Raw genomic sequence first — 72,089 nt, 5'->3', positions numbered from 1 at the left:
GAAACAGGTGTGAGTAGGACCTCTGCAGTCACATTTAGAATGCTCATTCAGAAAGACTAAACCGAAGCATTGGCCTGCTCCCCTACTTAGCATTCCTGAACGTCAGACCCTTGGATAGCTCAAGCATTATGGATTCCAGACTGGAAAAGAAAGCACAGCCAAGAGCCTGGGCCAGTTGTTATGTTGAGAAGTAACTGAGGCAGGTCTGTGACTCACACAGGCAAGAGTCTAAGCCAGGGGTGGGCAAACTTTTTGACTCGAGGGCCACAATGGGTTCTTAAACTGGACCGGAGGGCCGGAACAAAAGCATGGATGGAGTGTTTGTGTGAACTAATATAAATTCAAAGTAAACATCATTACATAAAAGGGTACGGTCTTTTTTTTTCTTTTTTTCTTTTTTTAGTTTTATTCATTTCAAATGGGCCGGATCCGGCCCGCGGGCCGTAGTTTGCCCACGGCTGGTCTAAGCCCTGGAAACTTTCAGTTCTGACATTGTGGGCATTTCTCTCACAGGAACACAGACACTTCTGCTTGGTGGCAGAGCAACCAAGATATGTTAGGAATGAAGCACAGAACCATGAAAATATAGCACAGTCTCCATGAAAGCTAGAGGAAGAAGAAAATAGGTATTTCCCTACTCCAAAAGGAGCTCTGGAAGGAAAACACTCGCTAAAAAGCATTTTTTTTCCCTTGAGAAGATTTATAGCTATACACACTGAGGGGATGGGCGAAGGGAATTAATTTGGGAGCTTCGTTGCCATTAGCCACTTCCTTCTGCTAAGGGAAGATCTGAAGCCAGAGTAATTTCCTCAGGCTTATGAACCAAGCAGAAATTAAATTCACTCACTTTTTCTTAACCCAGGGGAAGATGTACGGTGTATTCTGTTTGGTTTCCTTTAAACCTGGTATATAGGAATTGATGGGGTCACTTGGGGAGCTGGAAGGAAGTAAAACACATGTATCACAGTCTAGCAAAAACTTAAAAAGCCAGCTGTTTTCTCAGATATGCACCTGACAATCGTGTGTCCAGTGTAGTGTGTGTGTGTCCTCACTGTTTCAGAAAGAACTGAATTTCAAAGAACTGCTAATTAGATATTTAATTCTTCAGTCAAGGGCTTCCTCTGTCTTGTGTTAAACAGATAGGTCAGACAGGTTCTCAAAAGCTGTAGTAGGTGATAGTATTATTATACCCAATTTACAGGTGAGAAAACTCTGTCTCAGAAAGGTTGAAGAACTTGGTACAAGTAATTCTAAGATAAAGTGCTGAGAGTTGTTAATAGTGACCACAAATTCAAACAGAAAGGGATTTCTGGTGTTGTTGAGCAGATGAGACTCAGGATGGCCCACTCCACCCTGGAAGTCAGCTAGAGAGGCAGGATGGCCAGCAGCATGGGGTGCAACTGCAGGATAGAAATGCTCTCATTTGCAATAGACAGTCCTATCCCTGCAAGCAGTGGGGGCCAGAAACGCCCTCTGCCCTCTGGAGGCTGTGCCAATGTGTCATGAATAGTGAATCAAACCAAGGGAACCTTTGGTCACACTATTTTTGCTTCAGTCACATCAGCCCAGGTGAAGTGGGGATTCACCCACTTTCCCTAGATGTGGGCTTGGCCTCTATTGTGCTGCACACACACACTCCATAGGGAAAGACGGGGCATCACTGGGCACTAAGCTCCAACTGCTCTGTGATCTTGAGCAAGTCACTCATCCTCTATGATCCCTCAATATAAAACGGAGAAGCTTAGCAATTCCTTATGCACAGGGTGGTCGGGAGGTTTAAGTGAGAGAATCTCTATGAAAGACTTTGTAAATGATAAAGCAATATGTACACATTAGTTTCAACCGTTGCCACACAGAATTGGTTTTTTAGATGCGTTAACATTATGGTGGATTAGTTCTTATTTTTGTGGGCTATAGTGGGGACAAAGGCATTTCATGGAAATCACTGAGATACATAAATAAGGACAGGAAAAAATCCACAGGATGTGCAACACCGATATCGGTCTTAGATTTAATGAAAACAATAAAACAATGTAAAGACACAGGAAGCAAAACTCAATTAGCAATGTCATAACAACCTCCCCGGAGAGCTCTCTCTGGTACCTGTGTCACAGTTTTCATGGAATTGTAGAGCTGTAAGCATAGGTTGCCAGGGGAAATGAATTCATTACATTGCTCACACATAATTTACATTATATTTTCCTTTTTAAAATGGATGCATCCATTTAGCTTCCTATTAGAGTGACATTTACTAAGGATGCTATTTGATCCTGAGAAATTTAGTCTACATTTTTAGTATAGGTTGTTTTTATTTTTTGTCCTTCTAGAAAAGGCCCCAATTGACAATTATTAGGTTGTCACTTTTCCAGCAAGGCTTAAAAAAATCCCAGAAAAAGAAAATTGCAAATATAGGATATAAATGAAAGAGCATTAATAATGTTAATGTAATGGCCTCACTAAAACTTACTTGTTTAAGAAAAACCTTACTCTCTTCCATAATTTTTCTATGTAAAAATGCGTATATTTCGTTATTATAATGTCTTATGATTTCCAGGATTATTAAATCCTGGACAATGTTAAGCAGCAAATGCAGGCCAGTCCTGACCACTAGTTAGTTTTCTATCTATTTTTTATAAGTTCTGAAATTCCAGCACAGTAAGGACACAGGGCGTATCAGTGAGTTGTAAGCTTGAATCTCCTAATTCAATCACTCTCAGTAGGGATTTCTGTTAGAAAACAGTTCGACAACCTGAATTTCTCAATTAAATTTAGAGAACATAGTTACATTTTCATTCATTTCTGCTGTTCTGGAAAACTAAATAGATCATTTCAAAAAACACAGAACCTAGAGTCACACTCGTGGGAAATCATGTTTTTGATTTCCTGCTTTATTTTTTTAATGTTCTTATAATAACTTGTGAAATTAATCTTTCTCAGAAAAGAAGCCTTCCAGCCCTCTAGCCTCAGGGATCTGTCACCTCTCAGTCTCTGGTAGCAGCTGGAATTGATATTTGCCCTTGAAATCAAAGATCTGGTCTCAAAGGTTATTCGCATGAAAATGGTTTTATCTTTTTTGAGAGTGACACCTTGTGGAGACCCAGAGCTCCCCAAGGATACTTTGGCCTATTGCTCATTCTAGTTTAGGAAAACATGAATATTTTCAAGGGGACTGAATCTTGGGATGATGAAAAATTTGATAAGGTCTTAGGTCTCTGGACACATATTAGTTTCTGAGAGCCTAGGAACTAAACTCTGAGATTCAAGAAGACTAAAGAATCTTTGTTAGCTCCCAGGTGTCTTTTAACCATTTAAACCATAGGTCTTTCTCTTTCCTTCCCTTCCCTTTTCTTTCCTCCTTTCTTTCTTAATTCTTTAAAAAATTTTTCCTCTGGAAGTACCTTTATAGAGCTTGATCTCCACACATCCTTCTGCTATTTTAGAATGAAGAGCTCACAGGTGTGGGTGACCCACATTGTTCCTCAGGTTCTGTCTCTGAGCTTATGACATGTAGAGAGGAACACTTAGGACAGAAGGGACAAACTGCACCTTCTTAGATTTGGAACCTTGGACCTTCTTCATTAAGAAAACAAGCCCGGTTCTGGATGTCCCTGGCTCTTGACAGGGTCACCTCTGTGGAAACAGGTTTAGACAAGACAAGGAGTGAACTAGAGTGCAGGTGTGCCATGAAAGTGTAAAGAGACATTAGCTCATAATGCAATTTACATCAAAGATAGAAATAGGAACCCACAGACCAGTGACAACTGATCACCAGATTGTAAAGTTCAGCCTAGTCACTTAAAGCATCAGGAACCTCAGCCATCCCAGCCTTTGCTATATTTGACTTTGTGCATGGCTGGAGGGGGAAGGGGAGACAGACTTGTTAGATTGAGTCCATGAGGCCTTCACTATGGCCAACCATTTGGAATGCCTTAAGGATTGTCAGCACCTTCCTCCTCCAAGTTCCATTCCGCCTGCCCCCTGTCTTTTCTAAGCTGCCTTAAAAGATAGTATATGTGAATGAAGACCCCTCTTTATACCATTCAGGTAGGCAGACAGAAAAAGAGGAAAGGTAGAAAAGAAGTTATCTTTTTTTTTTTTTAACTTTTACCTAGGGATTAATTCTTTAAGAAAATATAACAATATAGCAATGCTAAATGTGAATGCACCTAAACAGAGTTTCAAAATTGATGGAACGTAGAAGATAAGTAGAGAAATCCACAATTATAGTCAGATATCTCAAAATCCCTCTCTCAACAATTGATAAAACGAGTTAAATGGAAATCGGTAAGGTTATAATTCACTTGAACAACACTACAAATCAACTGACCTAATTGATATTTGTAGAACACACCACCCAACAACAGAAAATACAGTGTTTTCAATTGCACATGGAACATTCACTAAGTTAGATCATATTTGGGGCCATAAAACAAATCTTAATACATTTAAAAAGATTGGAATCATATAAAGAATACTCTTTCTTCACAACAGAATCAAAACAGAAATTAAACAGAAATATGTCTAAAAATTCATCCAATATCTAGAAATTAAATACTATTCATCTAAATAGCACAGGGGTCAAAGAAGAAAGCAGAAGGTAAATTAGAAAATATTTTGAATTAAATAAAAATACAACATATGAAATCGTGTGGGATGATCTAAGCAGTGATTAGAAGAAAATTTATAGCATGATGTGGTTTTATTAGAAAAAAAGAAAAATATTTAAAATCAATAATCCAAGCTTTTACCCTAAGGAAATAGAATGAGAAGAGATAAATGAACTCCAGAGTGAGCATAAGAATAAAAATAATGAAGAGCAAAAATGAATGCAGTAGGAAATAGACCAAAATTAGAAGAAAAAAAGCCAAATAAAACCAATCAAGTGGAGGACTTACATTACCTGTTCTGGAGACTTCTATAAAGTTATACTAATCACAACAGTGTGATACTGGTAGATGGACAAGCATACAGGTCAATGGTACAAAATAGAGAGTCAAGAAGTAGATCCACACATATGTGGTCATTTAAATTTCTACAGTCATTAAGTGAGGAAACGATAGTCTTTTTAACAAATAGTGCTGAAACCAATGAATATCTATATGGAAAACAAACACACAAAAACTGAAAACCTTTATTCTTACTCCACATATATGAAAATTAACTTAAAATGATCTTAGATCTAATTTAAGAGCTAAAACTATAAAACATTCTAGAAGAAAACATAGGAGAAAATCTTTTGATTTTAAGGTAAGCCAAGATTTCTTAAATAGGATATAAAATACACGAATCAAAAGGAGAAAATGATATATTGGACTTCATTAAAACTAAAAGTGTTTGATCTTCACAATACATTATTAAGAAAATAAAAAGGCAAGCCATAGACTGGGAAAAAATATTTGCAAAACATGTCTGATAAGAGAGTTTTATCCAAAATACATAAAGGATTTTATAATTCTCCAAGGTGACAAACACCGAATAAAAAAGTCAGCAAAATATGGGAACAGATAGTTCATTAAAGTAAATTTTAAAATGACTTAGAAGCACATGAAAAGATGCTAAACATCTTTAGTCATCTGGAAAATGCAAATTAAAACTACAAGAAGATACCATACTGACCCAAGATCCATTAGAATGGCAAAAATGTAAAAGATTAGCACAATGCCAAGTTCTGTCTAGGATGTGGAGTAACTAGAACTCTTACATTGCTGGGAGAAACACAAAATTGAGTAGCCAGTATGGAAAAGTTTGACCGTTTCTGATGAAGTTAACCATGAATTTACCACATAATCCAGAAATTCCATTCCAAGGTATTTACTGAAAGACACATTCACAAAGACACATTCACATATGTGAATGTTCATAGAAGCCTTACCTATAAATAGCAAAAACTGCTAACAACACAACAATCATCCATCAAGTGATGAATAAATAAATTGTGGTATATCCATTTGATAGACTATTACTCGCGATAAAAAGAAAATGAGCTTCTGATACATGCAACAAAATGGAGAAATCTCAAAAGCATTATTTTAAGTGAAAGACGCTCGTCACAGAAGTCTACAGAATGCATCTTTTCATTTATATAACTCTCTAGAATTGGCAAAACTATAATGACAAGCAAAAAATCAGCTGGGTTACAGAGAGTTGACTAATGCAAAGACACATGAGGGAACTTTTTGGAATAACAGAAATATACTATATCTTAATTGTGGTAGTGGCTATACAATGCTACATATTTGTAAAAAGTTCTTCACATAAAATAGGTAAATTTTTAAATATCACATCTTTCATCTTTTCATTCACCTAATATTTTGTGACTGTCTCTAATGTGTACAGTCTGTCTTTGCTCTACTGGGCAATGGGTTCTAAAAATGTCTTTTGGTGGACTTCAGAGTTGAGTCATCATGGGCTTTTATGGAGTTTACTAGAGGCCTGGTGCACAGAAATTTGTGCACTTGGGGGTGTCCCTCAGCCCGGCCTATGCCCTCTTGCAGTCTGGGACTCCTTGGAGGATGTCCACCTGCTGGGTTAGGCCCGCTCCCTGGGGGATCCAGCCCAAGCAGGCAGTCAGACATCCCTCTGGCAGCCCAGCAGCCCTCGGGGGATGTCCACTTGCCAGCGGGGAGCAGGCCTAAGCTACAGTCAGACATCCTTAGTGCTGCTGAGGAGGCGGGAGAGGCTCCCACCACCACCGCTGTACTGGCAGCTGGCAGCCTGGCTTGTGGCTGAGCAGAGATCCCCCTGTGGGAGCGCACTGACCACCAGGGGACAGCTCCTGCATTGAGCATCTGCCCCTGGTGGTCAGTGTGTGTCATAGTGACCAGTCATTCCTAGTGGTTCTGTTAGGGTCAGTTTGCATATTACCCTTTTATTATATAGGATAGAGGCCTGGTGCATGGGTGGGGGCCGGCTTGTTTGCCCTGAAGGGTGTCCTGGATCAGGGTGGGGGTCCCGCTGGGGTGCCTGGCCAGCCTGGTGTAGGGTTGATGTGTGTTTGCAGATTATCACAGCCCCTTCACAGTGGGGGTCGCCACTGGGGTGCCTGGCCAGCCTGGGTGAGGGGCTGATGGCTGTTTACAGGCTAGCCACACCCCCTTTATGGTTGGGAGTCCTCACTGGGGTGCCTGGCCAGTCTGCGTGAGGGGCTGAGGGCCGTTTTCAGGCGGGCCAAGCCACCCCGGAGACAGAAGCTCCCAGCCTCTCCTTTTTTTCTTTTTTTTCTTTTTTGTTCTGGGATTTATTTACCTTCTATAATTGAAACTTTGAAGCCTTGAGAGGAGCTCAGAGCCAGCCAGGGTGGGCGGGAGGGAAGCCTCCTACTCGCTCCAGCTCCAAGGCCATGGCTGGCTGAAAGCAGGTATCTGAGGTTTATTTACCATCTATAATTGAAACTTTCTTGCTTTGAGTGGAGCTCAGAGCCCGAAGCAGCAGCTGGGAAGCTTGGATTCCTCCATCATTGGGGCAACCAAGCCTCCTGCTTGCTCCAGCTCCGTGGCTGCCAGCCGCCATCTTGGTCAAGTTATTTTGCATATAGTCACTTTGATTGGCTGGTGGGCGTGGCTTAAGGCTTAGCGAAGGTACTGTCAATTTGCATGTTTGTCTTTTATTAGTGTAGATGGCATCTAAAGGGGTAGTAAGAGCTGTGTAAGAATTCATTTAAATGAATGTTGGAAAAACAGTTTGGGAAATGAATATTTATATAAGAGCTTCAAGACAAGAAATATATTTTGGAAAATGCAATGGACTATCAATTTTAGTGAGAATCTTTTCTTGTTATTGTCACTCAGAGTGATTTGTATCAGTCCTAAGCCCATAATCCTCCCAATGAAAACATCCTGAAATAATTTATTAAAAATTTAGTAATAACATTGTGTAAATAGATGAATTTTCTCATTGATAGTTACTTTATTTTCCTGGTGAGCAAACTGAGCTTCAAAGAAATACCCCCAAAGTCAGGTGTAGAAGCAGAAAGTCTGGGACCTAAATTCGTTCTCCTGATTTCATTGATCTTTTCAGTGCCTCATACCTTAGCAGAATGTCTGACCAACTTATTTTTCTATTTTCAGACTCGAAGAATGGAATGTAACAAGTGGATATTCTATTCTTCAAAACAACAAATAGCTATTAAGTTTTTGGGGTCTTGTATGACTACAAATTCATGCTCTGGTAAAATATATGAGCTGTGGTTCTTTATAGAGGCAGAAGTTTTAATGTCAAAGTCCCTATTTCCAAAGTAATTAGCTGTTTGTAGAGTGTGAGTGTGAGTGTGTGTGTGTGTGTGTGTGTGTGTGTGTGTGTGTTTAGAGGGTGAGATGGGGTGGTCTTCTGACCTTGAGGCAGCTGCCATGGTCAAGCTCAAGTATCAGCCAGAGCAGCTGCAAAGTAAATCTACCAAATAAGGAGACATTTATTTGGAAATTCCTGCTCCCTAAACAGATCCTATTAAATGGTTTGGACAAATTCTTCCACCCAAGGCCACTAAACCTCCCTGTGAAGAAAGGGGAACAGAAACATTACTGCTTCCACTTCTGAAAAAATCTAATTGCCACTGACATTCCCATAAAATACCCTATTGTCCATGGGGGTGGGATGGGAGTGGAGGCAGTCCCTGTGTTAACACCCAGGTGTAATTTTCATGTAAGTAGTGTAGGAAGAGGAAGGGCAGCAGATGGAAGCAAATTGAACCAGGCATCCCCAGGAAGTGAGGCTCATAGAGACTGCTTTCCAAGAGAAGCCAACCGGTATCAAAAAGTCTTCCCCACCATATTATTGTCGTGTGTTCTGAGGTTAACTAGGCCCTGGTGTAATTTTTTTCAAAGTAAAATTTAAAATTAACACATGACATAGGTCAAATATCATTTCCACCAAATTCTTTGCATTGACTGAGTATATAGCAGTCATGGCCCAGAATGGTGGGACTTAGAGGGCAATTTTGTAGCTAAAGACCAGTTCATGTAAGAGGCTTTGCATAGTTCGACCTGTGACCTCCTTCACAAGATTTTCTGGGAGGAATGGGGAGTGAACAGTTTCAAAGTGAATCCTGCAGAAGGATGTCTTCTATGAGATCTAACTTGATATAGGGCTGAATGCAAACCTAGTTGAGAAATTATTTTTTCTTTGAGAATGAGAATGGGAAGGCAACAATGCTCTTCTGATCTATCAAAAAGCAAAGTCCCCATTCCCCACTGGTGGAGGGAATTGATTTCTAGTTCTTGCCATGACCAGCTTCTAACACACAATCTGCCTATGTGATTAGGTGAAGAGAGAAGGTACATGATAAAGTAGAGATTGCATGAAATCTCAGGCAGCAAAAGTAAAGGCAGGTGAATGGCCATGAGGAAAGCACCTGGTAATAGAACACTGGTCTTAAAAGCTTTGCAGTCTGGCTGTTGAGGTCTGAAGTGAGTTTACAGATGAGCAAGTGAGCTGACATGCTTCTGAGTTTCTGAGGCAACCTCATTCCCTGACATGGGACCAGTGAATCAAGGAGAACTTTATATCACACTGTAACTGTTCAGGGGAAGACTAATGATGAAGTATGAAATTCCAACAAGCTAACGTTGCATTGGACAAATACTAATTTGGTGAGGTGATGAAGGTGTATCAGGCCTGCAAAAAGTTCAGAGGACAGGAGTCTGATACTTTGGTGAGGTCTCTATCGATCTGTTCATATCTTTTTTCATGGATCAGAGTGGACTCCATCATAAACAGATTTTCTTCTCTATGTGACAGGCCCTTTCTCAAACACCAAGAACTACACAAGCACAGTTCTTTACAAAACTGAATGTCAATTCACCCTACCTCCCCTCGTCCCCACTTGCCTCACCCTCATCCCACCAAACAGGCACATGAATGTCAGTGTACATGACATGGGCTCAGTGGATGGCAGACAAGAAGCATGACTCTCCCCCTGCAGACTCAGAGAAGTATTACAAGGATGTATGGCAACCAAGCCCAAAACCTGACTTCTCAGAATGTAAGCTAGACTCTTCAGACAATTATTCAGATCCACATTAGATTATTCCAGTAACGCATGGAGTTTTCTCTCTCCCCTTTTGCCACACTGAGTCCATGGCCAATATGTCCTCCCACTACTCTTCCACATAAACAATGACAGCAGGAGGAGGTAAACACCTGAGCAGACTATAGGGGAACAGGTTTCTGGCTAACTATTAACCAGTGGGGACAGGTCCCACTCACACACAGTTAAAGACATGACAGGAATCCACAAAGATCCCACTGCCTTTGCTGAGAAGACAGCTAATGAGGCAAAAAGGAACTGTATGATAGGAGCTTCCAGAAGAGTCGATGTCAACCCTGTGAAAAGTCAATGAGCCAGAAATAGCTGAGGCCTTTCAGCACAGTCACCCTGAATTGCTTCTGAGCTATAGGCACAGGGAGCTGGGTCTCAGGTCCAGCAGGGTCATTTACTAAAAGTTCATGGGGTTTGAATCTTTAAATATAATTAATTAAACTGGTAACATTCAAAGGATTATTAAAGGAGTAAGATGTCAGTCCCTGAGCAAACCTCCCAACAGTAATCAAGAAAAGGATTGACTATGAGAGAGGTGTCTTAAAAATAACCTGCTGTTTGTTGGCTTTATGACTTTTCTCTGGTTCTAATTCTTTATGGCTGGTATGTGAACATTGATCTCTGATTCTTCACTCATTCAGATCTCTCCTGGCTGCAATCCCCCTGACATTGCTGTAACTCATGGAACCTTTTTCTCAGGGCCCCCCTATTCCAGGACAGACTGTAGAGTCTGAGGGTTCAAAGACAACTGGGAAATCACCTAGTCCAACTGCCCACCAGACCAAGAATTGCCTATGTATCTCCAACAGGAGTCATCTGGCCACTTTCTGGGCCCCACTGGCGTAAACAGATGAAATGCTCCTACTTAATCTATGGAAACCTTACAGAGTCCTTTGTTACTCTTCCCTGAATTTTGAGAGCAGTGAATTCCCACAGCATGGTGGATGCCTTTTGAAACTGCTCCACCCCACTTAGCCTCCTTCCCTGCCCCCCCTCATTGGTTAATGGCCATTTGGAGGGCCCATTGTTACTGGATTATTGAATAATTGCCCACGGGGTCACTTCTGAATCAGGATTCCCTCCATGCAGGATTAGATAATGGAGCAATTCTCCTCAGGAAGGTGCCTTGAGGTGATTGCATTGTGGGAGCTCCATGCCATAGTATTGTCTAGGACAGGGGTCCTCAAACTTTTGAAATAGGGGGCCAGTTCACTGTCCCTCAGACCGTTGGAGGACAGGACTATAGTTTAAAAAAAAAAAACAACTATGAAAAAACTCCTATGCACACTGCACATATCTTATTTTGAAGTAAAAAAACAAAATTCGAACTAATACAATATTTGTATTTGCATGTGGCCCTCGGGCCGTAGTTTGAGGACCCCTGGTCTAGGGACTTGGATCTTTTTAGGTGGCTGAGCCTCAAGGTGGGGAGAAATTCATCTCTGGGCCTTCAGAAGAGAGACATGATAAAAGAAACTACATGAGATGTTAGTCAAGGGAAAAGAAAATGTTTCCTACCCATTAAAGTAAAAATCAAGCACTGAATCTGACTCCAGATGTAGTGAAGTATAAGAAAAGCCAAAAGTGCTAGGCAGATTGCTAACTCCTGTGAGGAAACAAGAAGAAAACTTCACTGATATTATCACAAATAGTTTTCCCAACATCATTCAGAAGGACTTTTCATTTTGGTTCAGAGCCCTATTTTGTGCTCCTCACAGGGTCTGTTCAGAAAACAGCTCCTCCTCACTCAACTTCCACTAAAGATGTAAGAATTCCCAGAAACTTTCTAAGAATAATCAAAGTCCACTCCATTTTTTAAACCTGAAATCCACTTCAAAAGTTTTCCTCAAACCAAACATTTATTTTTGTCATTTTCATCTGTGAAAATAAATATATGGCACAAAAGCCTGTTTGTTACTTTTAATTTTCCAAACTCATTTGGTTTTTTATCTCATGAAATGAAGGTTCACTTGAGCAGATACAGTCAAGATAGTAGCTAATTTTCTAATTTTTGAAAAAATGTTGTCTGTTGTTGGTAATTACCTGATGACCCAGGAGCATGGAACGAGAGAGTATTTGTTTGACAGCCCCCTTGTCTGGGTGACACTCCCATCCACACAGCATTTAAGAATGCCCAAGAGTATTGAGTAACCATGAACATTCTTCCTCACGAAGAAATTGTAGATTTCTTCTGGGGAGTCTTTGAGCCATGCAAACATCTAACCAGTGTTAGGAAGAAGACACTGATGTCAATCTTTCATTATAAGAAAAAGGAAAAAAATAAGTAAGTGTCCCTTTTTATAAAATTCAATGGAAGAAAACCTGTGCTTTTCTGCTCCCAGGAGCACATGCTTAGGGAAAGCACTAGTTTAATCAAGCCAAGACTATCTTTGTCTAGCTGTAGCCAGCACACTCCCAGAATCCATGAATCACGGGTTATTTTCCAGAGCAGACTTAGAACTCAATTCAAACATACTCTGTGAGGGTTGCTGGGAAGGGCACAAAAGCAGGTCATTAGTCTTTGGAAGCCCAAGGAGGACATAGAGTAAGCTGAGCAAGGGCAAGTGGCCTTGCAACGGGAACAGGGACACCAGCCAGTCACTGCAGGAAAGCAGCTTTCAACTGCATGCCTAAGGGCCAGGCTCTCTGGACACCCTCCCCTGGAAGCCAGGTGTGAGGTCACCACTCATGCACAGAGTGAGGTCAAATTGATTTTTATTTTTTGTTTTGTGTAAGGTTTAAAAAACAGGTCAACATGAGGCTTAAACAATACGCCAGGGTTGGGGCTGAGCTGTTCCTGAGACTTTCCCAAGGCCATGGTTTCTGTCTGCCCCTTTGGAAGCCCTGGTTACTAGCAGGAACCTGGGTGGCACAGGGGAGCATTCAGACACAAGAGCATCAACACTAACCTGAGAAGTAGCTGCAGGTGAACTAGTTTCCTTACCACTCACTGCTGCTCTCTCACTGGCTGCGGCTTCTGCCACTTCTGCCTTCTGCACACTCGCATCCTCAGAACCAGGAGGCCCTATGTGCCCCAGACCTTCGCTCACTGGGGTGGAAGGTGGGTTGGTGGTAGCTTCCGGGTTTGGCCTTTATACCAACTAGGGTAAAGCAAGGGATCCACAGTGTCCATTGCTGTAGGGACTGGAGTTTCAGACTCTGTGGTCAGCAGAAAGCCAGTGGATACAACCTCCCCCTTAATCAGGACAGATACATTCGAAAGTAAAACAAGAAAAAGAAGAAGAGGGGGAAAAAGGCAGTCGATTTTAGTTCCCTTCAGGTTTGACAATTTTGAGCTCTGTGTGCTGTGCGTGCTTCAGTGCATGCTTTAGTTTGTTAACGTAAAAAAAAAACACATTGAAACCTGTAAAGAATTTTTGTGAGTTTATTTGAGCCAAACTGTCGACATATGCTGGGAAGCTGAACCTCAATGAATTGAGATAATGCTCCAGAGAATTGCGAGGTTACATTTGCAATCAAAGGAGGGATGTAGATGGGTTACATGAAATTCATTGGTGATAGATTAAGGAGGAGGGATAAAGCAAAGCAGAGGAAACCTCTGGGATAGGAGAAAAAGTGAAATGATAGACATGTGCTTCTCTTACACAGATGGGTACAGGATAGCTTAACATAATTAACAGTTGACAATTAACTTGATAACAATAACAATGAGGGAATGTCCTGGTGCCATTTGTTGTGCCCTGAGGGGCCCTGGGATAATAAGGAAATTACAAGTTACCCAGACACCTTGCAGATATGTTATCTTAGAGGCAAAAAGGCAAATGGGCTCAGTAAGGATCAAAGTTGATCTTTGTCAGGGAAAATAGCAGCTTAGGACATGACTACCCACTAACCTGTTGGAGTTAAATATTTAATTTTCAGACCATCTTTTGGTTATTTTAGGTCTCTGAGTTTGCAAGACTGCCACGAAGGCCTACCCTGAGCTTGTCAGGTTAGCATGTGGCTCCTTTCGTCCAAAAGTTCATCTCACCCTTGGCAAACGCTAAGGGCAGAAATGCCAACAGTACCCTCTGCATAGCCTCTGCAGTTCCCCTCTTCTTTTCTGGGCTTGTCTTTCACAAGATGGTAGCCTGACCAGGAACCCTAAAATGAAGTTTGCTTGCAAAACATTTGATATGGGAGAAAGGTCAAACTATTGACCAAAATTAATTTTTAATATATGTGGCCCCCCGAAACCTCTTTTCTAAAACCAGCCATTGAGCTTATTCCCATTTAGTTATCACCCCTCTTTCAGTTTCAGTGCAATTCGTATACTCAGATTTTCAAGATTTTAAGAACTATAAATAACAGTATTTTAGCCTGGTTGTCTGTGGAGGCAGAGCGTAGATGATATACTTCCACCCCGCAGTTCTCCCTCTAAGGTTTTGTTTATATAGGTAATTTCAATCCACTTTGAAAACAGATGCAAAAACAGGGCTCATTTGTGATGAATCTGCATTGTCCACAAACTCAGCAGGTTGGGACCTGTCTGCTGAAGGTGTCATGCAGTCAGCATAAAGGCTTGAAAACTGGCCAGTGACATCGTAGAAATTTAAGGGCAGCCAATCAGGTACAACATTTGGGATAAACTAATTGACTTAGAACATTTTTTAAAAAAATATATAGATTTTATTGATTTTTTTACAGAGAAGAAGGGAGAGGGATAGAGAGTTAGAAACATCCATCAGCTACCTCCTGCATGCTCCCTACTGGGGATGTGCCCACAACCAAGGTACATGCCCTTGACGTGAATCAAACCTGGGACCCTTCAATCTGAAAGCTGAAGCTCTATCCACTGAGCCAAACCGGTTAGGGCTGGCTTAGTACATTTTTAAACAATCTGTCAACACATAATCTTAACAAATAACATACATAGAAAACAAGGCTTCATTTGCATATTGAACAAAAGTTGTATTTCAGGGTAAGTAAGAGGGATGTAAACTACCATGTCTTCTCTATTCACTTTCTATATTATCTCTAGAAAATGCAGAGTTTTGAAAGTACCATCATTGTTATTTTCACCCTATATTACATATTCTCACCCTATACCATATATCTGTATTCAGAGCAGACCTAATCTTCATGATATTGGCTCTCTATAAATATGTAACATATACACAATTTCCAGACAAGGATAGCCTCAAATTTGAGGGTGTTATTAATGGAAAACCATGTCAAACCAGTTATAACAACTGATCTGTTGAATAGTCTACAGGGACTTTTCTCCCAGACATTGTGACTGCCCGGAAATCTTTTGTCTTCCACATACAAATGTCTGGCATAAAATTATCTTTTCCTCAAGGCAGAATAAATTGTTTAGGCTGTTGGTCAAGGAAGCACACAGGCATGTCCTGTAGGAAAGAACTCATGAACGGTTACCTGTGTCACTGGGGCATCTGCAGCAGGTGGCAGGGCTGGAGGTGGCTCTGGAGAGGAAACAGGAAGTGTTGCTGGGGCAGCCTGGACCTCTGAGGCCAGCTGAGAGAGCTCCAAGGCTTTCCCAGACTTTTTTCTTCTTCTGATGGCTCTGTTCCAACATGTTCTACCTCTTCAAATTCCTCCTCCTCCTCCTCCTCCTCCTCCTCCTCCTCCTCCTCCTCCTCCTTCTTCTTCTTCTTCTTCTTCTTCTTCTTCTTCTTCTTCTTCCTCTTCTCCTTCTCCCTCTCCTTCTCCTTCTTCTTCTTCCTCTTCATCTTCTGGTAAGGTAATGTGCCGGGAGCCGGTCCATCCTTGCTGTTTCAAGGGACCTGGCATATATGGCATACTGTTCTTAATATGTTTGCTCACCTTCTTGGCACTATGTGTTTTAACCAAGGTCACCTCTCTGAGAAAGGCTGTTTCCCCAGGTAGGGATTTTCCCCTGAAGTTAAGGAGGGAATAAAACCCCTTAACTAAGTGCCAGGCAGGTAATTAATCACTTTAACTACGAACAATCATGCTTAAGCTACATAATCTTTACTCCCTGGAATGGAGATAAGAAACGCCCTAACCTTTGGAATAGAGATTGATAGGATTGGAATCAACTGGTATAAATACATATGTAACAAGACAACAGGACACAGACCCTAGACACAGAACCTACACAGAGCCTAGAGACAGAAGAACTTCGCTGGAGAGAACATGGCAAAAGATCCTGGACAGAAACTGGCCACAGAACCTAGAGGCAGAACCTAGCAAGACAACGTGGCAAAAGATCCTGGACTGAACCTGACTACATAAATTGGCAAGAGAACCTGACTAGAACCTGGTGACTGAACCTGGCTGGAGAACCTGGACAGAACCTGGCTGGAGAACCTAGCAAGAGAACGTGGACACAGAACCTGGCTGGAGATCCTAACCAGAACTTCGCTGGAGATCCTGACCAGAACTTGGCTAGAGATCCTGGCTAGGCTGCTGATCAACTGAACGCTGTCTCCGTGTCATTCCTTCTTCGCCGACTCCGTCCACACCATTGGGGACCCCTGGACCTGCTGGGGTTGGACCCCAGCAGTAATGTATTTTTAAATCATTACAGTGACCACTACAGCCATGAAAACAATTAATGGCCAGGGCTAGGGAAATCGTCTCTAACAGAACTTGACTATCGCCCAAGTGTGCCATCATGCTGGAGTTTTTTGCTTCTAGTTAAATGTGGACAGAACATATGTGAAGGGGGCCAAACCATCACCATCCTCCTTTCTCCCCTCCTCAGTATGGTGTCTAGTCCTCACCACCACCATGCACCATTCCCCTGACCCTCAGAGCCTGTTCACATTGTTACCACACACTGTCACATCTACAAGCTCCTGAAAGATTAGGATTGTCACTTATTTATCTCCATCAAGCCAAATGAAAATGCAACTCTCTTCTTTATCTAGTTTTATTTTAATTGCTTACTTCCTTTGTTCAGTGAATGCTGACTTTTGCCACAATTAATGTCATCTTTTCCTAACCTGTTACTCTTAATATTCCCTCGGACAATAAGAAGAGATGATATTAATTTTTCAAAAGATCCATCCGGAAAATTTGCTTCTAAAGTTATATCTGTGAACACTAATACAGCTTCCTGGCATTAACAGTAGTCTAGCTGAGGTGCCTCATCACCTAGATGGGCTAGGATGGGTGAAGACCATCCAAGACTTGATCAGCTCCAAGGTTATTTTCCTCTTTTCAGTGATTTCATTAGGATAAATTTCAGGAGTGGGATTGGGATTTCTGGGCCAAATGGTAGGGATGCATTTATAACTCATGGAGTACATCTAGTCACATGGTTCAAGTATTATTACCAGGTTGTGACTTATTCTTGACTTGCTACTATTCTTGCCCTTGAAAGTTTGATTAAGTGGATGAACTACACTATCTATCCATATGTCTTCTATGTTTTATTTTTATCTCATCTCTAACCTTGTACCTGACGACATCTTACATCATTGTGGCTAACACCTTGTGGAGGGTTGAAATTGAGATTTCATCATCACCATCAACTATTAAGTTTTTGACTACCCAGAGTCAAATGCCCAATAATGGCATTATAATGGGCACTGTGATATGCAAAGCTAAATTAACACTGTCAACAAACTATATGATTTTGTAATGAAGTAGAGCTTCACATCAGATTATATCCCTTGTAAGATTGGCACCATCCATTCTGAAAGTGACTCTGAATCCACCTTCTCTCCCACTGAACTCTCTGCAGCTTTCACACACTTGCAATTTTGGCCAAATGGTCACAAGAATAACAAACCTCAATATAAAAATCAATTTCGCGTATTATTTTCTCTTCTCTATTGAGGTTGACTGTGAAGTGGTTCATGTTCTCATAACCATGCTCTATTTTCTCCATCTGAAATGCCTTCGATGCTTCAGAAATTCTGCAACAAAGACAAGTTGCTACTTTGTGTCACTGTTTACAGTTTTGATAGCCTTGGATAAAAATGAAGAGTATTGCATTTTTCCTTAAAATGAAAATTACTTACTTTTGTAACAGGGTTTTGGCATTCTGTGAAAGCAAACAAAAGACAAGCCTACTTAAATTCTTCTCATCAAACATGATGTTGAGGCTTAATTCTTTCCTTTGCTGACTCTGAAAATCTCATAGTTTAAATTTTAAATGCCATAAATAACTGCTCCTTTATACCAGAACCATCTTATATTTAAGCAATGTCATGGTCCCTTAAATATATGCTCATGAAATTGTTTCAGCAGATGGAGAATAAGCACACGATGAACTTATATTTTAGTTGGTAAAATAGATCAGAATGAGATGTACATAACAAAAACGTGATGACAACCACTTCTCCAACACCCATGTGCTTGGTTAGTTTCCTCTGATGCCAAAAGGAGACTTACCTGCAGAAACACTGCCATTTCTGGCTCATCCATGAACTGGATTCCTGACTCGACAAACTTTGATACATTCTCCAAATGATCAGAATACTTTTTGATCAGAGCACGGACATGTTCCAGTTTTTCCCCTTGAGTTCGGGTAATGACTTGGGTCATCTCATTCTTCCTCTCCTCCAGGATGCCATACAGGTAATCAAACTTCTCACAAAGTTCCTGTTTCTGTTTTTTTGCAGCATTCCTATTAGTTGGGTTAGCGAATGTTAGAAAGTGTTTGAAAGAATGTCTATTTGGAAAAATCACCTGGACATTTTGGGAGATAAGAAACTTTATTTTTGTAGGATACTTTGCCCTTAAGCTATCACTTACAGATAGCTACTGTGTTGATACTTTGAAAATCCCACTTTTATCCAATTATGTGGCCAATCCAAAAGTAATCAAATTGGCTAAATGGATCAATTATTTTTCCATATTCCGTTCTTTATAAATGGATAATTTTATAGAAATTAATACAGGTTTTATTTTAAATTATATATTGGTTAGATAGCTTATAGGTTTATATTTTGTTTTGGAGTGTGTGTGTGTGTGTGTGTGTGTGTGTGTGTGTGTATAAGGAAAAAACTTTGGTACTTCCTAGGTTGTACCCTCAGTCTTTCTCTGTCCTGTCTATACTGCTGCTGTTGTAGTTCAGTCATCCCATGTAGATTCTGAAGCTTCCAATGGCCTCAGCATCTGGGATGTCCTCTTCAAGCCAACAGACATGCTGCTGTCAAATTCATTTTCCTAGGATATAGTGCTTTTTCTCTGTTAACACTCCCCATTGCCCAAAGAATAACACTTTAACTTTACAAATGGCTTTCAAATCTTTTTATTACCTGATTCCAGCTTTCCTTCACCATATATTACTCTTCTCCATCACATACCATGCCTGTGTCCAGTAAAAATGAATCACTCTCTTTCTTTTCTCATATTCCCCCTCTGTTTAGAATGGTCTACCACAATTCACAGTTGCAAACGCTAAACTATCTTAAAGACTTGTTGAAATACCACTTCTTCCTTGAAGCTTTCCTTGATCTCTATGGTTGAATGTCATTTTTTAATCTTCTGAAATTCCATAATACTTATCATTTGTGGCATACACTTGCATTCAGGTGCTCTATTTATCTAATACTGTCATAAGAGAGTGAAATATTGAATCTAGTCTTGAATTCCTGTAGGGAAAGGCTGTATGGGAAGTCAGCCTTGTCCATTTGCACTGTGTGACTAAAGTATATCCAGTACCAACCAGCTCCCTTTATACTCTGAGTCCATGTTTAAATCCAGTTAGGCCTTTTGGTGTTTCAAACTCTAGTAAGCTTGATGTGTGTGTGTGTGTGTGTGTGTGTGTGTGTACCTGTTTCCTTGGACCCGACCACCTTGGTCCAGGACCTTTATGGCTGAGAGCAGGTTTTGAGCCATGATGATCCAACCTACCTCTCCTGCCTAGTGGGTGCTACCTAGACCCAGCCAATTTATCTCTGACATATCCGACCTTTGTACGATCCTTATTACCTGTTCTTTTAATTTAGTAAACATTATTCTCTTTGATATCACGTATTTCTTTTTCTACATGATTTTCTTAAATATCTAAATTATAGTCTCCTAGGGGATAGAATCTGGGTCTTCCTAGGACACATACCACCTTGAACGGATGTTCAATAAATATCTGCTGAATAGATTTTTTTAAAAATCATGTTTCATTTTCCCCCAATTTCTCTACTATTCTCAGACTAAGAGGGGAAAAGGAATGACTTAAAGCAAACGGTTAATTATGAAGATGCTCCACAAATGTGCAAGCAATACATCCTGCACTCCACTGCCTCCGTTGGATAATATAGTTAGTTCTCATAATAGTATTGCTGTCATCCACCCATCTATTCATTCATTTAACAAATGATTCTTAAGTATGTCATTTGTGCCAACCACTGTGCAAAGCTCTGGGGACCTAACAATGAATTAAACATAATTCCTGGTGTCAAGGAGCTCTCAGTTCACTGAATGAGAAAGACTATGGACCAATAATATAATATAACCTAGTAGGCTGAATAATTGAAATATATTAAGGATTTATATCAGGCTTCATAGAAGCATAGAGGTGGGGCTTTAATCAACCCTTTGTGTGGGTGGGGGATATCTGAGGGGAACACGACGAGGGTGGTGATGCCTAGGAAGTGATGCCCAAATTTGGACATAAATGATGAACAGGAGTACAGGAGGGGATGAAAATGTGTAGAGTCTTGGTAGCTGTCAAAGTAATAGTACAGGGGCCAACACAGCATGTCCAGACATGTAAATTGCTGGACTTACCAAATTCCCATCCATGTCCAACCCTTTAGCTTAAGATTTAGACTATTATGCAGCCTAGGAACTGAAGCCTGTTAGTAGCTTCCCAATCAAACTTTCTTTCTCTGTCTTACCTCCTGTTCTAAGCTTACAAGCAACTACGTTCCCACTGCATTCCTGAAATATGCCTTTGATGTTCAGTTGCTGTACTGCTTACTGTGACTATATGATGGTTTCTAGCTTATTTTTCTAAAGTGAATTGTGCACTTAAAACATTCAGAATAATGAGTATTATATTAGTATGTGAGACTAGCGGAATGTCTTTGTTTCATAACAGTTTTCTCCTATATGATTTAATATGTGTGAGAAGTTTGTGAAAGCCGAATTCTATTCAGTGAGGCTAATGTGAAGTCATTTATCATGGCTAATGTATTTGCTCAGGTCAAAGATTAGATCACTTAGTTGGCCCATATAATTTTTACTTAGTGGCTTAAGTGGAAAACCACGTGTTATTTTATTTCTATTCTGTTTTTTAATGATTTGCACTTTATTGATTTTTTTGTAAATTTGCTATTATTTTAATAGCAACTATCATTTGCTTATAATTTACAGTTTAGGAAATGCTAGTCCATGGCTAGACTTTCAGCAGCTCACTTTTCCCCAGGCACTTATTGATGTCTAAATGATCTTGTTATTCATGTGTTTATCATCTGCCTCTTCCACTAGAATAACATCTTTCTGGAAAGCAAGTGCCTCTTCTGTTTAGTTCACCTATATTTTCCCAGCATTACCTATGCAGACAATGCCCACATGAGAAATATGGTGTGAATAATTGAATGAATGAATGAAATCTAGGAATGGTCAATCCTCATTCAAAAGTTTCTATTTTGTTCTGTCCCAAAGAAATGAGTATTTAACTGGATATCCCAAGCCTCTTCTTAATTCAATGCTCAAAAGAAAAAAGCCAGAAATAGCTATGCAACCTCAAGGAAACCATTTTACCTCAGGATAATTTTTTTTCTTAATCTGTACATTAAAGGATGGGATTAAATAGTTGCTCAGATCCCTCTTTCTCTACAGTTCCAATGTTTTACAGTTTATGATATGCCTCTTTATATCTAAAATGCCTCTTTTGATTCCTGGCAAGTTTCAAAGTGGTCATTTACAGCACTGAGATATAAATTGCATGCTCTAGCCCTGCAATGTCAGCTTGGCAATGTGCCATGGTTGCGATAGGAAAAAACCTGAGACAGTTGTGACCACTGCTCTTACTATGTGAGGAGCGTGGCTTTGTGACCAAAATAGAGCTGAAGATAAGCTTTTAGCCCCACCACTTGTCATTGAGCAACTGGCTCTGCCAAGCCTCCCAGTATTCGTATGTCTACCACGTTCCTCCATTCGAGATACACTGTTTGGAGCTGCAGCTCTGGGTCTGTAAGTGCCCACTCAGCTTCACTTGAAATACAGAACTTCAAAATTCCCTTCAATAAGCAAAATTAAAGTGTAAAAAGTAGACAGTAGATTAATAATACTAGAGAAAGAACTCTATTAAGGTAGGAAGATTCTCTCAAGGAAATCAAACCCAACTCCTCACTTATAAAGGCCCATTACAAGAACTTGGAAGAAGTCCCAAGAGTGCAGACCAGGATGAGAGCCCAGGTCTGCTAGGCTGCACTAGAAAAGAGACCAACACAGTAGAAAGACACTGTCTCTCCAGGCACATGGGCTGGAGTTCACCCCCTCTCCAGCCATCTGGCCTCTGTGCTGTATTCAGGGAAGAACTCTATTCAATGGCCTTGGGCCTCAAGACTCCTAAACTCATGCTTTTTTTCTACCATATTGTATCACCCCCACGTCATGTTAGAAAAATAATGTTATAATTTATGAAAATTCTAATGCTTCCTCCTGGAGTTCTTGGCATTAGGGGTTTTGTGGATTAGTTCTGATCATTTAAAAGCTCCTTGAGTAAACTCCCTGAAGGCTGAGGGCCAGGTGAGCCCATTCTGACTCAAGCTCCATGGTTCAGTAAAAACCATGAGACCAAGACAAGCTGAGCAGATTTCAATTCAGTCCCATGTGCTCTGGGTAGTCAGTATGTTTCCCGGAAGAGGTTCAGTCTCCCTTGCTTACCAATATTTCAAGTTACCATAAAGCTTCCTAGATAAAGATAGAACTTTCATTCATTCTCAAATGTTCCCTCTGCAGGGAGTTGCTTCACCCTCCTATCATAATCCACGAAGAGCCTGACATGCTCATTCTGACTCCTTTCAAAAGTTGCTCCAGATGCTCCAGTGGTTAAATGACCATGAACAACATTAGAATAAAATGACTGAGGATGATACAAGGTGACACTTATGGAGCTCCTGGCCTGTGCCTCTTACACTAATTTAGTCATCATGGCAACACTGTGAAGAAGATATTATTATCCCCAGTGTATTGTTACAGAAATTAAGGGACAGAGAGCTGAAGTAACTACTTGCCCAGGGTCCAATAATTAAGTGACAGTGCTCTAATTAAACTCTGATATGCACCCCTATGTTCATTGCAGCACTATTTATAATAGTCAAGATTTGGAAGCGGCCCAAGAGCCCATCAGTAGATGAGTGGATAAAAAATGCTGTGGTACATTTACACAATGGAATACTCCTCAGCCGTTGAGAGAGAGAGAGAGAGAGAGAGAGAGAGAGAGAGAGAGAGAGGATCTTACCCCTTGTGACAGTATGAATGGACCTGTAAAACATTATACTAAGTGAAATGAGCCAGTCAGGGAAAGACAAGAATCATATGATTTCACTCATATGTGGGATCTAATGAACAAAATGAACTAATGAGCAAAATAAAGACAGACTCATAGTATGAGAGCAGGCTGACAGCTATCCTGGGTGGAGGGTAGGGGCAGGGGGAGTAGAGAGATTAAATCAAAAAGAAAAACCTAATGGACACCATTGTGTGGTGATTGTTGAAGGGATGTTGGGAGGTGTAGAAGAGTGTAAGGAGGGATAAATGGTGATGAATGGAGAATTGAGGTGGTAAACACACAATACAGTATACTGATGATATGTTGTAGAATTGTGCATCTGAAACCTGTATACTTTTGTTAACCAGTGTCACCCTCCCCCCAAAAAAATACAATAAAAATCAAACTCTGAAAAATGTTCTTTTAAGCACATGCTATATTGCTGTTTGAATACTGCCTTAAAAATTAGAGCATGCTTATTAAAATGATTCTTATTATAGTCATGGACAATGCTTCAAAGCTGTTTGGGTAAAATCACTATTTTGGAAATACAGTGGATTTTTTCTCACTGCAAAATTATTAGAGAATTTTATTAAAGTTGACATTTTTCAGATATTGCAAATGCTCAAAATCAAGCATTTATTTTTCAATTTGTAGCTGTTTCCCCTAGACAGGCATCTGGAAAACAGGATTATTTCTAGCCTGCCTGCCCACTATCCTCAGGAAGGCCAATATTAATTGTCTGCTCTCTTGGGGTCCAGAGATATAGGATAAGTGCCATTTACAAAGACTATATGGGGGGCTTTCATTTTCTAGAGATGAAGAATGAAAGTCAAGCACATTTTTCTGGAAGCAGAGAGCTCCTGAAGTACACTTCTCCACTCCCACTAGCAGCCCCCCTCCTCAGTCCCAGCTGGGTCCCACGACATTTCAGGGGCTGGTAAGGTGAGGGAAGGTAGCCCCAGACCTTGCCCTTGCAATCCAGAGCTCTGGGAATGCCCCAGCCTGAGCCACATCAGCCAGGATGGCTAGAAGGACAGAAGGCTCTTTCATCTGTCATCAGAACACAGCAACAGGGAAAATGCCACTCCCCTCACACAGCTCAGACTGCCCTTCTGTGACTATGCCACTCTCATCATCAATGGGAACTCACCTCAACTGAACACATTACTTTTAAAGGGCAACAAGGAGTCCACAATGTGATTTCTCCTAAGCTCAGCAGCTCGACAGGACCAGTCCAGGGCTAGGTGCCTGGCCAGGCCAGCTCTGCAAGACGCTGCATGATTAGGGACAGAATTAGACATGTAAAGGGAATGGACACTTGACCAAAGGGCTGATGTCAGGCTCCTCGTGGGGAGAGGCAAGTAATTAGGAAGGACAGAGCCCACTCCAGGGGCTGCTCCATTTCCTGTCCCTCAGGGGTTCCTCACCAATCAGAAAGGAGAATTCTTTAACAACAGCTCCCCACCCCCTGGTCCACAGCCACCAAAGGCTTTCCAGCAGGTGGTGAGCACAGCCTGAAAGGGAAACAACAACCCCAGGCAGAACCAGGGACACAGGAGCTCTGGGACCCTGACCTGGGTACAGAATTCTCCTGCTTGGCAAGGTAGGACAATTTCACTCTGAGCCAAGGACCCAGTGTGCTTCACTAGCTGGCTTCTGGGCCAGCAGGAAGTGAGCCGCTGGTGCTTTGCCCACTGATAAGGTCCTACCTGTACAGGAGAGCACCTTAGTGATTACAGGCGTACAAAATGTGGCCATTTTGTGGCAGCATCTCTGTCCTCAGGCCCCTTCACAGGGGGATTTTGGCATCAAGTGGGAATCCTAAAATCAGATATTTCCATGGGGCTCTGAGCCAATCCCTGCATTTCCTGATAAGCCACCTAAACTGATCTGAAGGAACTGTGCTTATCTGAGCCATATTCACTTATTCATTCACTCACTCTTACTTATTTTATTGGGTATTAAAATGTCAGGCTTGCTTTAGAAAAATGTGGAATGCAGAAATATATAAGGAAGGCATTGAAAATCGTCTATGGTCCCATTATTCACTGCTCTTAACCTGGAGTTCTTACCCCTATGGATGTGGAGTTATTTTTTAATGTATACCTTCCATACAGTTTTATATACCACTTTTTCATTGGATTTTCTTAAGATAAAACACCAGAGTTGAAATAAACAGGTAAAAGAGATGGGCACTTTTAAGATTCCTGCCCCGCTAGCCATTTTGGCTCAGTAGATAGTCTGCTTGTGGCCTGAAGGGCCCCAGGCTTTACTCCACTCAAGGGCAAGTTCCTCGGTTGCAGACTGGATCCCGGGCTCAGGTGGGAGGCAACCAATCGATGTGTCTCTCTCACATCATTTCTCTCCCTCTCTCTCTCTTCCACTCTCTCTAAAAAAAATTCTTTTTAAATCAATGGGAAAATATCCTCAGGTGAGGATTAACAACAACAAAGACTCCTGCCAATTTGCAGTCTCATCTTGAAGCCTTCCAGGAAACAATTACACACCCTCCTCTAGTAACCTGTGAAAGTACTTATAAAAGTACTATGTTCAAGGAATGTTTTTATCAGTAATTATAGAGATAATAATTTTGATGGTCGCTTCCAGGAAGTTCTTCCTGACATCTGCACTAAATCCGTTCTGCTAACATAACTGCACACCTGTTCCTTCTAGTCTTGTTCTCAGTGGAAATAAAAACAGCTGCTTCCTATTGCACCTGAGCTCCCAGGAACAAAACTGTTGTCTAATCTCTCCACGCCCTCTCAGTGTCCTCTGACATCAGCTTTGCTCAAGGCCAACTGGGACTCACAGGACTTTTCTCCTGTATGTGTCCCCAACCGAATGTCCCTCACAGAATACCCTCCCATGATAGAGGTATCTCTGATGAAGGCCAAGCAGAGACAAGTATAGAGATTATCTCACTGGCCCACAAGCAACACACTCCTATTTATATACTCAAGACTCAATGTGGTACTACACTGGAGTGCTGATTCATGGCTTATTGGTTGAGTTGTATTTGACCTTTAGTGTAAATTAAGTTAATATTAATGTAGAAACCGGTGTGAAGCATAAGCATCAATTTATATCATCCTATATAATAAAAGAGAAACATGCAAATTAACCATCCCTCTGGTGCGCTCAAGCCACACCAACCAACCAATCAGGAGCAAGTATGCAAATTAACCCAACTAATATGGCAGCGGCCATGGAGCTGGAGTGAGCAGGAGGCTTGGGTTGCCCCCTGCAATGGAGGAAGCCAAGCTTCCTGCCTGCCCTAGCCAGCCCTGGGCTCCGCTGGAGGCTACAAAGTTTAAATTATAGAAGATAAATAAATCCCAGAAAAAAAGAAAATAGGAGAGGCTGGGAGCTTGGGTTGCCGGGGGTGTGGACAGCCTGGAAATGGCCCTCAGTCCCTTACCCAGGCTGGCCAGGCACCCCAGTAGGGACCCCCACCCTGAAGGGGTGTGGCCAGCCTGCAAACTGCCATCAGCCCCTCACCCAGACTGGCCAAGTACCCCAGCAGGACCCCCACCCTGATCCGGGACACCCTTCAGGGCAAACCAGCTGGCCCGCACCCATGCACCAGGCCTCTATCCTATATAATAAAAGGGTAATATGCAAATTCACTCTAACAGCAGAACAACTGGTAATGACTGGTCACTATGACACACACTGACCACCAGGGGGCAGATGCTCAATGCAGGAGCTGCCCCTTGGTAGTCAGTGCGCTCCCACAGGGGGATCTCTGCTCAGCCACAAGCCAGGCTGACGGCTGCCAGTACAGTGGTGGTGGTGGGAACCTCTCCCACCTCCTCAGCAGCACTAAGGATGTCCGACTGGAGCTTAGGCCTGCTCCCCACTGGCAAGTGGACATCCCCTGAGGGCTGCTGGGCTGCCAGAGGGATGTTTGACTGCCAGTTTATGCCCAATACCTGGGGAGTGGGCCTAAGCCAGCAAGTGGACATCCCTCAAGGGGTCTGAGACTGTGAGAGGGCACAGGACGGGCTGAGGGACGCCCCCGAGTGCACAAATTTTTGTGCACTGGGCCTCTAGTCCATTATAAAATGAGAAACTGTGCACAGGTTTTCAAGGCCCAGTGATTTGGAGAGGTTGGAATCTATTTTGAGGAAATACATAAGCGCAGTTGTGAGTAGATGGTCCCAATTGCTCCTGGAAATGGCAGCAAAGGATGGATGGAATGTGATGTTGAGCATGGTGTACACAAAAGAGGTGTGAGGATTAAAATTAAAGAGGAAAAACCAAAAGCAAACAGCAAATGGCCATGAGTAATGCCCGGACAAGTTTTCAGGGATGTTCACTCAGCCCAGACATTTTAGTTAGTGTTCTCTTGAGTGACCTCAGCATAAACAGTATGATTGGTTTTCTTCCATATCACACCTTGTGGTTATGCTGATGGAAGAGACAACCCAGGAATATGCTGTAAATAGGGGACCTGTTCCTTCACAACCATGTGACGCTGCCCACTCCTCCTCAGAGCTCCTGGGGGACCTGAGTGGAATGAGGAGAGAGAGAGAACAGAGGAACTCTTTGGGGATGCAGACAGCAGGAATAAGTTCAGCAGTTACCTACTATTTCTGATATTTCTTTATTCATTGGATTGCTGTGCCATGTCTTTTTAAATTTTAGCCAAACCCTATATTATGTTTTATTTAAATTGGTTCTCCAAAGACTCCTTTTAAAAAATTATTCCTACATGTAAGATAAAATCCGTCAGTGGTGATTTTTATGGTATTTAGCTTACTGTACATGTAAGTCCTCTACATCATGTTATTTCTCCAGTCACACATCTGTAAAATTACTTTTGAGAAGCACATAACTCGATACTTTATCAAAAAATTTCTATTTTCTAAGGTGAACTAGGTGGAAGATCAAAGTAAGAGTATTAAGTTGGCAACGTCTTCTGAAACTTAATGTTATAATTACAAGATTCAGCTTAAAGGTAAATTGCAGTATATACATACAAAAACTTATGTGTGTTTTCATGCCTAGGGAGATTTACATGTGATAATATTTATCAATATAAGGAAAGTCTAAGAAAAGATACCTTAGCATTGGTGTGTGAATATGACACTTTACCTAAATTCATCTTCGCACTTCAGTTTGTTCATGTGTCTCTGCTACAAAAGGAAGTTCAAAAGGTATTGTTTATACAGGCTGGTAGGCAAAAGAACTACCAGTAACTAGTTGAGTAACTTCAGGTAAGTCATTTTAACCTTTCAGGTTCTCATTTAAACCGAAGGATCTCTTCAAGTCATTTCTAAAGTGAACATTCAGTGATTTGATGAGATCTATCTTTTGGATAAATTGTGGTTAGGGACTACTCTGCATAGTCCCTGTTCCTCTGGGATATGGGCCTTTTGTTCCTCACTTGTAGTCAGAGCCACTTTATCCCTAACCAACTATACCTACCTTAGGAAAATCTCATCCAAGCTGATATTCTCCAATGCACACAGAGAAGGGTTCATGAAAGACAGTCAGCAAAAAACTTGAGATTCATTTCAACTTGAAGAAAAATTATGGTTCTTTATGCTCCCTGCAACATAAAACACAGCTTTTCTCTAAAATATCAACCATTATTCATAATCCTGATCTTCTATTAACAATTCACATCTTCCCTGGAAACACATTTCTTTCTCTGTTCTCTCATGTAAAAGGTACATTCTAACCCAGAGCGGTGTGGCTCAGCAGTTGAGTGTCAAGCCAGGAAACAAGAGGTCACCAGTTTGATTCCTGGTTAGGGCATATGCCTGATCCCCAGGGAGGGGCATGCTGGAGGCAGCCAATCAATGATTCTCTCTCATCATTGATGTTTCTAGCTCTCTTTGCCTCTCCATTTCTCTCTGAAATCAAATATATATATTAGAGGCATGATGCACAAAAATTCATGCATGAGTAGGCCTTCCTTCCCCTGGCTGCCGGCACCAGGTTCCCTCAAGCACTCGGGACCCGGGCTGCTTCACTCTGGCCTCTGATGCCACCCACCCAGTTCCCCCTGGTTTTCCATTCACCATGCTGCGATTAGAGCCTGTGGGTCAAGGGAGAGGGACCAAGAGGTGGTCAATGCACCACAGAGTGACTGGTCATTCCAGTCATTATGGTCACGGGCCTTTTATAATTATAGGATATTTAAAAAGCATGTTCCATAGTGCAATGATCTGACTATGGGCTGACTTCTCTGGAAACTGCCAGAATTTCTCTTTTTACCTTCCTTTTATTTCTAACAGCAGTTGTAGATTGGCATAGAGCCAAAATGGGAGTTGAAATGTGCATTGCATCATTTCTCATGTTAGCTACAAAGGAAGCAGCAGAGGTACCAGAAATGAAAACGAGGAAATTTCTGATAAACAACTCTGATGGTTATCTAGAAGGTGAATTGAATCATAGATATCAGAGTTTGACACTGCATTTTGAATTGCACAATTAGAGATAACTGCCTCCCACCTAGATAATAGTATCAATTTAATTCAAACTGTGAGTGTGGTTTTATACTCATTCTATTCTGTGGTAGTGCCAGAGAGCATTTATTTATCAGGCTCCCATGGAGCACATTTGAATTTGGAAAAAGAGATGATTAATTAAAAAAACAACAGCCTGGGTGCCCTTGATATGGATACTATCATAGTATGTGGAAGTAAAATGAATGAATTTACCTTTTAACAGGCTCAGTATGCATCAGTGCAAACATGCCCTGTTATCAAGCAGTTTAAACCTTTTCCAATATAGAAGAGGAAGTTAATCAATGCTTTTCTCGTTGGATTTGCAACTAGATAAAGATTGTTTAACTCAGGCACCTCTCACTGGTCCGTTCTCTAATTGGTAATTTAAAAAGTCCACAATTACTGAGAGAAGAGACAACGGAGGAGCAGTAAGCTTCTGGAAGAACTTAAAATCTTTGCTGCACCCCAGACTGTCCCTGGTTTGTGCCCCTTCATCATGGGAGTAGCTCTTGCCATCATTTAAAAAGCTTGACCTGCATTTTAGGAGACTTACTGGTATTATTGGTTTTGTCTCTGCAGACTCATAATTCCATTACCTGTTATTGGGAGGAAAAAGCAAATAGAGGCTTAAAACTGAGTGCCTCTACACTTCCATCTCCTTGTTCTTCATTCTTATCCAGGCAGGAAGGCCATGGGATACTTTGTCTCTTAGCCAAGGAATATTTTCAGATATCGAGGTATTGCACAAGACAGCTGGTCAGAGAAGTTAGGAGGGCAAGGGAAGAAGGAGGATCAGGAGCCACCCCCTGTAAGTGGTTGCTGCTTTCCCTGCAGGACTGTGCATTGATAGACTTCTCTTTCCTCCAACTCTCCCATTCGCTGTCTCTTTCTCTGATCCTTAAATTGGCCTTTCCTAGTAAAAGGTCAATATGTTTTCACGCTTGAGAAATTTCATTCAAGAATTTTTGTCAATGGACAAGTCATAAGAAGTTCTTCCATTTTAGGGCTGGTTGATGTCACCAAGGAGGCGATAAATATCTGTTGATATAATTGGATGTGAGATTCAGTGTTGAGAGAGCAAAAATTCTGCCCCTGGTTTCCTGGCAGGGCCCAATGATTTATGCAGGAGCAGAGGCAGCACGCAATCGAGCTGTCAAGAGAGCGTCAGCTTATTAGGCAAATGCTGCGTGATTTCTAAAGAGGATCGACGCTATAAAATCCTACTCCAGGCTCTGGTGTGGAGAAACTCAGAGCCCAAGTCCGTTGAGAGACTGAAGAGAAAGTGTAGAGGGGAGAAAAAACCCACAGTGGAAACAGAAAGGAGAAAGAAAGAAAACCCCTGAAAAAGCCTGGAGACATTACTCTGCAGCAGCGCCCCAGAAGGTAGGGAGCCTAGACGGAAACGCGGCTCCAACTTTGCACTGCCTGGGAGCTCCCTGCGGAGCCCTGGCCCTGTCCTTCCAGTGTTGTGTGAGTGTGTGTGTGTGTGTGTTTGCTGACTGTGCCTCAAGATCCCGATAGTAGCTGGGATGTGGCAAAAGCAAACTTAGACGGCTACTCCTCCTTACCCGAACTTCCAGTTATTCCTTTCTGGCTGTGTAGATGAGCACCCCAATGATCCCGATCCTCGAAAGAAGGGCGCTGGAGCAGGGATGGATGAGGAGGAGGACGTGATGCAGCTTTTCATTTGGAGGAAAAGGCTGAAACATCCGAAAGGGAGTTGGAGTTAAGAGCGGTTGAGGTCTTAAATTTGTAGATCCTCTCCAGAGCTCCGGAAATCAGGTTTAGAGATCGTTAGGAAGGGGATTCGGGGACTGTCCCTTTGGGGGTTTCGGAAGGAGAGGGGTCATTCCAGCCTGGAGAGGGGGCTGAGCTTTGGTGCCTAGCCCTGCAGGCGCCCGCTTTTTTTTTCCTGCTCCCCCTTTCACTCCAGCTCTGTAAGTCCTACCTTGGGAGCTTCAGCACCACGGACAGCGCCCGCCCGAGCTCCCAGCCAAGTCTGTGTCCTGTGGGAAGAGGACATCCTCCCCCGCCCCCTCCCCCCCCCCCCCCCGCCCCACACACACACACACACACACACACACACACACACACACACACACACACACACACACACCCCGCACGTCCCCAGTTGAGCTAAACTGTGATCACTCTTTCTCTCTTTCCTTCTCCTAGTGCTTCTAACATGAGACTGCCGCTGCTCGTGTCCGCGGGCGTCCTGCTCATGGCTCTCCTGCCCTGCCCGCCATGCAGGGCCCTCCTCATCCGGGGGCCTGTCCCAGGCGCCCGACAGGCCGCACAACTTCCCCAACCCCTAGATTTCTTCCAGCCGCCGCGGCGGCAGGTCCTTCCAGTTCAGCCGGTCCCGCTCACCACGGGGGAAGAATACTTCTTCCGCCAAGGTAACCTCAACGAGAGCCCCGCTGCTCCCCTCTGGTCAGCCTCCTCGCCCCTCGCCCGCCGCAGCAGCAGCCACCTTTCTCCTCACAAGGTAGCCGCCAACTTTTTCCGCGCATTGAGGCAGCTGTGGTTGCTTCCCCAGCGCCCTCTCAATAGCCCTGCGAGTCCCGCTGAGCGTTTTGCCGAGAGAGCCCTCAGCTGTCGTCAGGAGGACCCGGAAAAGGAGAGGCCATCCAGAGCATTTGAAACCTTTGTGGATGTCCCCTATATTATCCTCCGACAACTCTTGGAAATAGAGAGACAAAAGAAGTATGCAGAGCAAGCTGAAAAAAACAGGCAACTGATGGAGAGTATTGGGAAATGAAACGGTGCGTTTGGCCAAAGCAATTCTGCATTTAGCAAAAAATAAAAAATAAAAAGTATTCTGTACCATAGCGTGGCTCTGATACCATTTGTTTATTTTTATTTAGCTTGAAACTTAGAGGATGTATAGCTAGAGTGCCTGTTCTCCTTAATTAGAATGCACAAAGTGTATTCGTGTGCAGTAATAGCAACAAAATGATATTTGTATTGTCTACTTTTAGTTTCCATTTCCAGGTGTCTTTAATGGTGTTTAAAAGATTATAGACCGAAGAGGAAACGTTTTTGAAAAAGCAAACAGAAATCAACCAATTGATTTGGCTGTAGTCTGAATTCTCTTTGGTGGGTGAGAGAAATTATGTAAGCTCTTTGAATCAACTTTTCCTGTAAATATTTCAGTAATAAAACATCCTTACAATCCTTGGTCAATTTGTTTGTGTAAGAGAATGTTCAATAGTTATCCTACATAATAAAAGGCTAATATGCAAATTAACCAAGCCCAGAGGCAGTGCTCCCAGCTCCTCACCAGTGCTAAGGACCTCCCAGGGAATATCTGACTGCTGGCAGGTGGACATCCCCTGAAGGGTCCCAGACTGTGAGAGGCCTAGGCTGGGCTGAGGAACCTCTCCGCCCCTCCCCCCCCCCCCCAAACACCCCAGTGCATGAATGTCATGTACTGGGCCTCTAGTATTTTTCATAAATGCTGCAAAGGTAATCCTGACTTTTCCTTTTCAATGATATTAATAGAAATAGTCTCCGCTACTGGACTCCTACAAATTTACTTAAACACAAGAAAAGACAAAATCCCTTGCAGTTTTTTCTACTATAAATACAAAGATAAGTCAGTGGTTAACAGAGATCCTGCAGTCTCCTTGGGTTCATCTCTGTACCTCAGATTACTCTTCTAAGATAGAGTTAATAATTTGAGAAGTTGCTTCCAGCTCTAAGACTTGCTAATTCTATACATGGAAGATCTATTCATAATGGAAATAACATTTAGCCCTGACTAACTATAACATGTAAACTAATTGGGGAGGGTTGGGGAAGGAGGAAAGGGAAAGAGGAGAATGGTTGAGGAAGGACACTTCTACAAACTATAGGGCCAAATGCCTCATTTTTTTCCTATGAGAAAGTGTCATACATTATTCAGCCATTATTTTACTATCACAAATAATTTTTCTTTTTTCTTTTTTTTTAAAATATATCTATTGTGGATGTGCCACAGAATTTTTTTTTAATATATTTTATTGATTTTTTACAGAGAGGAAGGGAGAGGGATAGAGAGTTAGAAACATCGATCAGCTGCCTCCTGCACACCCCCCACTGGGGATGCGCCAGCAACCAAGGTACGTGCCCTTGACTGGAATCGAACCTGGGATATTCAGTCTGCAGGCCGACGCTCTATCCACTGAGCCAAACCGGTTAGGGCCACAAATAATTTTTCTAAGCTATTTTCCAATGCCTACTTCTAATAGGAGAAACTTGATAGCCTCTCCACTTAAAACAACTAAATTTAGTTGCCATGAAATGAGACAATTTCTATAAATATTTTGACTTTAATACATCCACAAAAACCCTCCTCATTTATGTCTATGCCAACACTAATCACTTTCATTTTAGTAATATAAACTATCTCTATTCACTTCTGAATTCAAACAACACATCTAGTTAGTTTTACAATGCATTCACCTTTTGTAGTTTAGTAAAAACTTAAAAAATTCAATTGAGCCCTTGCTGGTTTTGCTCAGTGGATAGAGCATCGGCCTATGGACAATTACTAGTGGTCCATGAGGTCCAAAAGATTGGCGAGCGCTGGTATAAGGAAACCTTTGTAGCAGTAGTCACCAACCAGTGGTCTATGAGGTTCAAAAAATTGGCAACCGCTGGACTAAAGTGTCCCAGATTCAATTCCGGTCAGGGTCACATGCCAGGTTTAGTGTTTAATCCCCAGTGGACGGTGTACAGAAGGCAGCTGATCAAAGATTCTCTCTCATCATTGATGTTTCTCTCCCTTCCTCTCTGAAATTAATAAAAATATATTTTAAAAAATAATCTCATCCAAAATTTAACATTTTACACAATTATTAACACAAAATTAATCATGGAGTTAATTGTAAAATATAAGATTGTAAAACTCCTAGGTAAAAAAACCCCCGCAATTTATTGTTTAATACTTCAAAATTATTTGGATGTATGAAGATGCTTCTTCCCTTGGGACCCTTTAAACAACTTGACTAATGGATTAATAAGAATAAACCATTATAAGACTTAAGTTGTTAAAAACTTAGCATTTATTTAAGAGTTCATACAGAGTAAAGTTGTGTTTATGTTCTGAAGGAGGCATTATGGTGGGACAAATAAAACAAATAAAACATATATATGTATATATGTATATGTACATACATATATATTTAAATATGTGAAGTTGTGTCTCATTGGATACATGAGAAAGTAGATGGTTCCTGTGGAAAGTTTTTTTTTTTTCCTCAATTACAGTGCTTGTTATCTGCATATCTAAAACTAGATTAGAAAAATGTCACAATAAATGTCCTAGACCTTCAGCCTTCTGGACTATGAACGTGTCACCAGAGTCAAAGAACATTTCTAGATATACGTCCAACAACATATATTATGGAAAGATGAAACCTTTGTGAAACATATCTTACCTTTGGTCAATGATTTACCTTTTGTCCATATACTGATAAATCAGTCACTTCTAAATTAATAGTGAATTTCACTAGCCATATGCATTGTTAACAAGGAAAGAGAATAAGAGCTACTATTATATAATAACAAAAGCCAGTGCCTATTAGCGATAAGAGTATAGTGCCCACTTTTTTCAACACTTGCCACTTGTTACTGACACATGCTCACACATACCACACTGACACATCCTTCATACTGTTTCCCACACAATAAAAGATTTGCATAAGATCAAGTTTCTTTTTTCCAGTGCTTTCTGCAGCTGTTTTCCCTTAATGTGTTAGATAAATCGTCTGGAATTAAAGATTTTTCTTTTGTTGCAGAAATCTTGTTCCAAGGTCCCTTTCATCATTTACATCATATTAATTTCATCTAGGTTCCATTTCAGCCAGGCAGACAGCGGGGCAGCAGTTGGAATGAACATCATTCGTTCAGGGAGTTCAACCAGGAAAAGGAGAAGATATGGCGAGCTGGCTCAGAATCAGCTCCATTCCCACTCCCTGAAGCTGCAGCCTGTCCCTGGAGGGGAGGATCCTCAAATCCAATCTGCAACAAAAGAAAATCTGAATGAGAGGAGGAAGAGGCTAGTTCTTTTGGGGTTGGTCCAGCCACTTTTCTACTGAGGAGAAAGGATCATCATAATAATAATTATCTAGAACATAATTATTATTAGGGATGGAAAGCAAGCTCAGGTTATTTTGGCCATGGTCAAGAGCCATGAAAAATTCACACACATGATCCAAAAAGGGGCAAAAGTAATGCATGCAGTGGGAAGTTCTTGAGAAAGAGTCCAGGCTATCCATACTTTTATTTTATTTTATTCATTTTTTTACAGAGAGGAAGGGAAAGGGATAGAGAGTTAGAAACATCGATGAGAGAGAAACATCGATCAGCTGCTCTTGATCCCACTGGGAATGTGCCCGTAACCAAGGTACATGCCCTTGACCTGAACCTGGGACCTTTCAGTCTGCAGGACCAGGCTCTATCCACTGAGCCAAACCAGTTAGGGCGATCCTACTTTTTTTAAAGGCCACTTTTACATTATTTACTGAAAGGAAAGTTGCTATGAAGCTAATGGGAATTTGGATTTAGAAAAATCTGCAGAATAAATAAAATCCTGTTTTAAATGACATTGTTACATCACATGATATTGCAGGACAAATCTCTGCACTGCTAAAGTAAGAATTTCTACTAGGATGTGAATATATATAGCATAATTTTTGCAAAAATGCAAGCTTAGTTTTGAGCAAATCATGAATGAAAGGACTTGTTTTCTTTAGACCATAAAAATCTAATAACATCAATACTTCTAAAGAATTATCTGTCTTTTATAGATACCACTATAAAAAACACTTCTCTTTTATAGATAATTTTGAAGTAATTGTTCAAGCTAATCTATAAGTGAAATTTACAGAGTAGGGCAAAAGTAACTTTACAGTTATTTGTATGGAAGATAATACAATAATCAATAAATAATAATACAAGAATAAACTCCATATTTCACATATTTACAACTATAAACCTACTTTTGCCACACCCTGTATTTATGTTGTTTTGAGTTTAAACTATAACTTGGTGAAATGAGAGACAATTATAAAGACTTCTTGTTGAGATGCAATTTGATGTATAAACTCAAACTCCTTACACTTAAAGGGACTATGACAAACTCAGGTCTTCCTAGGAGAACTACCAAACACAGGCTTTAAAACACCATTGATTTCAAAGCAATGAGGTAGGCACATGCATTCAATTTAGATACTCCTTGTGATTTTATGAAGCTGCTATATGAATGGACAGTACCTATCACAGGCAAAGCAGAACTTGGATAAATACTACTATGTAGTAGTTTTGTTGCCACTCAAAATACTTTCAAGTGAAAAATGAGTGCTTGTCCTGCACTTTACCAGATTTTACCCTAAATATATGTTTTCGGGTACTATTTCAAGTTCAGAAAAATTATCCCAGGTCCTTATGACTTTGGAATTATCAACCCATGGCTATGCTGCTCCCTAAGATGATGAAATCTTATTAGCCACAGTAGAATAAAACGGAGGCATGTGGTTTTCTATGAAGGAACAGTTGAGACATCAAGTGCAGTTGGGCTTTTACCAACTGAGGTATGAGCTGGCTACCTCAATGTGCTTGAAGTTGAGGTGGAATGAACATCATTTTGACAGAATCTGTGCCTATTTATACACATCAAATTCGTCTCCCCACCATAGTCACCTTATGCTCACAAATCCTAAAAAACAAACAAACAAAAAACACAACCACTAAGTAAACTGGGCATGTAATTGATGTGTAAAATACTTTTTCCTAATCATTCTGAAGGAGTGAATATGAATTCTGCCTGGAGGAACAGACCATCAAGTCCATTTTGTAGCTTCTTTTCCTCGACAATTTCTAATCTAAAAAACTACCACAGTAGCTTTTCTAAAATATCTAAAGGATGATGCTAGTTGGATAAGGTATTTTCTGCAAAGGGATATAGTCTTTGAGAAACTGCTGGTTGCTAACAAACCATTTGGGACTGCTTTTAGAATTTCCATATATTTTTTGTGCTTTTCTGTACTCGAGTTTAAAATCTTTCATTTTAAATGTTGTTAGTTGCTAATACCCTACAGCCTTCAAAACTTGATACTAAACAGTTTGCTGCTTTCACACCCTCATGTTCTCAGTCAGTTATGAGATTTCCTTTCAAACAATATGGACCTTATCTTTCAGATAAGCTGTCTTTCATGGAAGAAAGGCCAGGGCCAGAGTGGGGGGCCAAGAGCGTAGGTTATCCAGAATATCTTTGGGAGAAAAATATTTAAAAATCAGGGGCAAGGATGTGGAGAAAAAGAAACTCTTTTGCTGTTGATGGAAATGTAAAATGGTGTAGCTATGTGGAAAATAGTAAGATGGTTCCTCAAAAAATTCAACAGGAAATGACCATATCACCCAGCAATTCCATTTTTGGTTATATACTCAAAAGAAACAAAAGCAGGGACTCACACACTTGTGTTTATAGCAGCCCTATTCACTATAGTTAGGAGGTGGTAGCAACCCAAGTGTCATCACTGGATGAATAAACAAAATGCGGCATGTACATATAATGGAATATTATTCAGCCTTAAAAAGAAGGGAAATTCTGGCACATGCTACTGAAACAGAAATTTTTAGGGGTGAAAAAAGACAGGTTTACGAAATTTTAGAAATTAAGGTGACCATAGAAGAAGCACAGGGCTGCAGAGCAGCAGAAGGTATATTTCCATAGAATAGGAGAGCTGAAAAGCTGCAACAGGTACATTTCCATAGAATGAAGGAGCTGGAAACAGCAGAGGGTCTATATTTATAAAATAAAGGAAAGGAAGCCCCTCATCCAGAAGGAGAAGAAGAAAGCCCAAAGGAAATAGAAAAACAATAAGGGAAGAGGGGAGGAAAACCTCACATGTCCCATGTGTGGTTTGACCTTGGAGCTCAGGAGTTACTATAGTAACCAGTCTAAGGGGATAGTGACCAATCAGAGGGGATATCAAGGCACAAAGATGTACAGCCTTTATAAACTGTGGAAACAGGGACTCAGTGGGACTCTTCCCCCTCCCCATGTGGGAGTCTCTACTTGTTCCTTAATAAATTTCCACCTTTGCTATACCACCTTCTGTCCATGGACAACGAGCCCGGGAACCATCCTGCCCAGAGGAACACCGAGTGTTCTGGTCCAAAAATCCCGTTTCACTACAACATGGATGAACCTTGAGGACGCGGGCTAAATAAAATAAGCCCATCAGAAAAAGACAAATACTCTATGATTCCACTTATATGAGCTATCTAAAGAGGCAAGTTCACAGAAACAGAAAGTAGAATGGTGGTTGACAGTGGCTAGGGGTAGAGGGCAATGGGGGGTTGTTTCAGTTTGGGTACAGACTTTCATTTTTCCAGCATGAAAAAGTTCTGGCGATTAATTGTACAACAAAAGTAATATACTTAACATCACTGAAATGTAATTTAGAAATTGTTAAAATGGTAATCTTTATGTCATATATTTTGCCACAATTATTTTAATTAGGAGACTTCACATTAAAATCTGAATTTGTAGGTTCTCTTGACAAAATGGAAATGTAGCACCCAGAAATAACCTGCATGGAGTGCTGAGCAGCGCTGCTCCTTTGAACAGAGTCTCTCTCTCTCTCTCTCTCTCTCTCTCTCTCTCTCTCTCTCTCTCTCTCTCTCTCTCCCTCCCTCCCTCTCTCCTGCTTTGCTTTCCTCAGTGCCCACAACCCCCTTTGCCTCCCCGATGCAAGCCTGGTTTCAGTGGCTACTTATCATTGTGCTTGTACAATTGCTGTGCTCAGAGCAGACTTAAGAGGAAAGCAAATTATATCTTGTATTTATGCATCTGTCAGCATTTTCTTTTACTTGACCTGCTTTTTCATTAATGTTACCTTCTTAGTCAGAAGGGCAACACCAGCTTGTTGCTCTTAATAGAAGGCTAGGTTTAGTAGGAAGATGTCAAAGAAAAGAGAGTAAAATGCTCAGTGGAATATTTGACTTGATTTTTATGCTAAGTGTGATGAATTTTTTTTAAAGCCAACATGTTTCTTGTGGAAAGATTCTTAAAAATCAAAGCATGAAACTGCTTTCATTGTTCAATGAGGCCAGTTGTGTTCCTGGGCATTTAGCATAGGGAATATAACTGGGTGCAGATTGGTGAACAAGCTCTTGCTTTGGCGTGTGGGCAATGCCAGCAACCCCTTTTTACCTAAATGGTCCACCGACTGAACAAAAGTCAACAGATGCTTTCCTGACATTCATTCTGGCACAAGTCTGGGTAGCCACATTAGGAGGAAGATTATTATATTTTTGACCAACCCAAAGTAAAAGGGTGAGCTCTGCCAGGTCATTTTGATCAGTAATCAGTGCCCTCAGGCTGCCTCTAAGCTTCCTAAGACTCCAGCCCTTCCCCTGAGGGCCAGCCTCAGCCCTTCCCCAAATGATCATCCCCTATATCACCCATGATCCTGATCCATTAAAATGTATCAGTCTTGTGTCCCCTTCCCTCAGGCTTATCCAGTGATAGTAATTAATCTGATTAACTGAATTACAAGTAATTTATTAATGGGTGACAATGGCTTGATGTACACTCCTGCAAGATAACATTTTGCCTAGAAATGTCCATGTCTTATCCTATGAAACTCGTTACTTTGTCTTGTGCTAGACAAATCAGTCAGACAGGTTCTCAAAAGCTGTGGGAGGTGATAGTATTATTATACCCAATTTACAGGTGAGAAAACTCAGTCTCAGAAAGGTTGAAGAACTTGCTCCAAGTAATTCTAAGATAAAGTGCTGAGAGTTGTTAATAGTGACCAGAAATTCAAAGAGAAAAGGGGCATCTGGTGTTGTTGAGCAGATGAGACTCAGGATGGCCCACTCCACCCTGGAAGTCAGCTAGAGAGGCAGGATGGCCAGCAGCATGGGGTGCAACTGCAGGATAGAAATGCTCTCATTTGCAATAGACAGTCCTATCCCTGCAAGCAGTGGGGGCCAGAAACGCCCTCTGCCCTCTGGAGGCTGTGCCAATGTGTCATGAATAGTGAATCAAACCCAGGGAACCTTTGGTCACACTATTTTTGCTTCAGTCACATCAGCCCAGGTGAAGTGGGGATTCACCCACTTTCCCTAGATGTGGGCTTGGCCTCTATTGTGCTGCACACACACACTCCATAGGGAAAGACGGGGCATCACTGGGCACTAAGCTCCAACTGCTCTGTGATCTTGAGCAAGTCACTCATCCTCTATGATCCCTCAATATAAAACGGAGAAGCTTAGCAATTCCTTATGCACAGGGTGGTCGGGAGGTTTAAGTGAGAGAATCTCTATGAAAGACTTTGTAAATGATAAAGCAATATGTACACATTAGTTTCAACCGTTGCCACACAGAATTGGTTTTTTAGATGCGTTAACATTATGGTGGATTAATTCTTATTTTTGTGGGCTATAGTGGGGACAAAGGCATTTCATGGAAATCACTGAGATACATAAATAAGGACAGGAAAAAATCCACAGGATGTGCAACACCGATATCGGTCTTAGATTTAATGAAAACAATAAAACAATGTAAAGACACAGGAAGCAAAACTCAATTAGCAATGTCATAACAACCTCCCCGGAGAGCTCTCTCTGGTACCTGTGTCACAGTTTTCATGGAATTGTAGAGCTGTAAGCATAGGTTACCAGGGGAAATGAGTTCATTACATTGCTCACACATAATTTACATTATATTTTCCTTTTTAAAATGGATACATCCATTTAGCTTCCTATTAGAGTGACATTTACTAAGGATGCTATTTGATCCTGAGAAATTTAGTCTACATTTTTAGTATAGGTTGTTTTTATTTTTTGTCCTTCTAGAAAAGGCCCCAATTGACAATTATTAGGATGTCATTTTTCCAACAAGGCTTAAAAAAAATCCCTGAAAAAGAAAATTGCAAATATAGGATATAAATGAAAGAGCATTAATAATGTTAATGTAATGGCCTCACTAAAGCTTACTTGTTTAAGAAAAACCTTACTCTCTTCCATAATTTTTCTATGTAAAAATGCATGTATTTCATTATTATAATGTCTTATGATTTCCAGGATTATTAAATCCTGGACAATGTTAAGCAGCAAATGCAGGCCAGTCCTGACCACTAGTTAGTTTTCTATCTATTTTTTATAAGTTCTGAAATTCCAGCACAGTAAGGACACAGGGCGTATCAGTGAGTTGTAAGCTTGAATCTCCTAATTCAATCACTCTCAGTAGGGATTTCTGTTAGAAAACAGTTCGACAACCTGAATTTCTCAATTAAATTTAGAGAACATAGTTACATTTTCATTCATTTCTGCTGTTCTGGAAAACTAAATAGATCATTTCAAAAAACACAGAACCTAGAGTCACACTTGTGGGAAATCATGTTTTTGATCTCCTGCTTTATTTTTTAATGTTCTTATAATAACTTGTGAAATTAATCTTTCTCAGAAAAGAAGCCTTCCAGCCCTCTAGCCTCAGGGATCTGTCACCTCTCAGTCTCTGGTAGCAGCTGGAATTGATATTTGCCCTTGAAATCAAAGATCTGGTCTCAAAGGTTATTCGCATGAAAATGGTTTTATCTTTTTTGAGAGTGACACCTTGTGGAGACCCAGAGCTCCCCAAGGATACTTTGGCCTATTGCTCATTCTAGTTTAGGAAAACATGAATATTTTCAAGGGGACTGAATCTTGGGATGATGAAAAATTTGATAAGGTCTTAGGTCTCTGGACACATATTAGTTTCTGAGAGCCTAGGAACTAAACTCTGAGATTCAAGAAGACTAAAGAATCTTTGTTAGCTCCCAGGTGTCTTTTAACCATTTAAACCATAGGTCTTTCTCTTTCCTTCCCTTTCCTTTTCTTTCCTCCTTTCTTTCTTAATTCTTTAAAAAATTTTCCTCTGGACGTACCTTTATAGAGCTTGATCTCCACACATCCTTCTGCTATTTTAGAATGAAGAGCTCACAGGTGTGGGTGACCCACATTGTTCCTCAGGTTCTGTCTCTGAGCTTATGACATGTAGAGAGGAACACTTAGGACAGAAGGGACAAACTGCACCTTCTTAGATTTGGAACCTTGGACCTTCTTCACTAAGAAAACAAGCCCGGTTCTGGATGTCCCTGGCTCTTGACAGGGTCACCTCTGTGGAAACAGGTTTAGACAAGACAAGGAGTGAACTAGAGTGCAGGTGTGCCATGAAAGTGTAAAGAGACATTAGCTCATAATGCAATGTACATCAAAACTAAAAATAGGAACCCACAGACCAGTGACAACTGATCACCAGATTGTAAATTTCACCCTAGTCACTTAAATCATCAGGAACCTCAGCCATTCCAGCCTTTGCTATATTTGACTTTGTGCATGGCTGGAGGGGGAAGGGGAGACAGACTTGTGAGATTTAGGCCATGAGGGCTTCGCCATGGCCAACCATTTGGAATGCCTTAAGGATTGTCAGCACCTTCCTCCTCCAAGTTCCATTCCACCTGCCCCCTGTCTTTTCTAAGCTGCCTTAAAAGATAGTATATGTGAATGAATTCCCCTCTTTATAGCCATTCAGGTAGGCAGACAGAAAAAGAGGAAAGGTAGAAAAGAAGTTATCTTTTTTTTTTAACATTTACCTAGGGATTAATTCTTTAAGAAAATATAACAATATAGCAATGCTAAATGTGAATGCACCTAAACAGAGTTTCAAAATTGATGGAACGTAGAAGATAAGTGGATAAATCCACAATTATAGTCAGATATCTCAAAATTCCTCTCTCAGCAATTGATAAAACAAATTAAATGGAAATCGGTAAGGTTATAATTCACTTGAACAACACTACAAATCAACTGACCTAATTGATATTTGTAGAACACACCACCCAACAACAACAGAAAATACAGTGTTTTCAATTGCACATGGAACATCACTAAGTTAGATCATATTTTGGGCCATAGAACAAATCTTAATACATTTAAAAAGATTGGAATCATATAAAGAATACTCTTTCTTCACAACAGAATCAAAACAGAAATTAAACAGAAATATGTCTAAAAAATCACCCAATATCTAGAAATTAAATATTATTCATCTAAATAACACAGGGGTCAAAGAAGAAAGCAGAAGGTAAATTAGAAAATATTTTGAATTAAATAAAAATAAAACATATTAAATCTTGTGGGATGATCTAAGCTGTGATTAGAGGAAAAGTTATAGCATTATGTGGTTTTATTAGAAAAAAAAAGATATTTAAAATCAATAATCCAAGCTTTAACCCTAAGGAACTAGAATGAGAAAAGATAAATAAAGTTCAAAGTGAGCATAAGAATAAAAATTATAAAGAGCAAGAATGAATGCAGTAGGAAATATACCAAAAATAGAAGGAAAAAAAGCCAAATAAAACCAATCAAGTGGAGGACTTACATTACCTGTTCTGGAGACTTCTATAAAGTTATACTAATCACAACAGTGTGATACTGGTAGATGGACAAGCATACAGGTCAATGGTACAAAATAGAGAGTCAAGAAGTAGATCCATACATATGTGGTCATTTAAATTTCTACAGTCATTAAGTGAGGAAACGATAGTCTTTTTAACAAATAGTGCTGAAACTAATGAATATCTATATGGAAAACAAACAAACACAGAAAAACTGAAAACCTTTATTCTTACTCCACACATGTGAAAATTAACTTAAAATGATCTTAGATCTAATTTAAGAGCTAAAACTATAAGAAATTCTAGAAGAAAACATAGGAGAAAATCTTTTGATTTGAGGTAAGCCAAGATTTCTTAAATAAAATACAAAATGCACGAATCAAAAGGAGAAAAATGATAAATTGGACTTCATTAAAACTAAAAGTGTTTGATCTTCACAATACATTATTAAGAAAATTAAAAGGCAAGCCATAGACTGGGAAAAAATATTTGCAGAACATTTTTGAAAGAGAGTTTTATCCAAAATACATAAATGGTTTTACAATTCTCCAAGATGGCAAACACTGAATAAAAAAGTCAACAAAATATGGGAACAGATAGTTCATTAAAGTAAATTTAAAAATGACTTAGAAGCATATGAAAAGATGCTAAACATCTTTAGTCATCTGGAAAATGCAAATTAAAACTACAAGAAGATACCATACAGATCCATTAGAATGGCAAAAATGTAAAAGATTAGCACAATACCAAGTTCTGTCTAGGATGTGGAGTAACTAGAACTCTCTTACATTGCTGGGAGAAACACAAAATTGAATAGCCAGTATGGAAAAGTTTGACCGTTTCTGATGAAGTTAACCATGAATTTACCACATAATCCAGAAATTCCATTCCAAGGTATTTACTGAAAGACACATTCACACAGACTTATATTCATAGAAGTGAATGTTCATAGAAGCCTTACCTATAAATAGCAAAAACTGCTAACAACACAACAATCATCCATCAAGTGATGAATAAATAAATTGTGGTATATCCATTTGATAGAATATTGCTCATGATAAAAAGAAATGAGCTTCTGATGATACATGCAACAAATGGAGAAATCTCAAAAGCATTATTTTAAGTGAAAGACGCTAGTCACAGAAGTCTACAGAATGCATCTTTTCATTTATATAACTCTCTAGAATTGGCAAAACTATAATGACAAGCAAAAAGTCAGCTGGGATACAGAGAGTTGACTAACTGCAAAGACACATGAGGGAACTCTTTGGAATAACAGAAATATACTATATCTTAATTGTGGTAGTGGCTATATAATGCTACGTATTTGTAAAAAGTTCTTCAAATAAAATAGGTACATTTTAAAATATCATATCTTTCATCTATTGATTCTCCTAATATTTTGTGACTGCCTCTAATGTGTACAGTCTGTCTTTGCTCTACTGGGCAATGGGTTCTAAAAATGTCTTTTGGTGGACTGCAGAGTTGAGTCCTCACGGGCTTTTATGGAGTTTATGGCATCTAAAGGGGGAGTAAGAGCTGTGTAAGCATTCTGTTAAATGGATGTTGGGAAAATAGTTTGGGAAATGAGGATTTATATAAGAGCTTCAAAACAAGAAATATATTTTAGAAAATGCAATGGGCTATCAATTTTAGTGAGAATCTTTTGTTGTTATTGTCACTCAGAGTGATTTGTATCAGTCCTAAGTCCAGAATACTCCCAATAAAAACATCCTGAAATAATTTATTAAAATTTTTGTACTAACATTGTGTAAATAGATGAATTTTCTTATTGATAGTTACTTTATTTTCCTGGTGAGCAAACTGAGCTTCAAAGAAATACCCCCAGAATCAGGTGTAGAAGCAGAAAGTGTGGGACCTAAACTCTTTCTCCTAATTTCATTGATCTTTTCAGTGCCTCATACCTTAGCAGAATGTCTGACCAACTTATTTTTCTATTTTCAGACTCGAAGAATGGAATGTAACAAGTGGATATTCTATTCTTCAAAACAACAAATAGCTATTAAGTTTTTGGGGTCTTGTATGACTACAAATTCATGCTCTGGTAAAATATATGAGCTGTGGTTCTTTACAGAGGCAGAAGTTTTAATGTCAAAGTCCCTATTTCCAAATTAGCTGTTTGTAGAGTGTGAGTGTGAGTGTGTGTGTGTGTGTGTGTGTGTGTGTGTGTGTGTAGAGGGTGAGATGGGGTGGTCTTCTGACCTTGAGGCAGCTGCCATGGTCAAGCTCAAGTATCAGCCAGAGCAGCTGCAAAGTAAATCTACCAAATAAGGAGACATTTATTTGGAAATTCCTGCTCCCTAAACAGATCCTATTAAATGGTTTGGACAAATTCTTCCACCCAAGGCCACTAAACCTCCCTGTGAAGAAAGGGGAACAGAAACATTACTGTTCCCACTTCTGAAAAAATCTAATTGCCACTGACATTCCCATAAAATACCCTATTGTCCATGGGGGTGGGATGGGAGTGGAGGCAGTCCCTGTGTTAACACCCAGGTGTAATTTTCATGTAAGTAGTGTAGGAAGAGGAAGGGCAGCAGATGGAAGCAAATTGAACCAGGCATCCCCAGGAAGTGAGGCTCATAGAGACTGCTTTCCAAGAGAAGCCAACCGGTATCAAAAAGTCTTCCCCACCATATTATTGTCGTGTGTTCTGAGGTTAACTAGGCCCTGGTGTAATTTTTTTCAAAGTAAAATTTAAAATTAACACATGACATAGGTCAAATATCATTTCCACCAAATTCTTTGCATTGACTGAGTATATAGCAGTCATGGCCCAGAATGGTGGGACTTAGAGGGCAATTTTGTAGCTAAAGACCAGTTCATGTAAGAGGCTTTGCATAGTTCGACCTGTGACCTCCTTCACAAGATTTTCTGGGAGGAATGGGGAGTGAACAGTTTCAAAGTGAATCCTGCAGAAGGATGTCTTCTATGAGATCTAACTTGATATAGGGCTGAATGCAAACCTAGTTGAGAAATTATTTTTTCTTTGAGAATGAGAATGGGAAGGCAACAATGCTCTTCTGATCTATCAAAAAGCAAAGTCCCCATTCCCCACTGGTGGAGGGAATTGATTTCTAGTTCTTGCCATGACCAGCTTCTAACACACAATCTGCCTATGTGATTAGGTGAAGAGAGAAGGTACATGATAAAGTAGAGATTGCATGAAATCTCAGGCAGCAAAAGTAAAGGCAGGTGAATGGCCATGAGGAAAGCACCTGGTAATAGAACACTGGTCTTAAAAGCTTTGCAGTCTGGCTGTTGAGGTCTGAAGTGAGTTTACAGATGAGCAAGTGAGCTGACATGCTTCTGAGTTTCTGAGGCAACCTCATTCCCTGACATGGGACCAGTGAATCAAGGAGAACTTTATATCACACTGTAACTGTTCAGGGGAAGACTAATGATGAAGTATGAAATTCCAACAAGCTAACGTTGCATTGGACAAATACTAATTTGGTGAGGTGATGAAGGTGTATCAGGCCTGCAAAAAGTTCAGAGGACAGGAGTCTGATACTTTGGTGAGGTCTCTATCGATCTGTTCATATCTTTTTTCATGGATCAGAGTGGACTCCATCATAAACAGATTTTCTTCTCTATGTGACAGGCCCTTTCTCAAACACCAAGAACTACACAAGCACAGTTCTTTACAAAACTGAATGTCAATTCACCCTACCTCCCCTCGTCCCCACTTGCCTCACCCTCATCCCACCAAACAGGCACATGAATGTCAGTGTACATGACATGGGCTCAGTGGATGGCAGACAAGAAGCATGACTCTCCCCCTGCAGACTCAGAGAAGTATTACAAGGATGTATGGCAACCAAGCCCAAAACCTGACTTCTCAGAATGTAAGCTAGACTCTTCAGACAATTATTCAGATCCACATTAGATTATTCCAGTAACGCATGGAGTTTTCTCTCTCCCCTTTTGCCACACTGAGTCCATGGCCAATATGTCCTCCCACTACTCTTCCACATAAACAATGACAGCAGGAGGAGGTAAACACCTGAGCAGACTATAGGGGCACAGGTTTCTGGCTAACTATTAACCAGTGGGGACAGGTCCCACTCACACACAGTTAAAGACATGACAGGAATCCACAAAGATCCCACTGCCTTTGCTGAGAAGACAGCTAATGAGGCAAAAAGGAACTGTATGATAGGAGCTTCCAGAAGAGTCGATGTCAACCCTGTGAAAAGTCAATGAGCCAGAAATAGCTGAGGCCTTTCAGCACAGTCACCCTGAATTGCTTCTGAGCTATAGGCACAGGGAGCTGGGTCTCAGGTCCAGCAGGGTCATTTACTAAAAGTTCATGGGGTTTGAATCTTTAAATATAATTAATTAAACTGGTAACATTCAAAGGATTATTAAAGGAGTAAGATGTCAGTCCCTGAGCAAACCTCCCAACAGTAATCAAGAAAAGGATTGACTATGAGAGAGGTGTCTTAAAAATAACCTGCTGTTTGTTGGCTTTATGACTTTTCTCTGGTTCTAATTCTTTATGGCTGGTATGTGAACATTGATCTCTGATTCTTCACTCATTCAGATCTCTCCTGGCTGCAATCCCCCTGACATTGCTGTACCCAGGGAACCTTTATCTTAGGGCTCCCCTCTCCCAGGACAGACTGTAGAGTCTGAGGGTTCAAAGACAACTGGGAAATCACCTAGTCCAACTGCCCACTAGACCACGAATTGCCTATGTATCCCCAACAGGAGTCATCCGGCCACCTCCTGGGCCCCTCTGGTGTAAGCAGATAAAATGCTGCTACTTAATCTATGGAAATTCCCACAGCATCATGGATGCCTTTTGAAACTGTTCCCCCCATTAATGGCCATTTGGAAGGCCCATTGTTACTGGATTACTGAATAATTGCCCATGGAGTCACTTCTGAATCAGGATTCCCTCCATGCAGGATTAGATAACGGAGCAATTCTCCTCAGGAAGCTGCCATGGGGTGATTGCACTGTGGGAGCTCCATGCCACAGTATTGTTTAGGAACTTGGATCTTTTTAGGTGGCTGAGCCTCAAGGTGGGGAGAAATTCATCTCTGGGCCTTCAGAAGAGAAACATGATAAAAGAAACTACATGAGATGTTAGTCAAGGGAAAAGAAAATGTTTCCTACCCATTAAAGTAAAAATCAAGCACTGAATCTGACTCCAGATGTAGTGAAGTATAAGAAAAGCCAAAAGTGCTAGGCAGATTGCTAACTCCTGTGAGGAAACAAGAAGAAAACTTCACTGATATTATCACAAATAGTTTTCCCAACATCATTCAGAAGGACTTTTCATTTTGGTTCAGAGCCCTATTTTGTGCTCCTCACAGGGTCTGTTCAGAAAACAGCTCCTCCTCACTCAACTTCCACTAAAGATGTAAGAATTCCCAGAAACTTTCTAAGAATAATCAAAGTCCACTCCATTTTTTAAACCTGAAATCCACTTCAAAAGTTTTCCTCAAACCAAACATTTATTTTTGTCATTTTCATCTGTGAAAATAAATATATGGCACAAAAGCCTGTTTGTTACTTTTAATTTTCCAAACTCATTTGGTTTTTTATCTCATGAAATGAAGGTTCACTTGAGCAGATACAGTCAAGATAGTAGCTAATTTTCTAATTTTTGAAAAAATGTTGTCTGTTGTTGGTAATCACCTGATGACCCAGGAGCATGGAACGAGAGAGTATTTGTTTGACAGCCCCCTTGTCTGGGTGACACTCCCATCCACACAGCATTTAAGAATGCCCAAGAGTATTGAGTAACCATGAACATTCTTCCTCACGAAGAAATTGTAGATTTCTTCTGGGGAGTCTTTGAGCCATGCACACATCTAACCAGTGTTAGGAAGAAGACACTGATGTCAATCTTTCATTATAAGAAAAAGGAAAAAAATAAGTAAGTGTCCCTTTTTATAAAATTCAGTGGAAGAAAACCTGTGCTTTTCTGCTCCCAGGAGCACATGCTTAGGGAAAGCACTAGTTTAATCAAGCCAAGACTATCTTTGTCTAGCTGTAGCCAGCACACTCCCAGAATCCATGAATCACGGGTTATTTTCCAGAGCAGACTTAGAACTCAATTCAAACATACTCTGTGAGGGTTGCTGGGAAGGGCACAAAAGCAGGTCATTAGTCTTTGGAAGCCCAAGGAGGACATAGAGTAAGCTGAGCAAGGGCAAGTGGCCTTGCAACGGGAACAGGGACACCAGCCAGTCACTGCAGGAAAGCAGCTTTCAACTGCATGCCTAAGGGCCAGGCTCTCTGGACACCCTCCCCTGGGAAGCCAGGTGTGAGGTCACCACTCATGCACAGAGTGAGGTCAAATTGATTTTTATTTTTTGTTTTGTGTAAGGTTTAAAAAACAGGTCAACATGAGGCTTAAACAATACGCCAGGGTTGGGGCTGAGCTGTTCCTGAGACTTTCCCAAGGCCATGGTTTCTGTCTGCCCCTTTGGAAACCCTGGTTACTAGCAGGAACCTGGGTGGCACAGGGGAGCATTCAGACACAAGAGCATCAACACTAACCTGAGAAGTAGCTGCAGGTGAACTAGTTTCCTTACCACTCACTGCTGCTCTCTCACTGGCTGCGGCTTCTGCCACTTCTGCCTTCTGCACACTCGAATCCTCAGAACCAGGAGGCCCTATGTGCCCCAGACCTTCGCTCACTGGGGTGGAAGGTGGGTTGGTGGTAGCTTTCCGGGTTTGGCCTTTATACCAACTAGGGTAAAGCAAGGGATCCACGGTGTCCGTTGCTGTAGGGACTGGAGTTTCAGACTCTGTGGCCTGCAGAGAGCCAGTGGATACAACCTCCCCCTTAATCAGGACAGATACATTCAGAAGTAAAACAAGAAAAAGAAGAAGAGGGGAAAAAAGGCAATCGATTTTAGTTCCCTTCAGGTTTGACAATTGTGAGCTCTGTGTGCAGTGCCTGCTTCAGTGCATGCTTTAGTTCACCCCACCCTTGGCAAGCGCTAAGGGCAGAAATGCCAACAGTACCCTCTGCATAGCCTCTGCAGTTCCCCTCTTCTTTTCTGGGCTTGTCTTTCACAAGATAGTAGCCTGACCAGGAACCCTAAAATGAAGGTTACTTACAAAACATTTGATATGGGAGACAGGTCAAACTATTGACCAAGTTAATTTTTAATATATGTGGCCCCCCGAAACCTCTTTTCTAAAACCAGCCATTGAGCTTATTCCCATTTAGTTATCACCCCTCTTTCAGTTTCAGTGCAATTGGTATACTCAGATTTTCAAGATTTTAGGAACTATAAATAACAGTATTTTAGCCTGGTTGTCTGTGGAGGCAGAGCATAGATGATATACTTCCACCCCCCAGTTCTCGCTCTAAGGTTTTGTTTATATAGGTAATTTCAATCCACTGTGAAAGCAGGTGCAAAAACAGGGCTCATTTGTGATGAGTCTGCATTGTCCACAAACTCAGCAGGTTGGGACCTGTGTGCTGAAGGTGTCATGCAGTCAGCATAAAGGCTTGAAAACTGGCCAGTGACATCTTAGAAATTTAAGGTCAGCCAATCAGGTACAACATTTGGGATGAGCTAATTGGCTTAGAACATTTTTAAATAGTTCTGTCAACACATAATCTTATTAAATGACATACAAGAAAACGAGGCTTCATTTGCATATTGAACAAAAGTTGTATTTCAGGGTAAGGAAGAGGGACATAAACTACCATAGCTTCTCTATTCACTTTCTATATTATCCATAAAAAAATGCAGAGTTTCAAAAGTACCATCATTGTTATTTTTCACCCTAAATTACATATTTTCACCCTATACCTTATATCTATATTCAGAGCAGACCTAATATTCATGAAATTGGCTCTCTATAAATATGTAACATACACACTTTTTCCAGACAAAGATTGCCTCAAATTTGAGGGTGTTATTAATGGAAAACCATGTCAAGCCAGTTATAACAACTGATCTGTTGAATAGTCTACAGGGGCTTTTCTCCCAGACATTGTGACTGTCCTGAAATCTTTTGTCTTCCACATACAAATGTCTGGCATAAAATTATCTTTTCCTCAATGCAGAATGAATTATTTAGGCTGTTGGTCAAGGAAGCACACAGGCATGTCCTGTAGGAAAGAACTCATGAACGGTTACCTGTGTCACTGGGGCATCTGCAGCAGGTGGCAGGGCTGGAGGTGGCTCTGGAGAGGAAACAGGAAGTGTTGCTGGGGCAGCCTGGACCTCTGAGGCCAGCTGAGAGAGCTCCAAGGCTTTCTCCAGACTTTCATCTTCTTCTGATGGCTCTGTTCCAACCTGTTCTACCTCTTCGATTTTTACTTCTTCTTCTTCTTGTACTTCTTCCTCTCTGTCTCCTCCTCCTTCCTCTTCTCCCTCTCCTTCTCCTTCTTCTTCTTCCTCTTCATCTTCTGGTAAGGTAATGTATTTTTAAATCATTACAAGGACCACTACAGCCATGAAAACAATTAATGGCCAGGGCTAGGGAAATCGTCTCTAGCAGAACTTGACTATCGCCCAAGTGTGCCATCATGCTGGAGTTTTTTGCTTCTAGTTAAATGTGGACAGGACACATGTGAAGAGGGCCAAACCATCACCATCCTCCTTTCTCCCCTCCTCAGTATGGTGTCTAATCCTCACCACCACCATGCACCATTCCCCTGACCCCCAGAGCCTGTTCACATTGTTACCACACACTGTCACATCTACAAGCTCCTGAAAGGTTAGGATTGTCACTTATTTATCTCCATCAAGCCAAATGAAAATGCAACTCTCTTCTTTATCTAGTTTTATTTTAATTGCTTACTTCCTTTGTTCAGTGAATGCTGACTTTTGCCACAATTAATGTCATCTTTTCCTAACCTGTTACTCTTAATATTCCCTCAGACAATAAGGAGAGACGATATTAATTTTTCAAAAGATCCATCCGGAAAATTTGCTTCTAAAGTTATATCTATGAACACTAATACAGCTTCCTGGCATTAACAGTAGTCTAGCTGAGGTGCCTCCTCACCTAGATGGGCTAGGATGGATGAAGACCATCAAAGACTTGATCAGCTCCAAGGTTATTTTGCTCTTTTCAGTGATTTCATTAGGATAAATTTCAGGAGTGGGATTTCTGGGCCAAATGGTAGGGATGCATTTATAACTCATGGAGTACATCTGGTCACATGGTCCAAGTATTACCAGGTTGTGACTTATTCTTGACTTGCTACTATTCTTGCCCTTGAAAGTTTGATTAAGTGGATGAACTACACTATCTATCCATATGTCTTCTACGTTTTATCTTTATCTCATCTCTAACTTTACATCATTGTGGCTAACACCTTGTGGAGGGTTGAAATTGAAATTTCATCATCACCAACAACTATTAAGTGTTTGACTACCCAGAGTCAAATGCCCAATAATGGCATTATAATGGGTACTGTGATATGCAAAGCAAAGCTAAATTAACACTGTCAACAAACTATATGATTTTGTAATGAAGTAGAGCTTCACATTAGATTATAATCCTTGTAAAATTGTCACCATCCATTCTGAAAGTGACTCTGAATCCACCTTCTCTCCCACTGAACTCTCTGCAGCTTTCACACACTTGCAATTCAGGCCAAATGGTCACAAGAATAGCAAACCTCTGTAAAAATCAATTTCGCGTATTATTTTCTCTTCTCTATTGAGGTTGACTGTGAAGTGGTTCATGTTCTCATAACCATGCTCTATTTTCTCCATCTGAAATGCCTTCGATGCTTCAGAAATTCTGCAACAAAGACAAGTTGCTACTTTGTGTCACTGTTTACAGTTTTGATAGCCTTGGATAAAAATGAAGAGTATTGCATTTTTCCTTAAAATGAAAATTACTTACTTTTGTAACAGGGTTTTGGCATTCTGTGAAAGCAAACAAAAGACAAGCCTACTTAAATTCTTTTCATCAAACATGATGTTGAGACTTAATTCTTTCCTTTGCTGACTCTGAAAATCTCATAGTTTAAATTTTAAATGCCATAAATAACTGCTCCTTTATACCAGAACCATCTTATATTTAAGCAGTGTCATGGTCCCTTAAATATATGCTCATGAAATTGTTTCAGCAGATGGAGAATAAGCACACGATGAACTTATATTTTAGTTGGTAAAATAGATCAGAATGAGATGTACATAGCAAAAACGTGATGCCAACCACTTCTCTAACACCCATCTGCTTGGTTAGTTTCCTCTGATGCCAAAAGGAGACTTACCTGCAGAAACACTGCCATTTCTGGCTCATCCATGAACTGGATTCCTGACTCGACCAACTTTGATACATTCTCCAAATGATCAGAATACTTTTTGATCAGAGCACGGACATGTTCCAGTTTTTCCCCTTGAGTTCGGGTAATGACTTGGGTCATCTCATTCTTCCTCTCCTCCAGGATGCCATACAGGTAATCAAACTTCTCACAAAGTTCCTGTTTCTGTTTTTTGCAGCATTCCTATTAGTTGGGTTAGCTAATGTTAGAAAGTGTTTGAAAGAATGTCTATTTGGAAAAAGCACCTGGACATTTTGGGAGATAAGAAACTTTATTTATGTAGGATACTTTTCCCTTAAGCTATCACTTACAGATAGCTACTGTGTTGATACTTTGAAAATCCCACTTTTATCCAATTATGTGGCCAATCCAAAAGTAATCAAATTTGCTAAATGGATCAATTATCTTTCCATATTCTGTTCTTTATAAATGGATAATTTTATAGAAATTAAGACAGGTTTTATTTTAAATTATATATTGATTATATAGCTTATAGGTTTATATTTTGCTTTGGAGTTTGTGTGTGTGTGTGTGTGTGTGTGTGTGTGTGTGTGTGTGTAAGGAAAAAACTATGGTACTTCCTGGTTTGTACCCTCAGTCTTTCTCTGTCCTGTCTATACTGCTGCTGTTGTAGTTCAGTCATCCCATGTAGATTCTGAAGCTTCCAATGGCCTCAGCATCTGGGATTTCCTCTTCAAGCCAACAAACATGCTGCTGTCAAATTCATTTTCCTAGGATATAGTGCTTTTTCTCTGTTAACACTCCCCATTGCCCAAAGAATAACACTTTAACTTTACAAATGGCTTTCAAATCTTTTTATTACCTGATTCCAGCTTTCCTTCACCATATATTACTCTTCTCCATCACATACCATGTCTGTGTCCAGCAAAAATGAATCACTCGCTTTCTTTTCTCATATTCTCCCTCTGTTTAGAATGTTCTGCCCCAATTCACAGTTGCAAACGCTAAACTATCCTAAAGACTTGTTGAAATACCACTTCTTCCTTGAAGCTTTCCTTGATCTCTATGGTTGAATGTCATTTTTTAATCTTCTGAAATTCCATAATACTTATCATTTGTGGCATACACTTGCATTCAGGTGCTCTATTTATCTAATACTGTCATAAGAGAGTGAAATATTGAATCTAGTCTTGAATTCCTGTAGGGAAAGGCTGTATGGGAAGTCAGCCTTGTCCATTTGCACTGTGTGACTAAAGCATCTACAGTACCAACCAGCTCCCTTTATACTCTGAGTCCATGTTTAAATCCAATTAGGCCTTTTGTTGTTTCAAACTCCAGTAAGCTTGATGTGTGTGTGTGTGTGTGTGTGTGTGTGTGTGTACCTGTCACCTTGGACCTGACCATCTGGGTCCAGGACCTTTATGGCTGAGAGCAGGTTTTGAGCCATGATGATCCAACCTAGCTCTCCTGCCTAGTGGGTGCTTCCTAGACCCAGTCAGTTTTCTCTGACATATCCGACCTTTGTACGATCCTTATTACCTGTTCTTTTATTTTAGTAACCATTATTCTCTTTGGTATCACGTATTTCTTTCTTTACATGAGTTTCTTAAAAATCTAAATGATAATCTCCTTGGGAATAGAATCGGGTCTTCCTAGGACACATACTAACTTGGACAGATGTTCAATAAATATCTGCTGAATAGATTTTTTAAAATCACGTTTCATTTTCCCCCAATTTCTCTACTATTCTCAGACTAAGAGGGGAAAAGGAATGACTTAATGCAAACGGTTAATTATGAAGATGCTCCACAAATGTGCAAGCAATACATCCTGCACTCCACTGCCTCCGTTGGATAATATAGTTAGTTCTCATAATAGTATTGCTGTCATCCACCCATCTATTCATTCATTTAACAAATGATTCTTAAGTATGTCATTTGTGCCAACCACTGTGCAAAGCTCTGGGGACCTAACAATGAATTAAACATAATTCCTGGTGTCAAGGAGCTCTCAGTTCACTGAATGAGAAAGACTAAGGACCGATAATATAATATAACCTAGTAGGCTGAATAATTGAAATATATTAAGGATTTATATCAGGCTTCATAGAAGCATAGAGGTGGGGCCTTAATCAACCCTTTGTGTGGGTGGGGGATATCTGAGGGGAACACGACGAGGGTGGTGATGCCCAGGAAGTGATGTCCAAATTTGGACATAAATGATGAACAGGAGTACAGGAGGGGATGAAAATGTGTAGAGTCTTGGTAGCTGTCAAAGTAATAGTACAGGGGCCAACACAGCATGTCCAGGCATGTAAATTGCTGGACTTACCAAATTCCCATCCATGTCCAACCCTTTAGCTTAAGATTTAAACTATTATGCAGCCTAGGAACTGAAGCCTGTTAGTAGCTTCCCAATCAAACTTTCTTTCTCTGTCTTACCTCCTGTTTTAAGCTTACAAGCAACTATGTGCCCACAGCATTCCTGAAGTACACCTTTGATGTTCAGATGCTGTACTGCTTACTGTGACTATATGATGGTTTCTAGCTTATTTTTCTAAAGTGAATTGTGCACTTAAAACATTCAGAATAATGAGTATTATATTAGTATGTGATAGTAGCAGAATGTATTTGTTTCATAAAAGTTTTCTCCTATATGATTTAATATGTGTGAGAAATTTGTGAAAGCCGAATTCTTTTCAGTGAGGCTAATGAAGTCATGTGTCATGGCTAGTGTATTTGCTCAGGTCAAAGATTAGATCACTTAGTTGGCCCATATAATTTTTACTTAGTGGCTTAAGTAGAATGCCATGTGTTATTTTATTTCTATTCTTGTTTTTAATGATTTTCACTTCATTGATTTTTTATAAAATTGCTATCATTTTAATAGCAACTACATTTGCTTATACTTTACAGTTTAGGAAATGCTACCGCATGGCTAGACTTTCACCAGCTCACTTTTTCCCTAGGCTCTTATTGCTGTCTAAATGATCTTGTTATTCATGTGTTTATTATCTATCTCTTCTACTAGAATAACATCTTCCTGAAAAGCAGGTGTCTCTTCCATTTAGTTCACCAATATTTTCCCAGCATTACCTGTGCAGACAATGCCCACATGAGAAATATGGTGTGAATGATTGAATGAATGAATGAAATCTAGGAATGGTCAATCCTCATTCAAAAGTTTCTATTTTGTTCTGTCGCAAAGAAATAGGAATTTAACTGGATATCCCAAGCCTCTTCTTAATTAAATGCTCAAAAGAAAAAAGCCAGAAATAGCTATGCAACCTCAAGGAAACCATTTTACCTCAGGATAATTTTTTTTCTTAATCTGTACATTAAAGGATGGGATTAAATAGTTGCTCAGATCCCTTCTTTCTCTACAGTTCCAATGTTTTACAGTTTATGAAATGCCTCTTTATATCTAAAATGCCTCTTTTGATTCCTGGCAAGTTTCAAAGTGGTCATTTACAGCACTGAGATATAAATTGCATGCTCTAGCCCTGCAATGTCAGCTTGGCAATGTGCCATGGTTGCGATAGGAAAAAACCTGAGACAGTTGTGACCACTGCTCTTACCATGTGAGGAGCGTGGCTTTGTGACCAAAATAGAGCTGAAGATAAGCTTTTAGCCCCACCACTTGTCATTGAGCAACTGGCTCTGCCAAGCCTCCCAGTATTCGTATGTCTACCACGTTCCTCCATTCGAGATACACTGTTTGGAGCTGCAGCTCTGGGTCTGTAAGTGCCCACTCAGCTTCACTTGAAATACAGAACTTCAAAATTCCCTTCAATAAGCAAAATTAAAGTGTAAAAAGTAGACAGTAGATTAATAATACTAGAGAAAGAACTCTAGTAAGGTAGGAAGATTCTCTCAAGGAAATCAAACCCAACTCCTCACTTATAAAGGCCCATTACAAGAACTTGGAAGAAGTCCCAAGAGTGCAGACCAGGATGAGAGCCCAGGTCTCTGCTAGGCTGCACTAGAAAAGAGACCAACACAGTAGAAAGACACTGTCTCTCCAGGCACATGGGCTGGAGTTCACCCCCTCTCCAGCCATCTGGCCTCTGTGCTGTGTTCAGGGAAGAACTCTATTCAATGGCCTTGGGCCTCAAGACTCCTAAACTCATGCTTTTTTTCTACCATATTGTATCACCCCCACTTCATGTTAGAAAAATAATGTTATAATTTATGAAAATTCTAATGCTTCCTCCTGGAGTTCTTGGCATTCGGGGTTTTGTGGATTAGTTCTGATCATTTAAAAGCTCCTTGAGTAAACTCCCTGAAGGCTGAGGGCCAGGTGAGCCCATCCTGACTCAAGCCCCATGGTTCAGTAAAAACCATGAGACCAAGGCAAGCTGAGCAGATTTCAATTCAGTCCCATGTGCTCTGGGTAGTCAGTATGTTTCCCGGAAGAGGTTCAGTCTCCCTTGCTTACCAATATTTCAAGTTACCATAAAGCTTCCTAGATAAAGATAGAACTTTCATTCATTCTCAAATATTCCCTCTGCAGGGAGTTGCTTCACCCTCCTATCATAATAGGACTCATAGATAGAGAGCAGGCTGACAGCTGTACGGGATTGGGGGGTAGGGGCTGGGGGAGTAGAGAGATTAAACAAAAAAGAAAAAACTCGGGGACACCGATGTGTGGTGATTGCTGAGGTGAAGTTGGGATGTGGGGAGGTGTAGAAGAGTGTCACGAGGGATAAATGGTGATGGATGAATTGAGGTGGTGAACACACAATACAGTGTAAGATGATATGTTGTAGAATTGTGCATCTGAAAACTGTATAATTTTGTTAACCAGTATCACCCTCCCCCCAAAAAAATACAATAAAAATCAAACTCTGAAATATGTTCTCTTAAGCACATGTTATATTGCTGTTTGAATACTGCCTTAAAAATTAGAGCATGCTTATTAAAATGATTCTTATTATAGTCATGGACAATGCTTCAAAGCTGTTTGGGTAAAATCACTATTTTGGAAATACAGTGGATTTTTTCTCACTGCAAAATTATTAGAGAATTTTATTAAAGTTGACATTTTTCAGATATTGCAAATGCTCAAAATCAAGTATTTATTTTTCAATTTGTAGCTGTTTCCCCTAGACAGGCATCCAGGAAAACAGGATTATTTCTAGCCTGCCTGCCCACTATCCTCAGGAAGGCCAATATTAATTGTCTGCTCTCTTGGGGTCCAGTGATATAGGATAAGTGCCATTTACAAAGACTATGTGGGGGGCTTTCATTTTCTAGAAATGAAGAATGAAAGTCAAGCACATTTTTCTGGAAGCAGAGAGCTCCTGAAGTACACTTCTCCACTCCCACTAGCAGCCCCCCTCCTCAGTCCCAGCTGAGTCCCACGACATTTCAGGGCCTGGTAAGGTGAGGGAAGGTAGCCCCAGACCTTGCCCTTGCAAACCAGAGCCCTGGGAATGCCCCAGCCTGAGCCACATCAGCCAGGATGGCTAGAAGGACAGAAGGCTCTTTCATCTGTCATCAGAACACAGCAACAGGGAAAATGCCACTCCCCTCACACAGCTCAGACTGCCCTTCTGTGACTATGCCACTCTCATCATCAATGGGAACTCACCTCAACTGAACACATTACTTTTAAAGGGCAACAAGGGGTCCACAATGTGATTTCTCCTAAGCTCAGCAGCTCGCCAGGACCAGTCCAGGGCCAGGTGCCTGGCCAGGCCAGCTCTGCAAGACACTGCATGATTAGGGACAGAATTAGACATGTAAAGGGAATGGACACTTGACCAAAGGGCTGATGTCAGGCTCCTCGTGGGGAGAGGCAAGTAATTAGGAAGGACAGAGCCCACTCCAGGGGCTGCTCCATTTCCTGTCCCTCAGGGGTTCCTCACCAATCAGAAAGGAGAATTCTTTAACAACAGCTCCCCACCCCCTGGTCCACAGCCACCAAAGGCTTTCCAGCAGGTGGTGAGCACAGCCTGAAAGGGAAACAACAACCCCAGGCAGAACCAGGGACACAGGAGCTCTGGGACCCTGACCTGGGTACAGAATTCACCTGCTTGGCAAGGTAGGACAATTTCACTCTGAGCCAAGGACCCAGTGTGCTTCACTAGCTGGCTTCTGGGCCAGCAGGAAGTGAGCCGCTGGTGCTTTGCCCACTGATAAGGTCCTACCTGTACAGGAGAGCACCTTAGTGATTACAGGCGTACACAATGTGGCCATTTTGTGGCAGCATCTCTGTCCTCAGGCCCCTTCACAGGGGGATTTTGGCATCAAGTGGGAATCCTAAAATCAGATATTTCCATGGGGCTCTGAGCCAATCCCTGCATTTCCTGATAAGCCACCTAAACTGATCTGAAGGAACTGTGCTTATCTGAGCCATATTCACTCATTCATTCACTCACTCACTCTTATTTTATTAGGTATTAAAATGTCAGGCTTGCCGAAACCGGTTTGGCTCAGTGGATAGAGCGTCGGCTTGCGGACTGAAGGGTCCCAGCTTGTATTCAGGTCAAGGGCATGTACCTGGGTTGCGGGCACATCTCCAGTAGGAGATGTGCAGAAGGCAGCTGATCGATGTTTCTCTCTCATCGATGTTTCTGACTATCTCTCTCCCTTCCTCTCTGTAAAAAATCAATAAAATATATTTTAAAAAAAAAAGAAGCAGCCCGGGTCTGTAAGTACACTGGGAACGTTTAAAAAAAAAAAATGTCAGGCTTGCTTTAGAAAAATGTGGAATGCAGGAATATATAAGGAAGGCATTGAAAATCGTCTATGGTCCCATTATTCACTGCTCTTAACCTGGAGTTTTTCCCCCTATGGATGTGGAGTTATTTTTTAATGTATACATTCCATACTGTTTTATATACCACTTTTTCATTGAATTTTCTTAAGATAAAACGCCCGAGTTGAAATAAACAGGTAAAAGAGATGGGCACTTTTAAGACTCCTGCCCCCCTAGCCATTTTGGCTCAGTAGATAGTCTGCCTGTGGACTGAAGGGCCCCAGGCTTGATTCCAGTCAAGTGCATGTTCCTCAGTTGCAGACTGGATCCCGGGCTCAGGTGGGAGGCAGCCAATTGATGTGTCTCTCTCACATCTCTCTCTCTCTCTCTCTCTCTCTCTCTCTCTCTCTCTCTCTCTCTCTTCCACTCTCTCTAAAAATATTTTTTAAAACATCAATGGGAAAATATCCTCAGGTGAGGATTAACAACAACAAAGACTCCTGCCAATTTGCAGTCTCATCTTGAAGCCTTCCAGGAGACAATTACACACCCTCCTCTAGTAACCTGTGAAAGTACTTATAAAAGTACTATGTTCGAGGAATGCTTTTATCAGTAATTATAAAGATAATAAGTCTGACTGTCACTTCCAGGAAGTTCTTCCTGACATCTGCACTAAATCCGTTCTGCTAACATAACTGCACACCTGTTCCTTCTAGCCTTGTTCTCAGTGGAAATAAAAACAGCTGCTTCCTATTGCACCTGAGCTCCCAGGAACAAAACTGTTGTCTAATCTCTCCACGCCCTCTCAGTGTCCTCTGACACCAGCTTTGCTCAAGGCCAACTGGGACTCACAGGACTTTTCTCCTGTATGTGTCCCCAACCGAATGTCCCTCACAGAATACCCTCCCATGATAGAGGTATCTCTGATGAAGGCCAAGCAGAGACAAGTATAGAGATTATCTCACTGGCCCACAAGCAACACACTCCTATTTATATACTCAAGACTCAATGTGGTACTACACTGGAGTGCTGATTCATGGCTTATTGGTTGAGCTGTATTTGACCTTTACTGTAAATAAGTAAAAAGAAAAAAGTTAATATTGTCCATTTCAGAATCTTTTGGGCTTTTCACCAAGAGAAAATTTTCTTCTATGAATGGATCCCAGATTTATGGGTTCTCATAGGAATATGAGTGTGGAGAAGAGAGAAGTTTGACTTTCATGATTTGTGAATCTAAAATGAGATGATTATGGCCAATATCTTGAAGTCATCACCTAAGAACTGGCCTTTGGCTTTTGATAGAATGTGCCTTTCTAATGATAAAATAATAAGACTATGGCATTTGCTGGGCACTCACCATATGCCAGGCACCATGCTAAGCATTTTGCTTATATTCCTTTAATTTCTCACAGTAACTATGAAGTAGGTACTATGATTACTCCAATTTTACAGAGGAGAAAACTGAATGACTGAATGTACATGTGCTTAGTTTTTTAAAAGTAAGAAGCAGAATGAGAAATACAATACAGTGCCATTTATAAAATTAAAAGACATGCATATAAAACAATACATATTTTATAAGGATACAGGTAAATGGAACATCAAGCACGTTAGAGTGGTTATTTACGGAGAAGAGAACAGGAGTGCAAAATAGGGATAAAAGGAAATAAATAGATAACAAGAGGGGCCTTGCCCACAAATATGAAGACAATTAGCCATGAACTGAGCAGTGCAATGCCTCAACACTCTGCACCTGAAGTCCAACTAAAAAACAAATTACCCTAAAACTTTGAGCAGGGAGGGAGGAATAAATGGCTCCAGGGTACAGGGCCAGAGACCTAGATGTCTTACCCCTCTCTCTGCAGCAAGGCTCAACTAGTCTGTGAATCTTCAAGTCTTGACAAGATATCTGCTACAGAGCTAAACCGTTTTAGGTTCCAGCATTTTGCCTTCAGCAATTACACTGTTTATCATTGACCTTGGGGAAAAAGTGGATTTCCTATGTTTTTAACATGCCAAACCTAATTCTGAACTAAATAGCCAGCCATTCATCCATTTGTTCATCAAGTTTTCATTAAGTGTTTATTACGTACCAGGTACTGGGCCAGGCAGAGGGCAAACAGAGTTGAACAAACCAGAACTCAGGCCTCCATGAGCTCCCAGTAAATGAGCCATTCCCTAAGCACAATCAGGCAGATCTCTCTTCCTGCTGGCCTTTTGCAGTCCCACTGTCAGAGCACAGATATGCAGCTCAAACTAGAATAAGAATTTCTTACTAGCATTTCTTAATTAGATTTAGATTTCCGCAAAGAAATTGTGTTATAAAGGCTGACAACACTCATTTTCATTATGGGGAATTACTTTCCCTGTAGCTAATCTTTCAAAATGGGTTGACCAAGAAGACCAATGCATATAACAAAACCCTAGTAAATGTGGTAAAATCACAGGAAGTGAATATTTTAGAGACATATCAGGAAGGAGGTCCTTCTATAAGATGAGATTGAAATGTTGAAATGGTTTTCTAGTGTGGTGTTAAGGAAGCCACATCCCTAGGAGTTCAGTTTTGGTTTACACTTCTGTGGAGTCTTACTTACCTCAATAGTTTTACAGGTGTCCTCCAACTGGCTGATCACTCCCTGGACTCGATCATTGCTTCCCACAAGGACAGCAATGCCATCACTGAGCTCAGACTAATGAAGAGAAAAGAGGGGTGCAAGATCTTAGGGGTTTTCTAGTCAGCACTGATTTTGAATTAATCATAGTGTTGTCCTCATGGGTTCTTAACCTAGGATCTATAAAACCCAAAGGAGGACCAGAGAGTCTCAGGAGTTCTGTGAACCTCCTAATCTTGTAAGTAAATTCTGTATGGATGAGGCTAGAAATACATTTGTGTGGGAAGAGGCTTCATATTTTTCATCAAATTCTTACCAGACTGTCACCCTGTTAAAAACATTAAGAATGCTAATTATAGACCATAGGTAGAGAATAGCATATTCAAGCTAAAGAATTCTAAGTATTGTTTATAAATTGAATGGAGTCCAATATGTGACATCAGAAACAGAAAATAAATGATTTGCCAAGTGCAGCTGAGGATTAGTTTTACTAGGGAAAAATATATAGTGACTACTCATTCATCTATTCACTTATACTTATTCAACATATACTTATCATGCACCTTCTATGTGCTAGGTGTACACATACTCATGTACTAGACTAAGTCACTACAATGTAACTTGAAACTACTAACGTTCAACTGGTTCTAGGGGAAATTCCTCTCAGACTCCTGACAAGAAGAGATTCCATTGTTTGTACTTAACTCCCTTCCCAAAGTTGGCTAAGGAGCACGAAGGAACACAGAATGGGGAAGTAGGAGATCTACCTGCTTGGTCCAACTCTGCCTTTAACTTCTCTATGATGTTGGGCAAAATGTGTAATATAATTTTCTCACATTTTAAGTGGCAATAACAGTGGTTATAAAAACAATTTAAAGCTGCAGAATGCTTTCTTCAAATGGAAGAAATGGATGAGAGTGAAGCTATTTTGGCCAAACAGGAGTGGGGTGAAAGTCCTGCCATCTATCCTTCTGTTCATCCCACCTGAGTCTCCAGGGCACTGAGGGAAGCAGCGTGAAACTGGTACTAGTCAGTTCTAGTACACTAAGACTAGGGGTGGAAGGAAGGAGGAATAAATCACAAGTAGATGTTACAGACATCTTATGAAATACTGCTTTTTTAGCAGTTAGTACTCACTGGTGGGAACTGGTGGTGTTTAAAAGTTTGGCTTCCAAATTTGATCCTCAGTAAAACACTGAGCAAATGTGGAATCTATGATTCTAACAGAAAAAAAAAATCAAGGTGTGGAGCTGCTCAGATTCTAGGTGTCTAGAGTGGCTACACCTATTTGAGCACGTGACTCCACATTTATTTGGATCAAATGGATAAGTTCCTACTTGTCCATGGGTGAGACCATATTGGCAGGTTAGTGGTAAACTGGGGGAGATGCTGCATTTGATCAGAATGAAAGGACTGAGCCTGAGGCCCTGGGGTGGGGACACTCAGAGGAGGCCTTTCATCAACTGGCCTAGGGCAAAAGGCTAGAAGGTGGGTTTCACCTAGTATTGAGGGCCAGCCCAGCAATGTTTTATTTATTTTTTAAATATGTTTTTATTGATTTCAGAGAGGAAGGGAGAGAGAGAGAGAGAGAGAGAGAGAGAGAGAGAGAGAGAGAGAGAGAGGAGAGAGAGAGAGAGAAAGAGAGAGAGAGAGAGAAACATCAGTGATGAGAGAGAATCATTGATTGGCCGCCTCCTGCATACCCCACACCGGGGATCAAGCCCACAACCCAGGCATGTGCCCTGGACTGAAATCGAACCCAGGACCTTTCATCCTGCAGGCCCACGCTCTATCCACTGAATCAAACCAGCTAGGGTCCAGCAATGTTTTAAATTGTTCTTAAAGAATCGCCATTCATTGTATCTCTCCTGTACTAAGAGTGGAGGAAATTGGGGGCAGGGTGAAGGCGGGGCGGGGTGGGGGGGGGGAATCTTTTGTTGGTAAATGAAGAAAAACATTCTGTGACTGGAGTAAAAAGGTATCTTTTTCTTTTCTATAGTCTGAACTTCAAATAATGTTTGAGCAGCTGGAGCTCAGATTCCCGTAGCACTGTTCATCTTCAGAAACCTCTAAAGGGCGCAAAAAACAGCAACCCTTCCCCCTCCAATCCCCTTCTTGACTGCCTCCCTCCCCCGTCCACCCGACTCCCACATCCCTTCCCTCTCTGGCCTTCCCCACCACCTCCAGAGACTCAAACATGAGGTCATGTGCATGCAGCATCCCTTCCCACTGGATCCTCCATCCTTCCTGTCTCAAGGGGCTGCAGAGGAGGGGCAGTGGAGAGTCCATTACCTTCTGCCTCTGGAACACATGAGTGAGGGGAGCCACCTGGCAGTCCTTGTGTGCCCCAAAGATCTTGCACAGAGAGCAGGTGGGCACCTCGCAGTTTAGACAGTAGATGTTGATGCGCTCTTCTTCATGCTCCTCGCACCTGGGCTGGTCGGACTTCTTTTCTGGTCTGGGAGGAGGTAGCAGATAAATGTGTCAGCTCCCAATGGGGCAGAGCCGAGATGGGTGATCAGCATCGCAAATCCCAGCTAGCCCCTGCACTCAACAGCAACCCATTCCAGAGGGCTCCCAGAGCCCTCCAAATTCAGTTTCCTTACAGTGATGTGCCTGGGGAGGTGGAGACTCTGATCTGTAGCATTGCCAACTTCCGTGGTGTTGAGTATTCCCAGCATGGCAAATTTTCAAGTTATAGGGTGTGTGTGTGTGTGTGTGTGTGTGTGTGTGTGTGTAAGAGATCAACCAACGGACTTGTATGCATGCATATAACCATACCAATGAACACAGACAGGAGCGGGTGAGGGCATGTGCTGGAGTGGGGGTGATGGGGAGAGGTCAATGGCAGGGGAAAAGGAGACATATGTAATACTATATGTAATACTTTAAACAATAAAGAATTAAAACAACAACAAAACTAGTGCAATTCCTGAAAGTTAACACTCGGCTCATGCATTAAGAACATGCTCCAGCACTGTCTCCACTGCCCACTATTTTCAAGAGAACTCCTGCCATTAACCCAGAAAGTTAAATGTAAATAACTTCCTGAAGACTTGGCAGTGGTTAGGAGTGGGCAGTGTGTGCTCAGGGAATGTGAGCAATTATACCGAATAGGCAATAAGAAAAATGCAAAATGCTGTTCTGGGACATGGTGAGCATTGGAAGTACAAATCTCACAGGTAATCCCCAAGTTCCAGTTTTCCCAACAGGTCAGCACCTGCTGAAACTTTTCGAGCCACAGCAGGTAATAATGGAGAATCGGATTTGTAAATGCTAGAGAGATGAACAAGCAATAAAGAAACCATGAGGGAGGGGTGACAAGTCATTGCTACTTATGGGTAACCTGTTAGCTGTGGAATCACCTGTAGTGTCCCAAATTCACAGCGCATGATAGCACCCTCTATATTCCCCTAACCGTCAGCATGGCTTAGATGTTATGATCAAGATAAAAATTGCACCAAGTTGCCCTAGCAACTTGGGTATGTGTGCAAGAGGCAGCCCGTCAATGAGTCTCTGTCATTATTGATGTTTCTCTCTCTCTCTCTCCCTTTTACTTTCTCTCTAAAATCATTAAAAACATATTTTTTAAAAAATTACAACAAGTTGTAGTGCTTTAGGCTCCCTCTGGTGAGTATGGTGGGAGGTGTGGATGTAGCCAACTCACACAAAAATCTAGAATTTTTATATATCTTATCTAAAGACTAAGCCTGTTGATGGGTATTTGAAAAATTTAGCCGAAACCGGTTTGGCTCAGTGGATAGAGCGTCAGCCTGCGGACTGAAGGGTCCCAGGTTCGATTCCGGTCAAGGGCATGTACCTGGGTTGCGGGCACATCCCCAGTAGGAGATGTGCAGGAGGCAGCTGATCAATGTTTCTCTCTCATCGATGTTTCTAACTCTCTATCTCTCTCCCTTCCTCTCTGTAAAAAAATCAATAAAATATATTTTTTTAAAAAAATTTAAATACAAACCCACAACCTTGCCGAACATATGGTTATTTAGAAGCATGTCAGATTTGGAACTGAATATTTTTTAGCTGTTATCAAGATCTACTTTTAAAAAACTGCAGGTTTTGATGGGCCATGATATCAGTATAGGGGGTTATGACCAGCATTGTTAAAATAAAACAGAATAGCTGGGTTCATCTCATTCTGTACATCCCAGGTTATTCCAGAGTCACCTAATATATCCTAAGATTCAGGATTCTGAGCTGATAAGGCTTCCAGCTTCTAGGGAACAACTGGGTTTCTGCCCAAATATCTGTCTGAGCCCTTTGTGCAACCTGTGGTTTTGTTACCAAGTAAAAATGTCCCAATGGCAAGTCTCAAGTTTAAGAAACAACAGCATAAAAAGAATTCAATAATCACAGAAATACCCTTAGTACACTCAGCTATGAGTTTCATTGCTGGACATTTGGTTCATTGCTTTTATACAATTTGCTCACCTGGACACTATTTTTGACACATGTACCACACAGACTTTATAGTTAACTAATGTGTCTTGTAGTTTTACTAATGCTACAAGTTTTAACATCTCCTCTTCTCTGGACTTCATAACAACTATTGTTATTTCACATGTTTCAAGGTCTTGTTGTGGCAAGTAGAAAAATGGAAAATTATTGCAATAACTAGAACATGTAGGAAGGTACTGTAGTTGGCATGGAATCAGTTATTATATAAACTTCCTTAATAACTGGTTGATAACTCATTGGCTGGTTAACTGTTTTAAAGAGACAGTGTGTGTATTTGCATTTTAAATTAATGAAATACAATGAAATCCAAGCAACAGCAACAATAGGACTTTCCTTCTTCTCAAGAGACTTTTGACTCAAGGGAAATAGTCGACTACGTATTTCTGCAATATGCCATCAGCAATCATTCTTCTTCCCCAGTTCCATCTATATGCTGGTGCTATCGAATTTAGTTTTGAATCATAAGCAGAAACTAATAGCTATAGTGATTATACTAATTATATGTTAGATTTATAAAGCAGCTTTCCTTCTAAGAGTGCAAGGCTCTCAGAAGCATGCAGATGTTCCATAAATACATGCCTTCTAATTAGAATCACAATGAGGTCATTTCTAAATGGTCTTAATATTGCTATCAAGCTTTGTGGACCCGCCTGACCTGCATACAATTGAAGGAGGGCTCTTCATACCATGCCTTCTAGGAATGAATTCTCACAGTGTTGTCTTTAGGAAAAGAACTCTGTAGCCAATGTGATTTGATGAAGAAGCCTCCTCCCCTTTAAATGAATATATATATATATATATATATATATATATATATATATATACTGCATATCAATCAACCAATAGGTAAATGTTAATAGTATGCAGTAAATATAATCTAGAGATAGGAAAACATAACCTGAACTCCATCTTTATTTTTCTCCCATGTCTCTACAAGTTGTGTAAGGCCAGGACTATTATCTTGCCTTGCAATTTCCAGAGTCAATTCCATGACATGTTAGAGAATTTTGTTTTTATTACTATCTAGATAATTTTAAGATGAGACTGTCTGAACTAGGAATGGACTATTGGAAAGGTGCCATTTCTGTCATTTCCTATAAAGTTTTATGCTATAAATTTTTGGCTATGTTGAATCTAGAGCTACAAAGATCCTGTCAAGTACAGAAATGTCCACACTGAATGTAATACGAAGCTTTGGGTGGAGCAGCATTATGCCTCTTTCAATGTCACCATTTGGAGTGGATTGGTGTTGAATTACTTCATTCTTAAATTGATACAAAAGCATGGTCACTATCTCCCTTCTCCCTTCCCATGAGCAACTCTCAATCCCACTGGAAAAGACTGGCTTGGAAAAACATTTTGCTATGAAGCAATTAGCCTGTGATTGCTAAACAAACATTCAGTGTAGTGACTCACTAAAACAACCAACCAAATAAATAAAAACAAGCTTCCAATGGGTTTGATACATGGAAGAACTATACCTGGTGGACTCCTGCTTGTAGATGTCAATGATATTTTCTACCAGCAGGTTCCTCTGAAGTCCATATATCCCATGTCTGTCCAAAACCACTTCATGCCTACAAGATGGGCAGCGGAATCGGCCTCCTGATGCCACCGTGGTGCCTCCTCTTGTGGGCAAGTACGGGTTAGAGGCCTGTTCTTGCCAAGCAAGAAAAGAGGAATTGAGTAATGCAATGGGTAGCTTTTCTGAGACGCCTCTTCATTCTCTGTTACCATAAACATCAACTTCTACTTTAAGCTTGCCATAAGATAATCCCTTAGGGCCTTATCGGCAAGTAGGCCTAAAAGACAGGCCCAGCTCCCATCCACAGTCAACTGCAATGTATCATTTTCACCGTGAGGTTATTTTCCACCCAGTGTTTTCATAACCAAAAGTTCCTAGCCAGAAACTCCAACATTAATGTATTGGATAGTAATTCATTTACAAATTTGAAACAGATTCCATTTAAAACACACACACACACAAATTTGATTCATAGCATTAAAATAAGAGGAGGCTAACAGCAAAGCACAAAGCAAATCATTAATTTATTTTTTTTGAAAATGAATGCAGCCTTTTAAAGTTTTCTAAAGGAATTCACCTCAAAGTTAAGCACTTGATTCCAAGGAATCTATCCACCCCGACATTCCAAACAAACCTACCTGGAAGATATCACTGGCACATTTCCTACACAGGTTATGCTGACAGGGAAGAATGACCACAGGCTTCGTGAACATCTCCAAGCAGATGGGACAGATGAGTTGCTTCTCCAAGTTGTCCATGGTCTGCTGCTCTTTGGAAAAAGACTTATAATTCAAAGATGCGCTCATCTCCTAGCCGTCACCGTGTGCACCGCCAGGGAAGGGGTGCTCCGAATGGTCTCTATAAGGGTTTCCTGGAAATAATTCCAAGGATTGTGTGATCAAGTGTCCTTCATGTTTCTTTTGGTGGAGGACATTGTTTCAGGCCCAGGTTTGGAGTGGGAGCTGGGGCTGTTTTTAGCAGCTGGGGTCACGTGACAGAAGGCTGACTTGTCCATATAAGCCAGTGACAGGAGGACAGATTCTGACAGGTGACAGAGAACAGGAGCCAACATTCCTACCCCAGGGAGTGAAAAGAGTGAGTGGGAAGGAGGATTACACACTCCATTTAGCCGGAGTTGTGAGGAGAAGGAGGTTGAAGCAGACAGTTGTCAACAACAAATGCGAATGAGTATGCCGAGGAGTCACAGAGCCCTGCCCTCTGTGAGTCTTTGGTAAGGACATGGTGACGGGTTTCTCCAGGACCAGGAAAAATGCAGCCCAGGCAAGAGTATAACTGTATAATGAATGCAATTTCTGTCTTGAGAATTTAGAAAGTGAGTTATCCAAGTAGCATGATCATATCATCTCAGGTGAAAATATACCTTGAAAATCATTATCCTAGCTTCACAAGGTCAATCATTGAAAATACTTGCTCAGTGTTAAATATTACTTCTTCACAAGGGTTGTGGTATGGAAAACATTCTAACTTAAAAACTGATTTCAAATCTTTTTACTATAAAAGCGTCTCCAAAGTAAAAAAATCAAATAACAGTGGATGTTTCCATTATTTTTAAAAGCTGTGTAACAAAACTCCAGTGTGTTCTTTTCTGTTTTACATTGCTTTTCCTCTTCCTTAACCTTTTGTCATCCTGTACCCTCACTCTCACCCCTATACACACCCCAAAATACAAAGAAAATGGAACAATCTTTAAAAGGTTAAAACAGTTTGCAATGACTATCAGTAATGAGGTAGTAACTGGCACCTGGGGTAGACCCATTATCTCATTTTGATATATGACGGGTGACAGACATCAGTGCCCTTGCCAACTGAAGGGAAAATGAAGTCCTGCTTCCATACCTGTTTCTTATCTGGTCTGAAATGCCTACACCTTCATTTGCTTTGTCCTCCAAGTTGATTTTTTAAATGCGAGTTTCCTGGTGGTTTCTGATATTCTTGGTCTGTTCTGTTATTTGCCAAGATTTTGTGAAACAACTGTTTCATTAATATATATTTCATTAAAAATTTTATATTATATTAAAAATGAAAAAGAAATACATGTCTATTTTTTATGTGATGAATTTGTAGCTTCATTCCTCTTTGATTTTAAAAACCTCAAATAATGAAGATACTTTGTTAACATATCCCTGATGTGCACTTAATTACTGGTAGAGACTATGTAGGTGTGACTGGTTAAGTGTGGTCTTAATGCTGTGTTTAC

The 72,089-nt window shown here is 40.8% G+C and overlaps 2 protein-coding genes and 1 pseudogene across 5 annotated transcripts; 1 reads left to right on the top strand and 2 right to left on the bottom strand.

The window, feature by feature from the left end:
- Positions 1 to 12,795: 12,795 nt before the first annotated feature.
- LOC308533263 (tripartite motif-containing protein 55-like) lies at positions 12,796 to 24,696 on the bottom strand (annotated as a pseudogene). The gene is made up of 6 exons: positions 24,568 to 24,696; positions 18,362 to 18,596; positions 17,989 to 18,011; positions 17,744 to 17,883; positions 15,413 to 15,729; positions 12,796 to 13,229 (listed from the first exon to the last, which is right to left on the bottom strand). The product of its transcript is annotated as a tripartite motif-containing protein 55-like (transcript).
- A 7,364-nt stretch (positions 24,697 to 32,060) lies between these two features.
- Positions 32,061 to 32,639, top strand: LOC308533262 (corticoliberin-like; the record flags this gene model as incomplete). Its single annotated transcript, XM_081111096.1, has 1 exon — positions 32,061 to 32,639. The coding sequence occupies one exon, from the start codon at positions 32,061 to 32,063 to the stop codon at positions 32,637 to 32,639; it is 579 nt and encodes a 192-aa protein (XP_080967222.1).
- A 2,274-nt stretch (positions 32,640 to 34,913) lies between these two features.
- On the bottom strand, positions 34,914 to 70,828 carry LOC308533494 (tripartite motif-containing protein 55). 3 transcript variants are annotated; one of them, XM_081111534.1, is made up of 11 exons: positions 70,510 to 70,828; positions 69,828 to 70,000; positions 66,166 to 66,331; positions 63,856 to 63,951; positions 54,548 to 54,781; positions 54,175 to 54,197; positions 53,945 to 54,069; positions 52,452 to 52,723; positions 50,886 to 51,138; positions 49,459 to 49,546; positions 35,126 to 35,884 (listed from the first exon to the last, which is right to left on the bottom strand). In XM_081111534.1, exons 1-11 carry the CDS (start codon positions 70,675 to 70,677, stop codon positions 35,779 to 35,781), a joined length of 1,704 nt encoding a protein of 567 aa, XP_080967660.1. In that variant the 5' UTR covers positions 70,678 to 70,828; the 3' UTR covers positions 35,126 to 35,778. The 3 variants fall into 3 exon arrangements, with proteins under 3 accessions (XP_080967658.1, XP_080967660.1, XP_080967659.1); XM_081111533.1 differs by lacking the exon at positions 49,459 to 49,546 and having other exon boundaries at positions 50,851 to 51,138; XM_081111532.1 differs by lacking the exons at positions 49,459 to 49,546; positions 50,886 to 51,138 and having other exon boundaries at positions 34,914 to 35,884.
- Between the last annotated feature and the right edge of the window lie 1,261 nt (positions 70,829 to 72,089).

Source organism: Myotis nattereri (assembly GCF_964212035.1).
Source record: "Myotis nattereri genome assembly, chromosome: 17".
Taxonomy (NCBI): Eukaryota; Metazoa; Chordata; class Mammalia; order Chiroptera; family Vespertilionidae; genus Myotis; species Myotis nattereri.
Note: the sequence above shows the minus strand (reverse complement) of the source record. Positions and strands in the feature narration are given on the sequence as shown.

Excerpts from the sequence above, each read along its gene's own strand:
- LOC308533494 (XM_081111534.1), bottom strand. The coding sequence starts at position 70,677 with ATGAGCGCATCTTTGAATTATAAGTCTTTTTCCAAAGAGCAGCAGACC. Across the intron at positions 70,001-70,509 it reads GTGCCAGTGATATCTTCCAG|GCCTCTAACCCGTACTTGCC; the intron begins GTAGGTTTGTTT and ends TGGCAAGAACAG. Across the intron at positions 35,885-49,458 it reads CTTGATTTTTACTTTAATGG|ATTGGATTTGAGGATCCTCC; the intron begins GTAGGAAACATT and ends CTTTTGTTGCAG.